Below are 70,667 nucleotides of genomic sequence, written 5' to 3'. Positions count from 1 at the left end.
CAAGAAGAAGTCAAATGCTTTCTTTGACCTATCTCAGAAGGAGTGTGCCATTGCTCTAATCACATCCTAGTCACTAAAAGTGAATCACTAAGCTGAGCCCACATTCAAGGAGAGGGGAATTAAGCTCCTTTTTGAAGGGAAGAGTATCAATGAATATGTGGACATTAAAGCTACCACAATAACTAAAAACCATAAAGAAACCATAAAGATAACATAAAATTTATCGAGAAACTTCTGTTAAGTTTTTTATATTGATGACAGATGACTGTCTCCAGATCAAGAAAGTTGAAAATATGGTAAAGTAAAAACACTACTGATTTAAGGACAAGGACATATAATCCATCTTTCTCATGAGTAGAATTGACTATTAATAAAAGAAAAACCAGGGCATGTTAGCCAATGTTTGAGAATGAGCCGCGGAAAACATGAGTTAAATTCAATATATATACCTTAAGCACCTACCATGTACAAGACATTCTATTAGTTCTGCTCAGGATATTTCCCATTTACTGATAAACAAGAACCAAAAGTTTACTTACCCAAGATCAGCTAGTAGATGTTAGAACTAGGATCTGAACCCCAGCTGTGAAGTTCCAGATTCCATGCGTTTAACCATTATGCCACACTGGCATTCTAGAGTCTACCCTGCCTACCTCCCTGAAGTGCCCTTTACTTGAAGGGCAGGGGTCCAGGTTGAAGATATTTACTTGAAGATATTCAAGTAAAATGAATTTTCCATCCCTTCTTTAGAATATACACATCTTAAAGTATGAGCTTCTATCAGACCTTGCCCTTAGCAAAGGCATTAGGCAAGGTGGCTTAAACAGAGCCTAAAATGGAGGTTCTTGAGCTAGTGATTTATTGAGGGAGTGCTCCCAGGAGAAACGTTTAAGGAAATAAGGGAAGCAGGATACGGTAGAAGAAAAAGCTAAACAAAGATGTCATTTTAGCTTCAAGTCTAGCCTCAAACCTGACCCCACTGGAAGCTCTAGAACATGGCTGGCATAAAATTAAGGCCAGAGGTCCAGTTTCTTGAATCTGTATCAGTCAGTCATTGGCTATGGGCTACCCTTGAAGGAAGGACACAACCTCTAGGGCATTGCCAGTGAGGAGGCCCCCTTGTGCTCGAGGCAATTCTCCAGAGAAGAGTGCACTGTGAATTCTCAGCATGCTCCTGGCAGCTGGGGAATGGCTATACCTCCCAGGTAAAGGATATTTATGTTTATCAGCTTATCCTTTGGATATCCTTTCCTTCACCTTGGAAATACATTCTCCTAACCGCAGTGCCATAATACAGTTGCTTGCTGTCTGTTGGCCTAACTTAGAAAGACCAGCTTTCCAAAGCAGTGCTGAATGTTGAATCTAATAATGTCATCTTCCCTCTTCCTATCATAATTATCCCCTATGGGTCTCATTTGTAGTTGTGCTAGAAGGGCAAACGCAATGTCTGGTTTTGTTCTTTTTTTGTTGTTATTGCTGTTGATGTGTTGCTGGGTTGTTTTTTTTTTTTAACGAATGGATGCCAAGGAATTACCACACTGCCAACCTCACGCAGAAGCATTCACAGAGTAAGCGATGTTTTCGCTCTTTGCTTTTCTTGTCACCCATAAAGGTGCTGAAAATCCCACTCGTTCTTTAAAGTTAAAAATTTTATATCCTTGTGTATAGGGATGCACAATAAGTTTATAAATATATGATTTCAAACACCTGCCTCATGCTAATGCTTGGAGAGCTGACATTTTCAAACAGTGGGGCATTCCAATGCCTCCTAAAATCCTATGTAAAAAGGTAAGGTTGTTATGCCTCAACGTGAGTACTTGAATTTCCCTCATAGTCCCTTCTGCTTAGCCTTATAAGCACCATTTTTCTCTTCCCCTTTATTCTTCCCCTAAATCCAATTTTTACCTGGTTTATGAATGATAATTCTAATGAAGAGCCAGCCCAACTGCTGCAGGGGGTGGCATCGCTGTGATTTGAATCACTTTCTGGAGACTCGCTGAAGCCCAGTTTACAAATGTGAAGAGGAAAGAGCAGGCCTATGGCTAGGCTACAGGGTACAGAGGCAGGAACAGGAGGAAATTACATGATGAAGCAAAGTATTGCTGAAAAGCAGCAACTCTGTCCCTTGGATCCTTTTCATTGCACCAGGAATGACTCTCTGCCTGATGCTGTAGCTTTACCACCTTGGGAAGGAGAAGAGATGAAGAGGGCCCAGCTCAGTCTGCATTGCCTGCCAAGAGTGAGCACTTGAGGGGTTTGAGGAGAGTTCATGTCTAGGACGTGGTACATGAGGCATTATCCTGGGTTTGTCTATAAGCAAAGCTGCCTCTGGGTCGTGTGTGGCCCTGGCCCAACTGGGGAGGTGGGAAGAAGGGTATAGGGCCCCTACCTATATAAACCATTTGATTTTTAAATGTATTATAAAATTTATGGGCCCCAATGAAGTGTAATGACTTATCAATGATGACTTAGAATTATCATTAGAGACAAGATAAGTATTTGTTTATTGTCCAATCAGTGTATATGCAGATTCTTTTTTTTAAAAAAAAAAGATTTTATTTATTTATTTTTAGAGAAGGGAAGGGAGGGAGAAAGAAAAGGAGAGAAACATCAATGTGTGGTTGCATTTTGCGCGCCCTCTATTGGGGACCTGGCCTCCAACCCATGCATGTGCTTTACACTGGGAGTTGAACCAGCAGCCCCTTGGTTGGCAGGCTGGTGCTCAATCCACTGAGCCACACCAGACAGGGCCATATGCAGATTCTTTGTGGTGTCCAGGCACTATCTCTTCCTGTTAAATCTAGGAACCAGTTCTTCATGTTCTTTATTATCACGTGTATCATTCTTGGATCATTTCATGTCTTTCACCACAAGAAAAAGGGAGCACGTTGTCATGGCTCTCCAAAACCTTTCTGAATTGAAACAGAGATCTTCTTGCCCCTGCAGTTTTTCCTAACGCCATTTATTCAGAGCTGGATATTTCATGACTCATGACACTGAACCACCCACTGTCTCTCTGTGAGTACCAGCTTACAATGACTCTCTCAAAGAATACTTTGAATTAAAAAAGGTTACTTTGTTATTATACATTGTTGATAATGACCACAAATGCAAGTCTTACCTAGTACCATAGCCTGTTTGGGCTGCTAGAACAAAATATCATGGACCTGGAATTTTATGAACAATAGAAGCTTTTATCTCAGTTTTGGAAGCTAGAAGTCCAAGGTCAGGGTGTCAGCATGGCCAGGTAAGGCCCCCTTCTGGGTTGCAGAGTTTTCTCAGATGGCAGAAAGGGCCAGGGAAGGAGCTCTTGGGGAGCTCTTTTACTAAAGCGCTGATCCCATTCATGAAGGTTCCATGACCTAATCCCCTCCCAAAGGCCTCATTTTCTAACACCATCTCATTGGGCGTTAGGATTCTAACATGAATTTTAGCACTCAGAGTATGCAGAAAAATGAGAATGATAATTCATTTTCTGGTTACCGGGAATTTGCTGTTTGGAATTTTATAGTGTAAACATAAAATGATGCATCTTCCAATCATATTTTCTCTTGTACTCTGTAGGCCATGATTGCTGCATTCCTAGGATATAACCTCTTTCATAGCTGACCGCACTACACTCCTGCCTTCCACACATTGCCACCAGCCAGGAGGAGGGCAAGGGCACCTGTCAACAGGTCCAAAGGCAGAATGAAAGAGCAGTTTTCTTATGCAAGTCATGACTATCCTTCATCTTGCACAGGTTAAGACCAACCCAAAAGAGTATACTATCACCCATCCATCAGAGAGACAGGAGAGAACATTGATCAGAAGTGTCCTATTGGCACTTCAAAGCAATGGTCTCATAAGTCCTTGCAGGAGACAGGAGCAGCCACCCCACAGTTCCATGTGGTGTGGAGCCTGCAAAGGGGTGTTGTAACCACCCTGGGTATCATCAGTTGGGGGTTTACAGGAAAAGGAACGTGTGCTATAGACCAGGAGTAGCAGTAGGAACATGCATGGGTGAAAGTCTCCCACATACATGCTCAGGTCCAGAGATCAGCAGTAACCACTGGGGGCCCAGAGTCCTAAATTATCCTATGTACAGGATATGTTGGGGTCACCCAAAATCAACATGTCTCCATCATTCTGGTGACCTACTGTCATGTGACCCCACAAGCGTAATACCACACCAGCCAGGAGGAGCCACCCTCTTACCAGGCCACCCTCCTGGAACCAGGGCCTGGCTTCAGAGCCCTAGGGTGACCCCATAGGCACGTGTGTCAGAGCTCTTTGGGGACAGCTGTTTGAAAGAACTGAGACACAGGCCCGCAGGTGCCAGTCCAAGCTAGGGTACCTGACCCAGATGCCACAACTTGCCCCAGTCAGTCCGAGGCACCAGAGGGTGACTTTCCATGTGAAATTCACATTCAAAGTTCAGAGAACCCCTCAAGGCAGGGGCATTGTTCACTGGAGTCTAAAGACTGCACCAACCTCAAGTATATACACTTTATGGTCACCCAAGGGATGGAATTTGAGTTCTACGAAGCCTCACATAACCACTTACTAGCTAATTCAACCCGATGCTAATGGTATTGCACTGTGTATCATAGTTCTTCCAGAAAGAAGTTTATTATACTCTATGGGCCTTAAGCCCAGCAACAACTTTTTCCTAGGAATACTAGTTTTAGAAACTATTAAATGATTAAGAAGGAGGAGGACGAATGTTGAGGTGAAATACATTCAGAAATGCTGAATATGGTTTTTACTTCTTAGAGACCCATGAGGCATGTTAATATTAAAAGTGGTGAGATCTGCATAAAACCTACTTAACTCCGTTTAAATCAGCATCTCCCAGATCATTTTCTCATCTCTGTTAATAATGTTGGGAACACCAGCTTACAGAAAAACTGTCATAGGAAGAATAGTAATAGTAGCTCCGAGATTCTCGGGCTGTTCCTGATGCCCAGGTCCCAGCCCAGATTAACAAAATCAGTGTCCATGGAAGAACCACCGTGGGATTATACTTACCATATTTTTTAAGCTCCCCAGATTCAAATGAGCAGAAAGGTTAAGAGAAACTTGTATAGAGTGTCTTGAAGACAATATTTGAGTGTCTTGCCTATAGTAAGGGAGTCATTTTCTGGCTTTGGTTCCTCCCTCCCAGTCACCTTTATTACATTCAATGCTACATTGCCCAATACTAGCAATGCAGCGGCCAAAAAGAGAGAAAGAATGATAGTGAGAGCAAGAAGGAGGATGAATTTGGGGAAAAAAATTGTTTCACATTTTAAAAAGGATTCAGGAAGTCATCCTGGTAAAAATCCAAATTTTGTTGAACCTTCTTTCATATATCCAATGATTTGATTTAATTGAATGTTTCTTTTTTAATATCAGCATGGGGAGTATCCATAACCATCTAGAGTGCTGGGCCTCTAACATCACACAGCCGCCCTGTGCTCACGTCCTGAGAGAAGGACTCAGAACCTAGAGATTCTCTCCTGCGCCTGCTCCGGCTCTCGCTCCTTTTACTATAGAACTCAGTACATATGTGCTTTACACAGTAAATGCTTTTTGACTCACACATAGGCAAAGAATCCAGAATCCAGTTCCCAAACTCTACTTACAGTTGAATCTCACCCTTTGGGGTACAAGCGAGCAAACTAAATGGTGCCTCAAGCTGGGAAGCAGCAAATGGAGAGAAGGGCCGGAACCATCCGTATAAATTACAGATCAGCCAGTTGTGAGCTGGGTGATCTTGGGCAAGGTAAACATGGCCTCTCTGAGCCTGTTACTTAGCATCTGTAAAATGGAGCTAATGTAAGGATTACATAAAACCAAATATGTGACAGTGCCTAGTACAGTGCCCAGCATACCATGAGAGTTTTCTTCCTGCTTGCCCTGAAAAGAAAATTATTCGTATTGATCCCTCTGAACAGGGATTAGGCAACTCAGCTCCTGCCATTCAACTGTGCAGTGTTTGACGGGAGTCAGGAAACTTGCTCCTCTTCAGTAATTTTGTTTTATGCAATTTTTGTAGCTTTTGAGGAGGTACTGGATAATCAATAAGCAGGTAATCATTGATCAATAAATGTATTGAAGAATATAATTGCTTCCATTTAAAAATGCTTATGACCTAACTAGGGTGATATACTCTATATGGAAATTAATTAAGGGCTAATTAAATAGCATATGTAGGTCCACAGTCCCTTAACCTGAAACTTTGGGGGCCAATAAATTTTGAAATTTAGAATTTTTAAGATTTGGAAAAGCAATATTATGCAAGTGAGTGTTTGTGCGTCATGTATTACTCTTTTTCTTTTTCATTGACTTTATTGGAGTGACAGTGGTTAACAAAATTATATAGGTTTCAGGTGTACAATTTTAAGATACATCATCTGTACAGTGTATTGTGTGTTCACTACCCCAAGTCAAGTTTCTTTCCATCGCCATTTATCGCCCACTTTACCCTCTTTTACCTCCTCCATTCCCCTTCCCTCTGGTAACCACCGCAGTTGTCTTTGTCTGCAAGGGGTTTTTTCCCTTTGGTCCCTCCACCTTTGTCACCCAGCCCCACAGCCTTTCCTCCCCTCTGACAGCCGTCAGTCTGTTCTCTACCAATGAGTCTGTTTCTATTTTGTTTGTTAGTTTATTTTGTTCAGTAGATTTCACATAGGAATGAGATCATATAGTACTTGTCTTTCTCCGACTGGCTTATTTCACTTAGCATAGTGCTCTCTAGGTCCATCCATGCTGATGCCAAAGGTAAAATTTCTTTCTTTTTTATGGCCGAGTAGTATTTCATTGTGTAAATGTACCACAGTATTTTTAATCCACTCATCTACTGATAGGCACTTGGGCTGCCTCCAAATCTTGGCTATCGTAATGAACACAGGGGTGCATATATTCTTTCAAATTAGTGTTTCAGGTTTCTTCATATATATTCCCAAAAGTGGACTCACTGGGTCATAGAGCAGTTCCATTTTTAATGTTTTGAAGTAACTCCATACTGCTTTCCACAGTGGCTGCACCAATCTGCATTCCCACCAATAGTGCACAATGGTTCCCTTTTCCCCACATCCTCGCCAGCACTTGCTGTTTATTGATTTATTGATGATAGCCACTCTGACAAGTGTGATGTGATATCTCATTGTGGTTTTAATTTGCAGTTCTCTGATGATTAATGAGGTTGAGCATCTTTTCATATATCTATTGGTCATCTGTATGTTCTCTTTGAAGAAGTGTCTATTCAGGTTTTTTGCTCATTTTTCAATTGGATTTGGAGGGGGTTGGTGTTGAGTTGTAGAAATTCTTTATAAATTTTAGATATTAACCCCTTATCAGATACATCAGCAAATACATTCTCCCATTTAGTGGGTTGTCTTTTCATTTTGTTGATGGTTTCGTTTGCTGTGCAAAAACTTTTTAGTTTGATATAGTCTCATTTGTTTATTTTGTTTGTTTGTTTCCCTTCCCCGAGGTGATGTATCAGAAAAAATACTAGTATGAGCAGTGTCTGAGATTTTACTGCCTATGTTTTCTTCTAGGATTTTTCTGGTTCTGAGTCTACCATTTAAGTCTTTAATCCATTTTGAGTTTATTGTTGTATATGGTGTAAGAAGATGGTCTAATTTCATTTTTCTGCACATAACTGTCCAATTTTCCCAACACCATTTATTGAATAGACTATTGTTACCTCATTGTATGTTTTTGCCTCCTTTGTCAAATATTTTTTAATGCAGATTGATTTTATTTATTTTTTAACTGTCAAAATACATTATAAAATATTTAAAAAATTAAATCCATTATAAAGCAATTCAAACAACATGACACCAGCACAGAAATAATCAAGTAGATCAATGAAATAAAATGAGCATTCTAGAAACAAATGTATACATATCTAACAATGTAATATATGATTAAATTGGTATTTCAGATCAATGGGGAACATAAGGCTTATTCAACAAATAAGGTGCATGGACCACTGTTACTTGAAATAAAAAAATACAGAGCCCTATTTCACATATTATACAAAAAATATTCAGGTGAGTTCGAAATCAATATGTAAAATCTAAGGAGTTTTATGAGAAAATACAAAATAATATTTTTCTTACCCTGAAGTAAAATATTCAAGCCCAGAAGCTAGAAAGTAAAATATTGTCCTTTGTCAAATATTAATAGACAATAAAGGTGTGGGTTTATTTCTGTACTCTATTCTGGTCCATTGATCTATATGTCTGTTCTTAGGCTAGTACCAGGCTGTTTTGATTGCTACGGCCCTATAGTTGTCATGTATTATTTAAACACCCTTAGAAGAGTTTATCTGAGTCAGTATTCATAATTAAACACATTGTAATTTCCTCAGTGAAATCTAGAATTGTCACATAGTATAAAGGTTTGAAGATACAAGGCTATTCATTAAAGATAATGATTTTGCATCTAAATAAGTTCTGAAGCCTTTGAAAGAAAACCTGTCTGTTTTCAGAGCTTTGAGGATTTAGGAACAGTGGATGAGGAATTGAGGACTTATATGACCTAAAGCATATGCACTGGAAATGCAGAGAGGGAGCTACATTAGAGCTGAAGGAGTTGGTGAAAATTTTGTGAATGAGGCAGCATTTGGAATATAACAAGTTAATTTTTTGTCCCTGATGAGTGAGATGTCCACCTCTTGTTCTATGTGCCATCAGCCACGGAAGCTGTGTTTTCCTGCTAGAGCCACTAGGTACCCTCAGAGTGTTTTGTAAGTTGCTTTCCTGAGATCGTCTTCACAGTCAGATAAAAGCTTGACCACAGAGAATTGTCCAAAGTGGAGGCTGGAAAGGGGAAATAGGAGAGTGTGAGAATTTTTCAGGAGAGAAACTGGTAGAAACCTATAAGAGCACATTGTATTACCTGTGAATGAGAGAACTTAGGCTCCAATTCCTTGCTCATTCTAGTGTCTTAATAGTTCACCACACAATGAATTCTTTGGCTTTTGGTTAAGAAGTCAGACTTGGAACTCGGTCACATGCCATTCCCAATCCTAAATGCTTTTGGTTTACCTACTGGACTAATTCCTAACATGGCTCATTTTCTGTGACATGCACCCTTCTTTCCTCTCCTCCCACCTCACTTCTCATTTCTCCCGTGCCTTGGCTAATCTTTTGCCTGTTTGCCCAGAAAGGGATTTCTCACCAGGAAGAGTAGGAATCCGCCTTGACCCAGTCCTCGCCTCCTGACACCCCTCCACCACCACCTAAAATGTCAGGGCAGCCCAGAGATGCAGACGCGCCTCCTGCCCAGCAACACTCTTCCTAAGAAGTCATTGCCAGGAGAGGAGAGTCAGACGTATAAAGGGAAATGTTAAATCGGAGGAGTCTGAGAGACCACCAGAGTCAATACATACAGGCGATCTCCTGCCTGCCTGCAAGAACAGGAAGGATAAAGGAAACTAAATGAGGAAAGTAAAAGCCAGGTCAGAATAAGCCAAACTTTTTCTTCTCTCCAGTCTCCTGTTTATCAATGTCCCTGGCTCTGGAGTATGTTACAGTCTAGAATGGTGAAGCAGAGAAACCCCGAAGTCAAGTCACACAGCACGTCCTTATAGCCATTTCCTAGGATTCCCTCCTGTACTCATGCGTGTGTAACTACACTATTTCTGCTTGATTTGAATCCAGAGGGGATAGGCTAAGGGCAGCCACTTACATCCTCTATTTATTCAGCGCCCGTAGCTGTCCTCCCCGCGCTCCCCCCATCTTGAGGAGATGCAAACCTTCTCTGCTGACATTAGTGTTCACCAACTTTCTTGTTCTTCAGAGCAAAACAAGGGAAAGAGGTGCTAAGTGAGCATGAGAGTCCACCTAATCCCATTCATTCTACTTCTATCGAGCATCCAGTGTGGACACTATTCTATTTCCTGGGCCTAATTTGGAAAAAATCGCTCTCTCTCTCTTCCTCTCCATATCAGTCTTGAAAGGATAAAGTCAGCCCTATTTGCTATCATGGCACCACTTGCTGAGCAGGCCTATAACCTTGTTAAACATGACTGCTATTTTACTCTTCTGAACTTATGTCCCCAGGACTGGAAATGACTGGAAGCAGAAAACAGAACTAACAGCCCCGTACAGCCACAGGTAAAAGATAGTGCTGGAACAAAGAGCCGCAGGTAAAAGATAACCTTGGAACAAACTGCAGCCTCCGATTTACAATGCCCCAACAGCCCAAGGGCCATACACAGCATCCTTGCACACCCTTTTTTAATCAATTATAATCCAATGAAAGATCAAAACCCCCATCCCTCAGTGCGAGCATACCTTCCGCACCACACCCTTTCTTTTCTTGGAGAGTGAATAGAAACTTTCTTCTCTACACTTTTTTCTCTTTGTGAGTTCTTTCACAGCCAGCATCACTGACCGCCATGATATTTTGGGGGCCTGTAAGGGGACATTCTCTATTCTTCCTCTCCTCCAGCCTCCTGACACTTGTGACTAGGGGATCAGTGGGCAGTAGAAGTTCAACCCGGGCTAACCCCCTAAGCCTGTCTCTGTGAGGTTCGGAGAAAGGATTCTAATCCTTTTCCGCCTCTCCAGACTCTGCAGCCATCCTCCTCCTCACCCATCTTCACGGCCAGCGATTGGTAAGCCTCTCTGAATCTCCTATCGAAGGTGATGGCTTAACCCCTCGTCTCATCATCGTAAACCCTTTACTGGGTCTTTCACAGGGTTTTGTCCGGGAGGGACCCTTCCAACCGTCTCCCTGCTGGTTCGGTCTGCTCGCAGGGCCCAGGTGAAAGCAGAAAAGCCGGCTTTTGTGCTGCCTGTCACCTGCCAGACCCAATGAGCAGAGACAGGGATTGAATATCTAGGGATGCTTTATTCAGACAGTCAGCAATCTAAGAGGACCGATCTGAGAAGACGGCATGTTTGTACCCTAACAAACAGTCTTAAATTCCATTTTAAACTGACCCTTTTTTATAAGGAGAAGAAGAGCATAGGTAAGGGGATTGGAATTCAGGGAAAAAGTTAATTAGATAAAAAGCTGCAGCGTTCTTTCATCTGTGTCCTGGGCAGAGGACGTCTCCCTCTGGAGCACAATGGCTCAGATGCCACCTTGATTGCTTGCAGCCCTCCTGAGGCACAAAGGTGGAACTGCTTATGGTCTCCTGGAGTCAAGGTGGGTCGTACCTTCGGTTCCTGAAACATTGGCTGTTTGTATACGCTGATTACTAAGCTTGTTAGCTATTACCTGAAACTAAAAATTTTCTAACATTTGAGTCCCCTATCATTCCCCTACTGTTAGTTTAAACTATCTTACTTCTGTGAGATCAGTTTCATATGAAAGTACTCATTTTGTTTTTGAGGATGTATCTTAGCATTAGACCATATGGTAGGGGCTTAGAAATACACTTAATTGCAGAACCACAAAAAGGGGTACATTGTATTCAACAACAAGCTATGATAAAGCACAAAACAGTTTTTAGCACCATTGACAAAAGTTGCATACTGTCCAGCTGGGGCTACATTAGTGACTTTTAAGGAAAACATTTCCCTGTCCTTTAGAATTACCACAGGTTCCCAATTATAAATATTGGAGTAGGTTATTTTCTTATTGATATGCTGAAACAAAGCATCCTTTCAAAGGCTTCCAGAGGAGTGCGAACACCTATAACACATGTAGTGAAAGTTTGTTCAACCTAAGTTTCTCCTGCAAAACAAAATTCATAGATATTTCGAACATTTTTGCTAAATATATCCAAACATTTTTATTCCATTTGAAAGGAACAAGTTCTCTATAATATAGGGTTAAACAAAGAGTAACAAAAAATATATAAGTCATTGTTTTCAAAAGATGACTTTTAGGTTTTCTTGAGGTTCAGCGGTCCATTGTTCCTCCAGTTTCTTTACTCGGATGTGACGTAGACAAGGTTTTAGTCCTGCCAACTTCACCACAGTGGCAGTGGTGAGGAGCACATCCCAAGGTTCAGTCCACTCTTCTTCTAGGTGGCTTTCTGGAGATGCTGTCCTCCAAGTCTTGAGTAGCACCTTATCTCCAAGCTCAAAGGAATGTAGTGAACCTGTAAAGGGGAGGTCTCTAATACAAGCTAGGTCATTAATCACAGCTAAGGTTTGACTTAAATGTTGTACATTTTCTTTACTTTCACTTCTTGATGATCTACATACATATCTCCCACCCCAATCATAGCCTGAAATGGTCGCCCATACACAATTTGAAAAGGACTTGATTGAATCCCACTCTGAGGAGCCACCTTTATCCTGAGCAGGGCAATGGGTAAAGCCTGATCCCAATGGAGATGAGTTTCTTGGCACAGCTTGGCTATATTTTTCTTCAAGGATGATTCATCTTCTCTACCTTCTCAGAGGCCTGAGTTCTCCATGTCGTGTGGAGTATCCACTTGACTCCTAAAAATTTACTAACCTTCTGTGTAATTTCTGAAACAAAAGCAGATCTATTATTGTTCTGTATGCTGCGGGTAGGCCAAAGCAAGGAAGTATTTCCTTCAGTAAGACCTTCACTACTTCTAGAATTTCTCTGTTCGAGTAGGATAGGCTTCTACCCATCCTGAAAAGCTCTCAGTGAAGACTAGCAAATATTTCTGCCCTTGGATCCTTGGCATCTGGGTAGTCTGTTTGCCAGTCCTCAAATGGCCTCTGTCCTTGGTATTGTTTCCCTTTCTTTTGATTGGGATCTGTACTGGAGCTGTTATTCTGGCACATAACACATCTAGCAATTATTTTTCATATGGCTTTAGAAATTCCAGGACCTGTGAGCCACAGTTTACTATACATGGTTAATGAGTCCCTTATATAGTGAGTGGCCTCATGCAAATATTCCATGACTGACTCTACTAAATGTTCAGGAAACCTTAAAACTCCTTTCTTACTCTTCTTCCATCCACTATCACCTTCTTCTTCATCAAAACCTCAGCTCTCAGTTTCTCTAAGTCTGTGGTCAAATATTCAGGGTCCAACTGTGACAAGTCTAGAACAGGTAACAAGGGCATTATATAAACATCCCTTTAGCAGCCTCTTTCACTGCTCGGTCAGCCAAATTATTTCTTCCAGCCACTGCAGAGGCCTCTTTCTGATGTCTTGGGCAGTGCATAACTGCCACCTGTAAAGGTACCTGGACAGCCTCTAATAATTTTAAAATTTCTGCTGCATGCTTAATCTCCTTTTTATTGGAGGTTAACCGTTCTTTTCCTTCCAGATGGAACCATGTGATTGCAAAATTAGGAAAGCTTACTTTGAGTCCATATACATATTCACTCTCTTTTCATGTGACAATTCCAGTGCCCTCGTCAAAGCAATCAGTTCAGCTTTCTGAGCAGAGGTTCCCAGGGACAAGGCCTTCACGTCTACTATTCCTTCAAGAATCACAACTGCATACCCAGCCTTTTTGTTTCCTTTGTCCATATAACGGCTTCCATCTGCATAGAGAGTCCAGTCTGCCTCTTCTGGAGGAAGGCCCTGTAAATCAATTCTGCTAGAATAAACTTCATCAGTTATCTCAGTGTAGTCATGTATTGGCACAGCCGAGTCAGACTCGGGGAGAAGAGAAGCAGGATTTAACTTACAGTTTTGAGGGAGACTTTGGGATTGTCAAGAAGAATGGCTCGGTACCTGCCCATTCCTCCAGCAATGAGCCACAAATTTCTCTTTTGCTCCAGCAGACTCAACACTTGGGTGTGGGGTGCATACATGGCGATAGGCCGTCCCAAAGAAAATTTTCAGCTCCCTGTAAGAGCTCACAGGCAGGCTGCCACAGCTCTCAAACAGGCTGACCATCCCTGGACAGTGTGATTTAGTTTCCTTGACAAGTAAACAATGGGTTGTGAAATGTCACTAAGCATTTCCGTGAGGACACCTAGGACAATGCCTTGCCTTTTATTAATGTATCACTGAAAGGGCTTTAGTAGGTTTGGAAGCCCCAAAGCTGGTGTAGAAGCCAGGTGCACCTTCAGGGACTCAAAAGCTTGGGTGTACACCTTCAACCATTCAGAAGGGATGTACTCTGACCTTTTCAGAGTTTTTCCAGTTTAACAGGTCTGATGTAGAAAACAGAGTGTGTGCCCAATGATATCCAGCAGGCTGCCCCTCTGGCCCTACTCCTACTAGAAGTTTTCACAAAGGATACTGCCCTGCCCTGGTAAGGGCTTTTTCTCCACTGAATTTGGTTCCCTAATGGGTTCCAGGTGGCGAGTCCATTTCAGGCTCACTTTCCCACTCCGTCAGCTGAGCGAGGAGCAAGATGCGCCCGCGGCTGGAGGGGCTGCGGGAACCCTGACCATGCTCACAGCAGCCATAATACCTAGTTCTTCCTGGGCCTTCTCCTCTGAGCTTCTGTTATCTTTCACAGGCAAATTCCCTTTTCTCTGGACAATTAATCTATTTCCTCTTAATCCTGCATCCTGATTAAGTAAACATATGAAAGTTTCTAGGTAAGGCATTTTGTTCGACTTCCTCCCTCTCTGACAAAACGGTGTAATACAGCAATCTAAAGACCCATTCAGTGGCCTGCACTCTCTTGAGTCTAGATTACACAATACATAAGCCAAATAGTATTACAATAAAAACCACTTTTTGCCCTGGCTGGTGTGGCTCAGTGGATTGAGGGCCAGCCTGTGAACCAAAATGTTGCCAGTTCGATTCTCAGTCTAGGGCACATGCCTGGATTGCAGGCCAGGTCATGAATAGGGGGCATGTGAGAGTCAACCACACATTGATATTTCTCTCCTCTCCCCCCCTCCTTGCTCTCTCTCTAAAAATAAATTTTAAAAATCTTAAAAAGAAAAACAAAAATGCTTTCTTTTTAATCATAGTTATAAGCATAGGCAGACCAGCCAAAACTTGCCCCAAAGGGCTGTTTCCTTCAGTGAAGACATTTTCCCCTATCCTACCAGAGAGAGCCCTGTAATGTCACAAAAACCAGAAGGCACCTTAATTAAACCAGAAGACACCTTTTTACCAGACAGAGCTCTGTAAACCAGAAGGCGCCTTAATTCCTAATGATCTAAGCTGTGACCTGGGATTGTAACCTGAACCGGAAAGTGCAATGATTCGATCAAATGGGAAGATGATGGGAAGTGCTGAGAGTCGGAGGAGGAGAGTCCCCAGGGGAAGTCACTTGGCAGCTGCTAGGGGGTCTCCAAATCTGCCCCCCAGGGCCTCCCAGTCCAGGCAGTCAATTGGACTCCCCGCCAAATGCCTGGACTTACCAGAGAGTCCCAAAGTCTGTGCCGGTGGAGTTGCCAGAATATGAAACTGGAAAAGCCGGCATTTGTGCTGCCCGTCCCCTACCAGACCCAATAAGCAGAGACAGGGATTGAATCTACATGGGCGCTTTATTCAGATGGTTGGTGACCTGAGAAGATGGTGGGTTTGTACCCTAACAGACAGTCTTAAATTCCATTTTAAACCGACCCTTTTATAAGGAAAAGAAAAGCATAAGTAAGGGTTTGGAATTCAAGGAAAAGGTGAATCAGATAAAAGCTGCAGCATTCCTCCATCTGGGTCCTGGGCAGTGGACGTCTCCCCCTGGAACACAACGGCTCAGACACCGCCTTCACTGCTTGCAGCCCTTCTGAGGACAAAGGTGGAACTGCTTATGGTTTCCAGGAGTCGAGGTGGGTCATACCTTCAGTTCCTGAAACAATAGCTTTTTACATACATTGACTACTAGGCTTATTAGCTATTACCTGAAACTAAAAATTTTCTAACATTTGAGTCCCCCATCACTGGGACGCCTGGCTCTGAGACAGAACTTTGTGTTCAGTCTGCCCTCAAGCTCAAAGATGCTCAGCTCTGGCTGCAGACCTCTAGGTTGTTTGAATTGGGGGTGCCCTCCTCAAACCTTCCCCCCACCCCCTTGGCGTTCCCATCCTTGAGAGATCTCTGGGACTCACCGACCTCAAGCGCGAGTGCTTGATTTTCTGTTGCAACTCAGCCTGGCCTCAAAACAATCTGGGTGACCAGGGACTCTGGCCCATGAACGGATCTCTTAACTATAAAACTATCCTCCAGCTCAACCTTTACTGACTCCCTCTCTAGCTCCTCCTTAGATTTAGTTATTGAGAGAAGGAGACAAAATTTTAACCTACAACCGGGAGCCTTTCTCCTAACTATGCCTTTTCATTCTAATTTGCCTCACTCTACCATCCCCCCTCTACCCATATTTGTTTTCAGCTGAGCTGCACTCTAATCCCTTAAGGCCATGCCTTTTCTTTTTTCCTTAAATATTTATATATTTATTTATTTTTAGAGAGGAGAAGGGAGAGAGAAAGAGAGGGAGAGAAACATTAACGTGTGGTTGCATCTCAAGTGCCCCTTGCTGGGGACCTGGCCTGCAACCCAGGCACGTGCTCTACACTGGGAATCAAACAGGTGACCCTTTGCTTCGCAGGCCGGTGCCCAATCGACTGCCCACACCAGCTAGCGCCATGCCCTTTTAATCAATATTACCCACTAGGAGGTGACGCTATTCTTTACCTGCCTAACTTAAGTCCTGCATTCAACTACAGTTAGGAATTATGCTTGGCTCTACTGTGCCCACGTTAAGTAAAAACAAGGGTGCAAAGAGGGAGAAAATCCCACCCCTCGCCCCATCCCCAGCCTGTGAAACACTATATTCTCCTGGAGACCTGGGAGCTGTAAATCCTGGGAAAAATTGGGCCTACATCTCAATGCTGAGAAAAAAGTGGCATTTTAAACTCAAACCAGTCTTCTGCTCCTTCGCCTGATGAAACCAATGTCCTTCGAGGAGAAGCTTACTTTTCCTTCCCAACTTTTTTGAAGTGCAATCAGATTCCTGGTCTTCTTCAAGAACTCTTATCTGGACTAGCTTTTAAAATACAAATTTTGGGGAAATAATTCTTATCAAAAAGGCGGAAACTTTAGCTAAATCTGAGCAGCTATTCCTTTGTAAATTAGTAAACTCTGATAAAAGTTATTGAATGTCTAGTTATTTTGGAATAACAGGAAATACTGAAACATAGATTGCTAGACTTGCTTTTGCCTTTTTATTACAAAGAGGCTGTGGAGTGAATTTGGAGCTATAGATAAGTGTCTTGTGTTTTACTGGAGGTGTGTTTCTTGAAAACAATAGCGTATTTGCCAATAGAGGAACCTGTTTCTAATGGTCATGAGATGTGCTCATAAGTCAGTCTAGGGAATGTGAGTTGCTTATTTTTTAATCATTATGGGAAATTAAGGCCTCTAAAAGTTAAGTTCAAATCGAGTTGGAAAGAAACTCAATTTCTTGAGTATGGTTTTAATAATAGCATAAAGCATGGAGATGCAATTTTGAAGGACAGGGATTGAAAGTGAGTTATTCTAAAAATTGTTCTTTCTAAAGGGATTAAGAAAATTTGTGAGTTTCAGAAAGGTTTGTGAAGGTTGTAAAAGTTTTAGATTTGTGAAAAAAGAAACCTCAGGCTCCAGTACCCCTTTCTCTACCTAATTTCTCTCAGGAGACATTCTTTGATGATTCTGATGGTACCTGGAGTTGCTTCCATTACTTTGTTTTGCCCTCATTGGTGCGGGGAAAACTACCTGTCGGCTGTGGAATAAATTCTTCATCATGATGCATTTTGTCGATGTTGAGATAAAAGGTAAGGCTGCTCCCTGAACATGGAGTCTCCCTACATGACCGTCCCCGGGTGACACCTGGGACTGATCACCTGCTGACATCCGAAGGGACCATTCCTTCCCTTTTGGTGCTCTGATCGTTGGTACATCCCCCCTCAGGGCACGGGATAAACACAGCTACGGGCAGGAGTGGAGTTGAGTACCCTGTCTGAGTCGGGTAAATCCATTCCCAGAGCATCTGGCTGAAGCTCTCGTCGTTGGTAAGGTCACCCTCAGGCACAGGGCAAACACTGCTATCTCTTTGTGTTTCTCGCTGGTGTGGACTATAACTTGCGGCCCTCCATAAGGAGCATATAGCTTCTGTTAGCCGGTTTCTGACCTTTCAGGGGCCAAAGCAGCCCCGCCCAGGCTCTTCCCGGCTGCTAAACTGCTTGGAACTGAGACTATTTCCACCACTCATTCACAGTCCTTAGAGCTTTTATTGAGAGTTTCAACAGGTCTTCTTGCTTGATATTTAGGATCTTCCATCCCTTTTCCGGTCTTCTTGAAAGCTGTCAAAAGCAAATAAGAGAAATCTTATACTTTCTTTACAAAAATTAGTAATTCAAATTATGTGCATAGTCTTTATGTGTTCAGTCTTCACATGTGTGGTCTTCATGTGATATGTATTTGTATGTTACATGTGGTATGTTTTCTGCCTCCGGATGACATCACTAGGGTGTAATGCTTTATTGGTCTAAGGAAATTAAATAATAATATAAATTAAACAGGATCCTGTGGTTTAGACAAAATATTTGATATTAAAACCGGTTTTAAGTTTGATTAAAGTCTTTGAGGATCATCACCAGAAATTGTTGTTTACAAAAATTTTTTGTTATAATCTTTTGGTTAAATATGACAACCCTCCCAAAGTTTATGTTTTAAAAATGGAGAAATGACTTTGGGTTATTCCAATGGGCCCCTGGAATACCTCAAGGATTTGTTCTTTTCTGACACAAAAGAAGCTTTTGAACTAATTAGGCCAATTTAATATGCTCAAAACTACATAGGAAGCTTTGTCAAACAGAATAATAATAATTATTTTATTTGTATACATATATTTTTATCAAAATAGATTTTCCAGAAATTTCAACCTGCCCCAGGGAGGAACTTGCAAAGGTTTAAAATCAAGTTCAACAGGGTGCTCTCAGGGGTAGCAGGTGTCCTGTCAATGACACTGGACAAGCCAAGAGTGCTGGTTCCCTGCGGAGACATCAAGCAGTGGTACTCTGAGTATCTGTAACCCACACATTGGGAATTTGTGAATTGTTTCCAACGCTCAGTTCATACTTCTGATAAGTCCTATACAGTATTTTAAAACTTTGCATACTATTAAGTCTTTATATATATTAAAATTATGTATTAAATCTTAAAAATATGGGCTTTATACTGTTCTTTTATGCCATTTCATAGTAATTCTTACTTATCAAGAAATTGTTATTTTGGAACATTATATTTTACAAAGAAGCGAAGTTCTTTATCAAGTACATTTTAATCGAATCTACAACCGTGTCATTTTAAATTTGATCATTTATAAACCGTCACTGTTTTACTCGAATGCATTTGTAAATGTATCTTTGAATAGTTTCATGAAAAGGACTCTAACTTACTCTAAATTACAAGTGTCTATGTAGGTCATATCTTCGAAGTAAATAAAGATTTATAGAACACTTAGAATAACTGAATTCATGGAAATACTAGCAAATAAAGAAGACAAACAATATTGGTTATATGGGACTAAATGAACTAAAGATAATTGTTATTCTTATGACTTGGTTCAAAATATTGCTAATTTGAAATCTTTCTGTTTTCCAGATGTATGGAAACTTTTTTCCCCTAGAACAATTTGTAAATTAAGCAATATTGAAACATTTATATTTTTCTCCTTACCTAATCCCTCCAGAATTTGGCAACTCTTAATGGGTATTATTTTTGTGGCAATTTGTTTGTTTGTATAAACCCAGTAAGAATCTGTTCTCTTTATAATACCACTGGTTTCCAAAAGCGGTTTTATTAACCAAGTCTTTGTCTGGAATGTCATGATTGAAAGAGTCATGCCTGGACTCTGGATGTCACCAGAAAGCCTTAAATAATTAAAACTTACTTTCAAAGCCATTAAAAGACCCTTGGAGAAATGGCCTGGTACCTTGCTTTGTTATGTGGTTCATGGAAGTCTTTCTAGGTAAGGAACCAAGGTTGCTTCCCTGACAGATGGCAATAAAGGAATCTCAAGACATTTTGGGGACATCAAGAACTTGAGGAATCCACTCAAACTAATAGGTATTTCAGGCAAAGCCAGATAGCAACTTGTGGTTTGGCTTCTTTGCCCTGAGAGGCTGACTAAAGCTCAGTCTGAAGGTTCCTTGTAAAATTCCAGCAAAGCAAATTTGAAAGAACCTATATAATCAGTTACTACTCTTGTTGTGTTCGTGCAAATAATCAAGCCAAAATGAAACTGGACTTAATGCAGTCTCTTTGTTTTTTTTTCTTCAAGATTATATTTATTTATTTTTAGAGAGAGGGGAAGGGAGGGAGAAAGAGAGGGAGAGAAACATCAATGTGTAGCTGCCTCCTGCACATCCCCAACTGGGGACCTAGGCATGTGCCCTGACTGGGAATCAAACCAGCAACCCTTTGGTTCGCAGGGCAGCACTCAATCCACTGAGCCAAACCAGGCAGGGAAATGAAATCTCTTTGATTAAATTAGGGTGATTTTAGGGTGAGAAATTGCATTTCAATGGAAATCACAATGTCCAATTGTCACCCACAAACTGATTGAATCCTAGTTTTTCTAGTTTTCCAAGCTAATGTTTCATTTTTTCCTTTCATCCTTTGACTTGGAATTATTGAGAATTACTGATGCAGTGTTAGTCATTCACCTACTACTCTGCCTCTCCCTTTTTGAGATTTTAAGTTCAATATCTGGTATTGGTTTCCAGACTAATTCCCTTCCTAGGACCTATAACAGTCTTTTTCTTTATTCTTGTTTTTAGGTCATGTTTCCTCCAATATCTCATATCCTTCATTCAACAGAGTGTCCAAGCTCTGAAAGGTTCTCTCCACAAATGGCCCCCAGCCACAGCTCTTGCTTTTCAGGCTGTCCAATTCCACGCTCTTCTCCTTAATGACCCAGCCCCGGACCCACAGGCAGGGACAGCTCTGCATCCCCAGCCCGCCTGACGTTCTTACACAAGAACTACTTCCCTACTTCCCGAAACTGGAACTGAGCCATGTCATTAAGAATAAATCCATTTTAAAATCAGAGGGGGGATGAAAGGATAAAGTCAGTCCTATTTGCTCTTGTGGCACCATTTGCTGAGCAGGCCTATGACTTAGTTAAACATTACTGCCATTTTACTCTTCCAAGCTTATCACCAGGACTGGAAATTACTGGAAGCAAAAGTAGAACTAACAACTCCCTATAGCCACAGGCAGAAGGTAACATTGGAACAAACTGCAGCTTCCTCTTACAATGCCCCAGCAGCCCAAGGGCCACACAACAGCAACCCCCACCCTTTTTTAATCTAATTATAATCCAATAAATGTTCAAAGCTCCCACCTCTCAACGCTGGTGTACTTTACCACACCATGACCCTCTTTTCCTGGAGAGCGAATAAAAACTTTTTCTCTACACTTCTTCTCTTTGTGAATTCTGAAGTATTTAGAGAAAGAATAGGGAGGGCCCAAAAAGGGAAGAAAAGAACAGAGGAAAGAGAGGGGGAAAAAAGAAGCAAGGCAAAGAGACAGGTACTAAAATATGGAGGAAAGGGAAAAGGGTAGAGAACTGTCAAGACAAAGAGGGCGTCCTTGCCCCAGCACAAGTTCTGTCTTCATCTGTGAGGCCATAGATCCTTATGAGAAGATCCATAAATCCCTAAATTTAGGCCTTATATTCAGACTCAGGAAAGAAACCTATTCCCTTGACTTGGGGTGGTGAACACACAGTGTACAGATGATATTGCGTGGAATTGTGCACCTGAAACCTATATAATTTTGTTAACCAGTGACACCAATTTTAAAAAAGGAAGGAAAAAAAAAAGAAATGTGTTCCACATGATTCTCCAGGTGCAGAGATTTAATTACTTTACTTTGCATCTATAGCAGAGAAGTGTTATATGGAAAGTCCAGGAGGTTTACTGTCCTAAAGGCTCAGGGTGGGTAGTAGGAAAGGACATGGGTAAAGGATGCATTAAACTCTTGTAGTTCACACCCAAAGACAAAGAGAGGAGGGAACAGACTAATGACTAGGACCACAGGAAAGCCTAGAGCAGTTCTTCACTAACCTCTTTCTAGAGCAGGAGATAGGATCTAAGAGAGGAAGAACCTAGAGAATCTAGATATTGTCAACCTATTCTGCCACTTCGAATCACAGGAACAAAATGCAAGTTAGGTGAACCCTCGGTCAAAGAAGAATTGTATTTTCGTGGGAGAATGATAAAGAATAGACCAGCCTCAAAAGTTTTGGCAGAAACTTTTTTGCCAGAAACCTAAGAGGAAGAAAGCAATATGAAAAAGAGGAAGTGGAAGGAGGAAGAGGAGAAGGTGAAGAAAAAGAAGAGGAAAGTTGCTTCATTATCCTGAAATTACCTGGACCTTCATGTCATTACAGGATATAATAATGAACTTTTCAAAAATGAAAGTTAGGTAATTGCAGTGAGGAGTGACTTGGCCTGGTTGGGATAACTTGCAATATGTCAAATCAAAGGGACGGGAGCTTTTGTGACATTTGCCTCCCTGGAGCTCACAGGCAACAACAGGACCATTGCAGACAGCTTTGACGGTATCTAGCTCCTCATGGATGAATGTGTACTGGCTTATGCATGTGTGGTTGTGCTCCTTCATCTTGTGTGCCATCAAGGCGTTGCATTCCCGGGCCATCAGATCAAGCCTGGGATAGTCTTTGTTGCTCTGAAAGAGAGCCTCAGCTCTGAGCATCTTGTTTCCTCCAACTTCATCTTCATGGAGGATCATGTCTTCTGGCCAGGCAGGCTGGACCACCCCTTTGTTGCTAAGCAGCAGGGTTTCTGTTGTTCGGGTGCCTTCTCCCTCCTTAGTGGCCTTGGCCTTGTCCTGGGAGTCACTGGACCAAAATTCACTCAGAGATTCATCACCATCTTCCAGGACTGCTGCGGCCATCCGAAGCCCCAGCCCCAGGCCCATCCCCAGGCCCAGGAGCAGCAGCAGCAGCATGAAAAGGATTTGCACCAAAGTCAGCTTCATTTTGCCTGGCCGGGGGAGGAAGGAAAAGGAAGGAATAACTTTGAGATGAAACTTGGCTCTAGCAGAGACCCTAGACTCTGTCAACCCTGACAGCATTGCCTTTGGGGTTTCCTTTCCCTTACCCTACATCACTCAGTCCCCCTCAAGGCACCTCCTGCCCCTCCCCACCACATTCCCTGCTGCTGTGTTTTAATGTTTGGATCTGGCAGAATGGGAAGGACGAGGGGAAGCAGTTCTGAAATTGGCTCACAAGTGGGGCAACAGTGGGGGAGAGTTGACATCAACTGACTCTTACACAGAAATTAGTAGCAAGTAACCCAAGAGGCTGGTTGAGAAGATAAGCAAGCGCAGTGTCACACTTCCCTTGAGAGGAATTTCCCCTGAGAGAAATTCTTGTAGATAGCCTTATTCTCAGTGAAGGACTAGAATTACCATAAGAGACCATCTCTTTATTTTTATCCCAAATACATTTTTGCACATTAAAGTCTTTCTTTATTACCCTCCTTGCTACTTACTCTTCCCCCCAAAAAGATGAAAGGAAATAGTAAAAATGCTATAGTCCATTCTCGCTCCTATGCTGAGGCGAGACAGGGAGGCGGGAGGTGAAAGAGGAGATGTTCAGTTTCACATTTCAGGACCCTTGTCACACCAGAGCCCTTCTACTACTAAAGTTCTCTTAGCACTTGGTATTTTATACTCATTAGTTTTGTGCTCTTAGGGAAAAATTGAATAAGAATGAAATCAAAGACAACCAAACAACTGGCTTGCTGAGGTTTTTCCACTAATAAAGATGCTAATGAAAGTTGAGCAAAAGGGCTCACATCTTTTCCCCGCTAAACCGGTCTCAGCCTGTATCAAAGAGACGGTCCCCACCAGGAAAAAAAAAAAAAAGCCATACTCTGTTGAATAGGTAGAAGTATTATATCAATGTTTGAAATACTGAATTTTAAAATTGTACTATGATTTCTTAAGGGAATATATTGGTTCTGAAAGAATGAACTCTGAATTACAAAGGAGCCAAGGGGCATGGTATATGCAAACTATTCTCAAACCCCAAATGGTTCAAAACATAGATTATATGTATGTGCGTACATGTGTATTTAGAGGGAAAGAAATAAAACTATAAAAAAAATGGGAAAAAGTTTTTTAAAATAATGTACTTGGGTAAAGGGTATTCCGGAGTTCCTTCTATTATTATTGTAATTTTTCTTTAAAGTTCAAAATATTTCAAAACATTTTTTTAACTTTTTAAAAGAGAAAGGATAGTCCATATTGTTCCTTGGGGCATCCAAAACCACTGTGACTTACCTACTACACACTTAAGTAGCTTCAAGGATTCTTGTTTCCTCCTGTTGAACAAATTCTTCCCTCCCAGGGTTTCCTTCCCTCTGAGAAGTGCCCTAGAGGTTGGTCTTCTGAAAAATGATGATCACCTTGTGGTCCATGTGCTCTTAAACCCAGACTTATTCCTCAGCCCACTCCCCCCAAACTCCTCCCACCCAACACTAGATAAATACACTCAGCCAAGTCTCCTTTCTGTTCCCACAAACACTTTGAAGTAAGACTATTTGGGCATTGAGACAGACCCAGACATCCAAGACAGGAAATGTCTCAAGCCTGGGAAATTGCAGTTTGATTTTTTTCTATAAATTCCTCCACTCCTCAGTTACACCCACTCTTCTGAGGCGCATAGCACCCTGATCTTGCCCATGAATTTCAAACCAAGTCATTTCCTTATATTCTCCCCATGTACTTTCTTCAACTCTTTCCTGTCATTGCTGTTATGTCAAGCTTTTTGGTCTTTATTTGGGTCATCTCTCCAAAATGGCTATTTTGGTGTTTTAGAATATTTGGAGTATATGAGTCAATCATGAATTTCTGCATACTTTTCCAATGAAGCCTATCTCAGCTTTCCACTCTCCACTCCCTCTTTCTAACCCTCAGCCAATCATCACATCCCCATAAGTATATTCATATTATTCATATCTGATGATTTAGCTCTAGAAAAGAGAGCATTCAAAGTGGCACCATCATTGTCAGTCCCTATAGCCTGGGTGAGGAAGACCGGGAAAGTTACAATGTTGACTCTAGTCACTTCTTTAACTAAAAGTGATATCATGAAGTAATATTTTTAAAAGCACTCTGGAAACTATTAAAGCACTACACAAACACTCTCTAGGTATCAACAAGCCCCTTACAGGAGGATGTTTTATTTTGTCATTCAAGCAGGGGCTTTCAAATGGTGATCTGGGAGCCTCTTCTGAGATCTGCAAAGTCTACCAACCTGATCTTTTGCAGTGCTGATATTGATAATTTACAACAATAATAGTAACAACAACTATCAATATTGAGCACTTACTTCATGCAAGGCATTTATGGCATTTCACCCTCACGATTTGCTTGTGCTATTTCTCTTTGGTGCCTATTTTGCCCACTCATTCTGGTAAAGGTCTATTTAAAACATGAAAAGAGAATAAAGAATCCTCTCCCAAGCCCTGATTGGTGTGGCTCAGTGGATTGAAGGCTGGCCTGCAAACAAAAGGGTTGCCAGTTCAATTCCCAAGCAGTGGATAGCTTCAGACCACATCAGAGCACCACCACCCTGCCCCCACACAGCTTATCCACCATGGAGCGCAGAGATTGTTGCTCAATGGTCATAGCCAACCCTTGCAGCTGACTGGCCTGGGTAAATCCCTCCCATTGACCTGCCAACAGCAACCAAGACTCAAATACAAGGGTGTACTAAGCCCACACAAAGGGCACACCTTGAGTACCTAGCTCAAGTGATAGGGGAGGCTGTGACATTGGACCCTACAGGACACCTACTACCTTAGGCCACGATACCAAGACAAGGAGTCATAGCAGCTCTACCTAATACATAGAAACAAACTCATGGAGGCTGCCAAAATGAAAAGACAAAGAAACATGGCCCAAATGAAGCAACAGATCAAAACTCCAGAGATGGACTAAATGGTAAAGGAGAAAAATACAATAAAGATTAAATTAAAAAAAATTTTTTAAACTCCAAAAAAAAAAAGGAACTAAACAAAATGGAAATAAACAATCTGTCAGATTCAGAGTTCAAAACACTGTTTATAAGAACGCCCACGGAACTTAGTGAGGACCTCAGCAGCATAAAAACATCCAGTCAGAAATGAAGGATACACTAATTGAAATAAAGAACAATTTACAGGGAAACAACAGTAGAGTGGATGAAGCTGAGAATCAAATAAGTGATTTGGAACATAAGGAATTAAAAAACAACTAATAAGAACAACAAGAAGAAAAAAGAATTAAAAAAAAATAAGGTTAGTATAAGCAGCCTTTGGGACAACTTCAAGAGGTCCAACATTTGCATCATAGCGGTGCCAGGAGGAGAAAAGAGAGAGTAAGAAAATGGAAATCAATTTGAAAAAATAATGAAAGAAAACTTCACTAATTTGGGAAGGAAATAGGCATGTAAGGCCATAAATCACAGAGAACCCCAAATAACATTGATGCAAACAGGCCCACTCTAAGACACATCATAATTAAAATGCCAAAGTTTAAAGATACAGAGAGAATCTTAAAAGCAGCAAGAGAAAAGCAGTTAGTTACCTTCAGGTAAAATCTCATAAGACTGTCAGCTGATTTCTCAAGAGAAACTTTGGAGGCTAGAAGGGATTGGCAAGAAATATTCAAAGTCATGAAAAGCAGGGGCCTACAGCCAAGATTGCTCTCTCTATCAAAGCTATCATTTAGAATGAAAGGCAGATAAAGTGCTTCCCAGACAAGAAAAAACTAAGGGAGTTCATCATCACCAAACCATTATTATATGAAATGTTAAAGGGACTTATTTAAGAATAAGAAGATCAAAACTCTGAACAGTAAAATGGAAACAGATACACATCTTTCAACAACCGAATCTAAAAAACAAACTAAACAAACAAGAAGAACACAGACAAAATCATGAATACAGAGAGTGTTTTGATGGTTGACAGATGGGAGGTGGTGTGGGGAGTGGGTGAAGAGGTGAGGGGATTAAGAAGTACAAATAGGTAGTTACAGAATAGCCGCAGGGATGTAAAGTGTACTATAGGAAACGGAGTAGCCAAAGAACTTATATTCATGACCCATGGACATGAACAATGGTGAGGGGATTGCCTAAGGGAGTAGGGGGATGCTGGGTGGAAGGGGGACAAAGGGAGAAATATTGGGACAACAGTAATAGCATAATCAATAAAATATAATTTTTATAAAGAGAATCATAACAACTCTTTATTTGTAAAATGAACTCACACAAACCTGCAATCCACAGAACCCAATCCTTCCTACCTCTCCCAGATCTTTCACTATTATAATCCTTATATCCCCTCTCTAATCACGGCAGTTCCCCTGATTTGGACTCTTACTTGTTCAGGGCCTGCATAGCCCTGGGTCCATTTGTTAGATGACCCCCTGGGAGAGTTATCACACTATGTCATGTTCTTTCTAACTCAGTGATTTTGGCAGTTTCTGTAAAGTTGGAGGAGTTTTGTTCATAACATTTTATCAATAAAACAGACCACAACCATCCCACTCTTCAGGAACTTTCAGAACCAACAAAGTCTGCAGAAGGAGATACCCAAAATCACTTCTAACCTTTGAATTTCTTTGCCAAGCTCTTTGTCTTCTCACAGCCTACACCTCTGAGGAAAGTTGGGTGGCGTGCTCTATAAAAGTTATGATCATCCATTTTTATGTCTCAGTGTAACATTCACTGACTTCTTTGAAATAGGTTTAATAATTATCTTTAGAGATTTTTTTTTCTAAAAATATTTTTGAAATGGCTTTATTAGCTGGTTTTACATGCCAAAGAAACAACTATATTTCCCCGTAAGTTGTATTATTCTTCTTAGGAGTCTTCATTACCTTTCACATCTGAAACTTACCAGATATGCTAACCCCGGGCATTTTAAGACTCTGTCACCTACCCATAGTTTTTGTTTTACTCTAACATTTGCCTGAAGGCTCTGCTATAACTTACAGGCCAGAATTTGTGTGTCTTCAACAAAGGACAGTCTCAGAGCCTCAAGAAAAATGACTGTACCAGATACTGCGAACTATTAATGCTTTGAAGCATCGACCTTTAAGTACAGACTTTGAGTTAACATCACTTAGACAACTTTCATACCAAACCAATGGACTACGTCAAGACTTCCAGAACTGTTTTTAATAAAAAAGCAGATGGTTTCACGAAATTGCTAACTCAAGAGCCAGAAGAACAAGAATTAGTTCTATAGGAGTAAATGAACTAAAAAGAAAATATGTGGTTATCTGTTTGGAATATTGTTTTAATTTTCTATGTTAATGTTAATGCTGTTTTAACAGTCTATTGTGAATATACAAAAAAAGACTTTTTTTTCCTTCAACTCTCTGTAATTCACAACAAATTGCTAGGTTCTGCTTTTTTAACTGGAATAAATATATTTTTTAAATGATGTCTGATTCTCACTGACTCATACACCCCAGCCAAGAGATCAGAAACTCTTAAGGCTCCTTATTTGTCATCTCAGTATAATTATTTGCATAAGTTCAGTAATAACTTGTCCTTGTTTTTACCAGGATATAATGGAAAAATCAGTTATGCAACCAAAATCTCACCCAGAATGTTATTTTTGAGAGTGATGCTCATCTAACCCATTATAATGAACCAATTCCTACAAAGTCCTCTCAGAAAAACTTGCCTACTACCTGGTTTATAGCATCCCAGGTATGCAGGAGGTGAAGAAGATCACCTCCAGGCGGGCCAGAAACTTGAAGAAATTGTGGGGATTTTTAGAAGAAAGATATTTCCCGAATTTATAGGTATTGGGGGTGAATCAGGTGGAAAGGGTTTGTTTGGTTTGGTTTCTCTATACTCAAGATAGCAAATAATAGGGGCTTTTAAAAAGCCAATCTGAGATTTCTTAAGAAAACTTCCAGAAAGAAGTTAATTCTGTGGACTTGTCAATAATATGTAGCTCTAGAGTCACAAAGGAGACTTCAGGAGGGCTGCGTGGCGAACTGCCACTCTTGCCGCAGCCATATCGGGCCACATCAATGGTACTGCCCTTTTGCTTTTTTCCTTTCCCACTGAACTGAGAGTTTCTTATCCTAACTCTATTCCTACCCTCAGTACCTGGCACAGTTTCTGGCATAGAAAATGTAGTCAAAATTATTTATCAGAAAAATAAATATCAAGCTATGAAACTGTATTCGTACCTGGTTCTGACTGCGAGGCAGTGACGGGGAGCTAGGGAAGCAGGGTCAAGGGCTGAGCACACTAAGCTGGGTTCCCTCTGCTCTACTCCCACTTCAATGCTGGGGAGAGAGAGAATCCATTAAAAATAAACTTATAATTAGCTTTAAAATAGTCTGTGAATAAGTGAACATATAAATAAAAATAAAATAGGAGAAATGAAACAAGTTGGGCAAAATGTTAATTATTGTTGAAACTGGTGTGCACTTAGGGATTAACTATACTCTATGTCAGTGTATGTTTGAAAATTTTCAAAATAAAAAAAATCCCCTTGAAGAAGAAAGAAATTACAAAAGAGGAATTTTGAGGGCTTTGTGAGAAAAAAAGGACAAGTGAGGTCAGGCAGTTTTTTTCGAGAGGGGGAGGTTTGCACCTACAAGTTCAAACCACTTCCTGACCTACTTCTGCCTTACTCTTACCACTGCCCAGTTTTGGAAGAGAATTTGCTAAACAGGAGAGGTTTCACGGAAGAATGAACCTAGGGAGAAAAGTGCACAAGTGGCACTGTTTCAGCCCAAGGTGGTGGCTAACCTCACCCCACACACTGGTCCTGATACTGAGCCTTATCAGGTCGGAAACCGGGCCACAGTCAGCTATTGCTGTCCACCAAGCATGTATGTATCTGGAAGACTTGGCTCGACATAACTGATAAAGATTTATTCAAGGGTCTTGCAAACTGAAAACACAACTAGGCAATAACCAGAATGCTCCGAAGAAGAAAGAACAGCTAAGAGTTCATATGATAAAAAGTTCATTCTTGAGAAGAATGAGTTTTGCATTATTCGTCTCTTAGTTGGCCCAAGATTATAATCTTCCAGATGTCTGCTGATCAAGATAATGGATGTGAGGCACTCTGGACATGTGAACATTCTCTCCTAAGTCTTTTAGGAGGTACTCAGAAAGCTATCTAAAGGCTACATATATAACCGGAGGGTTCAAAAACAAGAAAGCATCACTGTGATAGAATGTGGGCTTTTTCAAGACTTTTACAAGTCTTAATGACCGTGAAACTTAGTTAAAAAAAAAAAAAGTAAACCTGGCAGCTATAGAATACATTGTGCATTTATAATAGCTATTTTACATATTGCAGTGTCAACTTTTTTTATCCTCACCCAAGGAAATGCATATTGATTTTAGAGAGGAGGGAAGAGAAGAGAGGGAGAGAAACATCAATGTGAGAGAGAAACATTTATTGGTTGTCTCTTGCACACATCCCAACCGGACAAAACCAGCAACCTAGCCAAGTTCCCTGACCAGAAATTGAACCTGCGACCTTTTGGTTTACAGGACAATGCTACAGACAAATGAGACATACCAGCCAGCACTGTGCCAACATTTTTAAAGTAAATGTTTTACATTCACCTGCGGAGCATTGTGTGATTTGGGGTCCAGTTGGTTTTCTCCCAGCTAGACTGTACTTATTTTCATAGCAGTAAAATGCTTTGTGAATTATACATTGCATCAGTCCTAATCTTACCACATGTTAACTAACCCTCTAGCTGATAATGCAAACACTAACAGGGGGATTTTATTTATAAGGGCTCTAGAATATAATACAAGTTTTCATACCAGCATCATCTGTTACTAATATTCTTCACTAGTCAGTGCAGCTTTTCTTTGTGTTATGGTTGGTCTCATAACTAGGTTGGGTTTTTCCTCTACCAAGAAGAAACAATACCTGGTTCTTCCCCTTGTGGAATTTGTATTATAATAACCCTTAGAGTAAATGCTGTCTGGGAGGCGCACATAGCTTCAGCTTATTGAATCTGCCAGTTAAGATGGGGTCCAGTTAGGTTGCATCTGGTATATGGTCTTGGGAAAATCACTTTATAGAGATAACATTCCAAGTGGCTTTTAAATTTATCCTTCCTTTGAAGGTTTTTTTTTAGGTCAATAATATATGTTGACTAAATTTACAAATAAACTTGTTTATCCAAAAAAAAAAAAAAAGGAAAGAAATTAACTCCCAAAGTATTGACACACTTAATTGAGCTTGTAGTCATATTAACTTAGTGTAATTTCCTGTTAGGCAATGCAATGCATTGCCTCTGCAGGATGAAAAGAAAAAAACCACTAGCATTTATAAAGTGCTGATTAAGTGCCAGGGAATTGTGTTAAGCACTTTATTTACATTATTTCATCTCATGCTCTGAGGTAATTGATACTATATCCCCATTTTATAAATGTGGCGACAAAGCATTAGGAGCATTCAGTAAAATACCCACAATCATATAGCAGTAAATGACAAGGGCAGCATTTGAACTCAGATCTGTCTAACTAAAAATTATGGTCTTGGAAGGTGCAATATAAACAGGAAAAACTACGGAGATATGGAGATAGACTGTCAGGGGAGCTCCAATGGGAGAATCTTTGCAACCCCTGAGGTGCAGGGTAGTACTAGGCACTAGGAGTGAGAAGGAAAGATCACTAGCAAAGAAATGCCTGTGTGGGGGGGTCTGCTGGAGTGGAAGACGATCATTTATGAAATGGCTGACATAACAGTAACACAACTTTTTTAGAATGGCCACAAAATACTGAAACAGTGAACCTCACAGAAAAAGGACAAAACTTTCAAACAGTTGTAACTATATGACCTTTCAATTTGAGACAGTCCTCAGGAACTTTTAGTGAAACCCTACAATTCAATTGTCAGAAGCCTCTAAAATCAAAAAAAGATACATAAGTTAAACTGGTGGCTTTTAGTTTTTTAATCAGCAAGGACACTTACTACCATCTGGTCTTTAGAAGCTATATTTGCTAAGTTACAGTTACTTCCCTTGCTTAGGCTGAGATAAGATACCAAAAGCACCAGAAAGGACTTCAGGGGCAGAGGCTGCACAATTACTCAAGCCACGCTGGTTCCTGTTCTCAACTTACAGTCCGTACTTGATTTTGTCTGTCTATCCAACTCACAGGATTGATTCACACCACTCAATTCCAGATGGAACTATAAACTTTCAATGAATAGCTACATTGTGCAATCAGAAATAAACCTGTTCCAAACATGCTCTCTCTGACCTATGTGAGAGACCAAACCATGAAGATATGTTTGCTGTTTGCTTAGTGAGCAGGGCTGGTGAGTAATGTTCATTCAGGCCAACATGAGAGTGGGGAAATATTTCTGACTCAGAATTAAGGCCTGAGAAAACATCTTACCCCTCCCTGAACAGTGATGGTTTACAAAGGAGCAGTTACAAAAATTAGAATTTTCCTTTCTAATCTATAAACTCTCCAATCTCTTTCTTGAAGTATTTAGCATGCCTGTTGGTTTATATCCTTTCATACTCCACCTTGTCCCAAGATAGGTTTAAAGGGAGCTGGCAAAAACCATCTATGATAAATGATAACACAAATCAAATTAATGTAAGAGAAAAGAGTCAGGACACCATTTGATTGATTGTATTTTAGTTGTAAGAATGTTAAAATCACTATACTTCCCCATGCCTGGTCCCCAAAGCTAGACTCTGTGGGTTCTGAGTACCCCTACACTTTCTGGTGATAGATTAAGAGTTTGGGTGCCTTGATTTTACAAATGGTGGCTACTATTTACCAAATGCTGCTCTGACCCCATATAATTCTCAATATCAAAATTTCAAGTTTTGAGGAAATTTTGCTATTATACCTGTGAGTCACCACAGTTTAATTTTCCCATTTGTTTTAATTTTTTTAAAAAGTTGTAAGAATGAGATAACCAGGGTCACCAGGAAGGTTGCTATAGTTGAAATAAACTTAGTTTTAGCATGTTGTAGTCTTTTCAGAGTAAATTTTGTGGTTTTCATTAAGATTTCTGAAATGTTAAAATTAGTTCACATACCTCCATGTTCACATTCTTATATCTAGGAACAATCTTGAAAGAATAGCCAGCAACTACCTCAAACAGAAATAAATAAATGAAGCTTATGTCAAGAAAGTGGACCCGGGTGCCCCTCAATTTGCAAATCAGATATTTTCTTGTGCAAAAATCATCCCATGGGAGAACAATAAAGCTAAAATTTCAAAGTAAAGAGGCTTGCTTTCTTTTTGTGAAACTGTCTGGTGCTCTGGCCAGGAAATGATAATAGTCAAGGCATTTAGCTATCGAAGGAAGAGAATTTTTTTCCATAAAAAATGTTTTCCAGTCTGCAACACTTTCAAATGGCTCAGGGAAAAAAAGGAAGTGTGTATGTGGCAAAATGTTAATAATTAATGACTTAGGTGGAAGATATGTATACTAGTGTTCATCACAATATTCTTTCAATTTTTCTCTAGGCTTGAAAATTTTCAAAGAAAAAAGTGGGGACCAAGTGGAGATTAGAAATTTCTAAAAAAATATATCAAATCCATAGTGACTACACCAAACTGGTAACAGTGAGGGGACAAAGGAGCTCTTTATTTCTTTTTTATACTGTCCAATTGTTCTGTAATACTTTAGTATGTATTGTTTTATAATCACAACATATTTTAATTTAAAGTTTTAAATATATATATTTAAATCTGTGTATACTTAAAGGCCACAGTTGGGACACTTCCTTCTGCCCCTGGCAGCCTCTCCCATGGCACCACACCCAGCCCTAGGGAAGCAAGTTCCCAGCCAACCACCTGTCTCAACACGGGCTCCTTCCCGTTCACATCCCTAGCCCCATAACCCTCTCCCTGACAAACACTCTCCTCATAAACTACTACCCACACAAAACATCCTCCCTTTAAATTGCCTCCTGGAACAAATGGCTTCTTTAATCACTGACTGAACCTCTGTGCAGTTTCCACACACAAACCACTCCTTTCCCAAAGTTCCTGTGTAACCCTTCCCCCTCCCATGCTCCCTGAGGCATTGCTTCTGTCCCTTCCCTGGTGAATTCATCCTGTTTGCTGCTGCCGATTTTTCAACTGCTACAGCCTTTCTTGCTGATAAAGCAGTGAATTACTTCCACTTTTGTCTGGGATCCGTCACAGATCCTTATTCTTCCTAACCTAGCCACCTTCTCATCCCCAACCCCCACCCCAGGCACCTCCTCCCCTCCTGGCCTGCAGAGGATCTACAGAAATGGACATGCCTAGAAATGTAATTAGTGCTACACAATAGACAGTACTTTCCTTCTGGATAGCTAGAGTGTTGAGGAACTGTACTGTTGTTATTCAGGCTTTTGCAAACAAGGTCTTAATGTTCCAAGAGACTTGATTTGAACAAAATTTTAGAGGATGTGAGGTCAAAGGTTTCCCTCTATAGCTTTACCAATTATTCATCTAGCCTCAGCTTCAACACTCCAAGAACATAATTCAACAATTTCTTTTTTGTGGAGCTCTTTCTAATATTGAGTGAAATCCACCTCCCTGTTCTAGTCCTAACTCTTCAAAGTTGCATAGAATAAATTTGGTTCTCCTTTTACATCAACAATTCTTTTAAAATAATAGAAGACATTTCCTCACTATCCTGTTCATCTCCAATGTGCCACCCAGCTTAACTCCCCTCAGACCTTTCATATTCAGCCTAAACGTGTAGTGTGTTTTGACACATTATCTACCCACATCACTCTGTACGGAACAGGATGCTGAGCTAGAGGTCCCCCAAAATGGAGAAAATCCCCCATGGCTATCACTTTGGGGGCGAGGGAAGCGGTGCAGGGCCACTGAAAGTTACTTTGCATATCTGAAGAACTTGGCCAGTGTTTTAGTAATGTTAAAACTATGCCTCCACTCAGGAGCCAGGGAGATGGGTGTGACTCTAACCCAGGATGCCTTGTAGCCGAGGGGTTTGCACCACCTGCTCTGAGAGCCAGGCGCTCTACACAACGAGGCCCGCTTGCCCAGACTAACAATGGCAGCTGAGGAGGGCAGAAGAGAAACCTGACTACTGGCAGGTGTAGCCCAGTGTGGGAAGAGTCGGAAATGGGGTTACAGAGGAAAATCCTCACCGGTACTTAAACCCAGGTGCAGCAACCACAGTGGGGCTGAACCGTGCGGTTTGGGAGTAGAGAGGGAGCTCTCGCTCTTTCTCTTAGCCATACTCTTTCTTAGCCAAGCTGGAGCTCTGGACCAGGTGGGAAGGCCAGGGGAGAAGCCTCCTGACAGCGTAGCAGCCGTGCAGAGTCTTGGCCACACGATTTGAAAGAGTGCAGGATTCCCCAGCCCACCATGAGGATGCAGTTTTGGATTAAAAGCAGGAGTCTAACTAGCCGAGCATGGACGACTGAGGGGAGCCAGGATACAGACAGGAATCTGCCCAGCTAAGCTACAGACTATTTCTTTTCCTGAGAGATATTACCTTGAACTGGCCTGGTTTGGCAAGTGGGGGCAGGACTGTGTGTGCGTGTTTCTTTGTTTCTAAAGGAAGTGAGATTTAATGGCAGAATTCCGCCATTATTCTAAACCTGTATAACATTTGAATAAATAGTTCCTTTCCTTTTTACCAAACTGGGGCATTGAGAGCCACAGTTCTTATTGATGGCGGGCAAAAAGAACCCAGAGCGATACAACCCAGTTGGTTCTGTTACATGTAGATTCAAAGATACTAAGACACAAGTCCTGAATCTGAGTCTTAGTTTAGCCACTCCTTCGCTTTGTGGGATGGTGGAAAAGTCAATTAACCTTCCTCTGTGCCTCTTTTCATCCGAAAATAAAAATAATATTAATGACACTTAATGGTCTCTATAAATATAAAAACTAAAAAGAATAAAGAATGTAAAACCTTTTGTAAACAGTAATGCATTGTGTATGTTTATATGCTGTGGTTATTCACATGAAGGGTCCAGTGTCTTCCTCTCTTTCATCACAGATTAGGTCCTTCTCTACTTCGTTTTTTGGTTAAATTTGGCCACTTTTGAAATAACTCACTCCTTTGTTACTTTCTTTTTAATTGCCTTACTGAGATATATTGTACATGTCATAAAACTCACCTGTTTCAAGTAAATAATAATTTTTAATAACTTTATTCACTGTTGCAACCATTTCCATAAATCAGGGAACATTTTTACCTCTCAAATTCCCTTAGCCCATTTATATTAATCGCCATTTCTACCCTGAGCCCCAGGAAACAGGTCATCTACTTTTTATCTCTGTATGTTTGCCTTTTCTGGACGTTTCATGTAAATAGAATCATAGGCTCTGACTGGTGTAGCTCATTGTGTTATGAGTCATCCCGCAAACCGAAAGGTCACTGGTTAAGATTCCTGATCAGAGCACATTCCTGGGTTGTAGGCCGGGTCCCCAGTTGGGGGCACGTGAGAGGCAATTTATTGATGTATCTCTTGCATGTCAATGTTTCTCTCCCGCTTCCCCACTCTCTAAAAATAAATAAAGTCTTTTTAAAGTCTTTTTATTTTTTTAAAAGATCTTATATATTTGTAGAAAGAGGGGAAGGAAAAAGAGAGGGAGAAACATCAATGTGTGGTTGCCTCTCAAGTGCCTCGTACTGGGGACCTGGCCTGCAACCTAGGCATGTGCCCTGACTGGGAATCGAACCAGCGACCCTTTGGTTCACAGGCCAGCGCTCAATCCACTGAGCCATGGCAGCCAGGGCAAATAAAGTCTTTTTAAAATAAATAAGTAGAATCATAGGATACATATTCTTTCGGGGGTTTTTTAAGATTTTATTTATTTTTAGAGAGAGAGGAAGGGAAAGAGAAAGAGGAAGAGAAAGAAACATTGAAGCGTGAGAGAAACATCTATCAGCTGCCACTCAAACAGAACCAACCAGGGACCTGGCCTACAACCCAGGCATGTGCCCTGACTGGAAATTGAACTGGTGACATTTCGGTTCTCAGGCCAGCACTCAATCCACTGAGCCATACCAGCCAGGTCAGATACATATTCTTTTGTATCTGAATTATTTTATTTAACATGTTTTTGAGGCTCACCCATGACAAAGCATGTGTCAGTAGTTCCCATTTTTTTTTCTGAATAGTATTCCATTGTATGGATAACATTTATTTATTCATTCACCAGTTGTTTCTGGTTTGCGCTATTATGAGTAATATTGCCGCGAACATTTTTGGTCAGTCTTTGTATGAACATTTTTATTTCTCTTGTGAATTTTATGATATGTAAAATATACCTAAGGCTGATAAAAAAAAAAAAAAAGGTAATAAAGGAGTGAGTTAGGCCCTGGCTGGTGTGGCTCAGTGGACTGAGTGCCAGCTGTGAACCAAAGGGTCACTGGCTCGATTCCCACTTAGGGCACATGCCTGGGTTGCAGGCCAGGTCTCCAGTAAGGGGCATGTGAGAGACAACCACACATTGATGTTTCTCTCCCTCTCTTTCTCCTTCCCTTCCCCTCTCTCTCTAAAAATAAATTTTAAAAGGAGTGAGTTATTTCAAAAAGGCTGGCTCAGGGAAGGCCTTCTTGAGGAGCTGGCATTTGAATAGAGGCCTGAATTAATGAGGGAGTGAGTAATGGAATGATTAGGGAAGAGTGTTCAAGCAGAAGATATAGCTAGCACAAAGGTCTGGCAAGCGCAAGGAGACCAATGCTATCAGAGTAGAGTGAACAATAGGAATAGTGGTGGGAGATAAGGTTGGAGATAGAGTCAGGTGTTATAGGTCATGGTTAGAAAAGAAGTTTTGGGTTTTATTCTGAGCATGAAAGGAGCCCACTGAAAGGATTTTTAACTGATTGACTTTTTAAAAGAAGCCTCACTGGCTTTTTAAAAATCACATTTTTATTTCTGTAGAAACTGTAGAATTTCTGGATTATGTGGTAGTTTTATGCTTAACATTTTGAGAAACTGCCAAACTGTTTTCCAAAGTGACTACATCATTTTACATTCCCACTAGTAGTGTATGAGGGTTCTATTCCTCTGTCTTTGCCAATATTTGTTAATATCTGTTATCTATTATAGACATTCCAGTGAGTGTGAAACTACAATGAATCTGCAGTTTTATATTGCCTTTCTCTATTGCTTTTCTATCCCTTTATTTTGATTTTTTCTTAACACTTGTCAGTACTTTACTTGTTTTTTCATTTATATTTATTTGTAGTCTGATTCCCTCCATTTAAGGTAAACCTCATGAAGGCAAAGACATTTTTCTGTTCTTCTCTATAGTCCCAGTCCCTAGAACATTTGTTAAGTAAACGAGATAAACATACCCTCTCATGTGTTTATCTCTCTCTGCTGAGCACCCTACAAAAATACACTGTACAGGTGTTGTATTTGAGATATTGAAAAGTTTCAAGCTTCCTCAATGTTTCATAGACAGACAGAGTTTACGAGTTGAGAATTTTGGGTTTTACATTGTATATGTATATGCACACACATACACCATTTCTATATAAGCCTTAATAGATCTGATTATCAAAAGGACAAAGTTCAAAGTAAATGGAAAAAGTGGACAAACAAATGCAACACAAGGTTGTCAAGTAAATGTTATAGTTACCTAAGTACCCACTATATTGAAAAATGTACAGATTGATGACAAGACCTAACACAGACCTATCACTTGAACAGATCAAAGAGTGTTATTTATCCACAAAGCACAAAACAAAGCCAGTTGACTCAGATTGAGGAACAAATTCTCCAAGTCAGACAGTAGTACAAACATCCTGGCTCCAACACCTTCACCAGAAAAGGGCATTGTTCCTGAAAATTCTAAGTGAGAGTCAATTAGACTATGGAAACAGTATCTCTCAGTCTAGCCTAGTTGAACTCATAAGCAAATATAAACATGCCCAGAGCCCTTCCTTGGGTAGAGGTACCTCATGTGTCTGAGGGTTATACAATGCACAATACTATACTATACTATCACAATACAGTGATAACAGGGTATAGTTAGGCTCTCTAAGGCATCTCTTTCAGACTCTCCAGGCTGGTATAGTCTGGTCTAAGGACATTGCTGAATCCAGTATTGTGGTAACACAACAAAGATCAGTGAAGAGTCAGTAAACAGAAAATATTTTAGAAACTGGGCAGCCATAAAAAGTAAAAAAAAATTAGAAAAAAGACAAAAAAAAATAAAGGAAAATTTGGCACAAAATATCCAAAATTACTGTTACCATAATTCCATCTTTGTTATTGAAAAATGAGTGGTTTTCCATCCACGTTTGAGGAAGGAGGGAGACTTGGCAGAGTAAGCATCCAAGGAAACCTAGTAACTTTCTGCTGCCCCCCAAAATTCAGACACACACATAATCTTGCATTTCAGGAGCTTCACAGGATCCCTAACATCGCATCTATAAATGTCCACAGCGAGTACCTCTCTACCTCCAAAACAAGCATATCAAAGACAACCACTGTGCCAAATATAAACTTTATTCCCTAATGGAAAATATTTTCAAACTTTGATGAAGTTGGCGGGATACTAACAGTGGTGGTAGGTATATATTATTAGTTTTGGGGGGGGTGGAGAAGTGAAGATTAATATTATGAACTGGAATTGACCTTAGGCAACCTTTGATGGTAAAAAGAACTTGATAGAACTTGAACAAGCTCAGCTACACGTAAAGTAGTATTATATTCCTACTAATCTTTTACTATAAAATTATAGTAGCTCAGGTAGAAACACTTTAAAATAAAATAGGAAAAGGAAAGACTAAGGTCAAAATCAGATAGCTAACAAGCAAAATTGCATACTAAACATGAATAACAGAAGAAAAGAGGCCAAGAAAAAAGAATCTAACAAGAGAGGGAAAGTAAGCTTCCTAAAATGAACAAATTCAGAACGGAAGGAAGAGTGAAAACCTGATGGGAGAATGGGGGTTCCGTGGCCTAAATACAAGAGAACAAAGGCAGATTAATCCCAAACAACGTCAAAGCTAATTTAGGCCAAAATTTAAAGACAAGATATTTTTCATTTTTATTAAAATTCAAATTTACAATGACAGAAAAAGCAGGGAGGTAGCCAGTGTTTGTTCAAAGGGTGTATCTTGGAAACAAAAATAATTATGAAAAGCAGAGGCCTATTTACAAAGAGAAAGGCAATGCAAATCTAAGCCAAATCAACTTAAGCAGAAGGCACAGCACAGAATGAATGGTTCCAGTCTTCCCATCTTCTCGCTTTAAAGGAGCACCAAATAACATTATCTCTTTGTCTGTATTCCTCTTAGTAATCAAGAAACAAATAATCTTGCACTAAGTGGGAAGTGGCTTTTTAAAAATGCAAGACCATGTTCTTCCTTTGCTCCTAAAAAATATGGGTAACAGCATTGACCTAACTCATCAAGAAAGCACACTAATTTATTGATGTGAAAAGATCTCCAAGATATAATAAGATAAAATAGCAAGATGCAGAACAGTACATTTAACATGCTAACTTCTATGTATAGTAGTAAGAGGAGAAAAAAATATGTATTTTTACTTGTTCATATTTATATAAATCCTGGAAGAACACACAAGAAACTACTAAAAGTTGTTACCAGCAAGGTGAGGCAGAAAGGGCAGGTGGAGGACAGGATGAAGGTAAAATTTTTCATTGCTTGATTTTTTTATGTAATTATATCACCTAGTCAAAATTTTAATATAAGAAAACAGAAAAATACTAATTGAACTTGAATGTACATTTTCATTTCTAAATTCTTACACTTTACCTTTACATTTTATAACATTATATTCTTCAAAACACTACACCAAACCTCAACCTGATTAAAAATAAATACTTAACCCCACAAATTATGCTACTCTATACAGCTTTTTTGGGGTGAAAGTAATTCTACCATCAAAACAAGCCTTTCAGTTAAGCTTCAGTTCATCAAAATACTACAGTGTGATTTCCACCTGTCAGTCCTAAGTTTAAAAGCCTTCACTGACTGGCCATCTTGCCTCAAGAATAAAGTCCTTACTCCTCAGCCTGGAATCAGAGCCCTAAACAATTTAAATTTAGTCCCTCTCCACCATACCGCCCGCTGCTCCCATTCATGATTTCTTCAATTTAACCATTTCGATCGGCTAAATGATTAAACATTCCCGAATTCACCTGCCAGTCCGCTTCACCTCTCTTTCCCGTAAGACCTATTTCGTCTCCCCGATCTTCTTCCCATTCCCCATCCCCAGTGTTGGTTCTCTCCTCTGAATTCCTGTAGCACAGCCATCATTAGCACAAGCTACTTTTCACACATTATTGCATTCCCTTTTCAAAAAGTCAGTCCCTTTTGCTTTATTCAGAGTCAGTGGCTGAAAGCCAATTCTAAACAATGACAATATAACATACGAAGAGACAAGTAGGCACAGAGGGCACAACTAATTAAGGCTCGTTTTTTCCTTTTTTACACATATATCCTGTCTCCCATTTGGCTCACAAGCACTTTGTCTCATTACCAGTTTATAGCATGGCTTTAGGGCAACGTTCTGTTCAAAGTACAGGATTAACAAACATTATTGATGTTGATAAAAATGGCCATGATCGGGTCAGGGGAAGAAAGCCTAGCTTAATGGAGTGTGTTTTGATACCTATCCTGAGATTCAGGAAAAAGGCCATTTTGCAGGCATTCTGCAGGCTCCTTTGGAGAATAATCTCATCACCAGGATTTTTCAAAAACAATCCTTCTTTACATGGCCCTCCCAGTCATAACTCCCTTGACTTTGTGCTTTCATTCTCTTGGTCACCTAAACTTATACATTCAATTTGGGCTGGATTAGTTGAAACTTTTCAATTGAAGACATTTGATAAACAAAATGTGGTGTATCCGTACAATGGAATATTATTTGGTCATAAAAATGTGTCCTACAACTTGGGTGAACCTTGGAAACATTGTTAAGTGAAAGAAGTCAGTCAAAAGAGTCTGTAAGATTCCATATAGTATTCCATTCACATAAAAGCCCAAATTGCTCAATCTACAAAGACAGAAAATACATTAATGGTTGCGTGGACTAGGGAGATAGGGGTGCAGAATGATAGCTAAAAGGTACAAGATTTCCTTTTGAGGTGATGAAAGTGTTCTAAAATTGACTTACCTGTCAATACACCAAAAATTATCAATCTATATACTTTAAAAGGATAAACATTACTATATGTGGATATCTCAGTAAAGCTGTTTTAAAATAGAAATTGAAAACACTTTGTGTTCATGTACTCTCTCCCCGATGCATACCCCTCAAACCTAAAATTCTAGTGAATTAACTTTAAATTAATATTTATTACCTAAAATTAAGTGATTATCACTTGCCTGTAGCTACTTTTCTTGTCACACCTTAGTTTGTATTATATTCACAATTTCTTTTTGTAGCTTTGGGGGTATATTTAATGACCTGACATGAATATAGTAATATATATAATTGATGTATGCATATACACATAAAGTAGATGAGTACTAATTTCTGTTAGACATAAGAAATTACACTTTTGAATTAGGACATCAAATGCATAATTTTCATCTTGATTCTAGTATTCTATCATAAAACTCAACACCCTCCACTAAATATAAAAAGCTAGACACATGAAAGACTATACTTTTAGGAATCATTTCTATAGTTTGTTACTAGAGAGTTTCTCTGAGCGTGTAGAGAACCAGAAATGCTCTTAAATATTCCATCCCTCTCTGTTTTTCAGGTGGCACCATTCTGGTTCCTGATATATCTCACCAAGAGGTAGATCGGGGGTAAGAAAGCTGAACACCAAATGCAGCCCTCCTCTGACCTCCAATACCTGTCTGCCATGTCTCACTAGGAGCCTCTCATGTCCTCTGTTCCAGTCACACCTGTTGTGACAATGACCCACAAACATGTCTACTACTTTTTATAGCTGTTTTTTCTCACCCTGGTGTGAAATCCTCTTCCTCCCTTCCACTTTAGAAGACTTAGCTCAGTTTTCTCTAACTTTCCCTAAACAACCAATCCTCATGGCCCAATGTATATAATCTGTCCATCCTTTGGGCTCCCATCACATGTGACATGTACCTATTTTATACTCTTATATTAAAAATTAAGGGTTTTATATATGTATTCTTAAGATTGTACCTCTCTTATAAAAAAGAATGAAATCTTATCATTTGTGACATGGATAGAGGGGAAATAAGTGAAGGGGAAATAGGCTAAGTGAAATAAAGCAGAGGAGGACAAATACTGTGATTTCACTTTTACGTGGAATCTAAACAAAATAAGCAAGTAAAACAGAAACAGACTCAGAGAACAAACTGATGGTTGTCAAAGGGGAAAGGGGACTGCGTGAAAGGTGACAAGATTAAGAAGTACAAATATTGTGAGAGCTATGTATGGTGCCAGGTGGATACTTGAATTAGGGGATCACTTCACAAATTCCATGGTTGTCTGGCCACCATGCTCTTCACCCAAAACTAATATAACAGTGCTGGATATTGACTGTAACTGAAGAATAAAAATTTTTTAAAAAGATTCTTAGGCACTTAAGACCATTTTTATATTCTTAATTTAACATTATCTTAGCTGAGTGTTATGCAGTGACACTTTATTGATTAAAAAGCAATGTCTACAACATATCTCCTTAGATGAACAAGTTATGGTTGTATGTGTGTCTAAAAGGCCTGACAGTACTTCCTCTACAGCAGGTCTCACAGAGACAAATGACAGGTGCTGGCAGACTGCCTAGTTTCAGGTAGGGTTTCAGAGCTGGATGAAAGTAGAACTGATGAGTGGTAATAGGGCCACTCCAGAAAGCTTTTTGTTTGTGCTGGGCTCAGCTAAGCAGGTCAAATAATCCAAAGAATTACTTGAAAGTTTTCAAGTGTTCTGTCCAATCTGCTTCTTCCATATTATACTAATAATTGAAATGTCACCAGTAGAGGCTCATCCAGTACTATCCTTTCTCAAAAGGCACCTGGGCCTGAGTGGGTGGCGTGGTTTTCAAATATGCTGGCCAGCTGAACGCACGCTGATAAGCACACAGTGCAGTGAGCCACGAACTAAGGGCCATGCCCAGCTGGCTGTGTCACCGGGGGGGGATTTGATCAAGCAAAAATGAGGAGGAAGGCTAGAGCCCAATAGAGAAGCAATAAGGAAACAGAAAGTACTCAAAGAGAAGCTGGACATGAGCCAGCTTCACAGGTTGCCTGGGGTTGACAGAACTCTAATGAGCAGTGTAGTGGTTTGGCAGCAGATTTACCACTGCATTGTTAGAATGGAGTTCAGAAGAGTACAGTTGCTATTAATTATGAAAGAAGTTAGAGTAGCGGAGAAGAAAATGAAGAGGAAATATAATTAGGGCTTAACAAGGAACTGGCAAGAACGGAGCAGAAGTGGAAATCAGTAAACTAATTCAGAATTCATGAGTGTGGAAAGGAAAACAATCAGGAGGCAAGGGACAGAGGCAAGACTGGTTTGAGGGAAGTGGCCATTATGCACCATAACTTAGCCTTTCCTTATCACTTTCTAACATCTTTCTCTATTTTCATCATCTTGCCTTTTCCTCATCCTTTCCTAGCTTTACATTCCACACCACCTTGGTTCTTAGCTACTTGTCTGAGAAGCACATGGTCATACAAGATACGTGATCTCACAGCCTTTCCCGCCAATCTTGTCCTGTGTCCTAGCCTTATCCCAAATTGCACAAAAATGAATAAGTAATTTCATCTTTCTCTTTATTCTCAAAATATGATAGTATTAAAATCCAAGAGGTATTGGACTGGTCTCTGTGTGGTCTCTAAGACTTTGGGGGAGATAGATCTGAGTCCCCAGGAATGTAAGAACATCATCTCCAAAAGTTAGCAGCAATTATTACTGTTGAAGTTCAGTGACCCAAGTCAAATCCTGGGAACATTCATGGATGCGTAGTAGGCTTTGTCTTGGGCTCCAGTTCTTGGGAAATAATGGGAGGAGGGGAACAAAAGGCAGAACTGTTTTGAGAAGACAATTGAACAAAGGAGGGACAGGCACCAGAAGGGTCTGGTGGAAGAAGTGGGGAAAGTGAAGGACAGGGACCAGCCTCTCTTTTCTGTTACTACTTAAGGCTAGAGGCATGTCAGCCCAGCAAGAGTCCAAAGTAGGTAGTAGCTACTTGGGTCCCACAAGGGAGAGACCAGACCATTCCAGGGCTGGTTAATTGGCACAGGCAGGAAGTGGAATGCTAGCCATAAGATTGAAGACAAACTGTTCCAATTTCTCTGCAGCTCGTTTCCCGGCATTTAGTACCTCCTCATGGTTGGCTTTCTCACGGCTTTCATAATCCATGATGACTTTGTTAGTGATGAGGGAGAAGCCAAAGACTCGAAGTCCACAGTGCCTTGCAACTATAACTTCTGGTACCGTGCTCATGCCTGATGGAAAGGAAAACCAAGTGTCAGGATCCTCAAATGACATTTTTCCTCACTCTTTAACCGAATCTCCATCCATTACCTCATTGACAATTTAACATTTCAAAAAACAACCGGGAGGTGGGAGGGTGGAGGTAGAAGGTAAAGGGGAGATAAATGATGATGGAAGGAGACCTGACTTGGAGTGGTAAACACACAATAAAACATACAGATGACGTATTATAGAATTGTACACTGGAAACCTATAGAATTTTATTAACCATTATCACCCCAATAAGTTCCATTTTAAAAAAGAATTTACTAGGTAAGTTTTGCTGTCATGTATTAGAATATCAATACGGCTTTATTAAAAAAACTTTACAGATTCTTGAATAGACCTAAAGGATCAGAAGATAACTGCAATGAAAAGAAAAAAGGAAGTGACAAACAGTCATTTAAGTAAACATTATCCCGATATCAATGTCATATAACTGAAGTATTTTACAAAGAAGCTCTTTATCTGGACTGAACTTTGGCTCACAGGTTAATTTGGTCCAACTGGCCCAATTAACCCACATGAGTAACCTAAAGCAAGTCTCTTATTCAGGACTTCATGAAGATAATAAAAGGATTAGTTGAAAATGATTAACCTGGAATTGTGGAATGAGAATTCTATAGGTTACATGATTAAGTCTGAATACCTAAATGTTTTCAAAGTTTTGAGCTAACTTTGGGTTTATTCTAAGGTTTGTTAATTCTTTTTTTCCCCTAAGATTTTATTTATTTTTAAAGAGAGAGGAAAGGAGGGAGAAAGAGAGGGAGAGAAACATCAATGTGAGAGAGAAACATCAATTGGTGCACGCCCCCAACTGTGGACCGAAGCTGCCACCCAGGTAAGTGTCCTGACTGGGAATCGAACAAGCAACCTTTCACTTTGCAGGGCGATGCCCAATCAACTGAGCCACACCTGTCAGGGCAGGTTTGATGATTCTTAAATTTCATATTTAGCTAATTTTTTAACCTTGTTTTTTTTCTCTTCTAATGTAAATACTATACAGTTTCCTCGAAACACTTTTGGTTTAGCCCACAATAATCATATTAAATTTTTTTTTAAAAGATTTTTTTATTTTTAGGGAGAAGAGGAGAACACAGGTTTCTCTCCCTCTCTTTCTAGACATAAATTGGTTTCCCCTCACATGCCCCCAACTGGGGATTTGGCCTGCAACCCAGGCATGTGCCCTGACTGGGTTTTGAACCTGCCAATCTTTTGGCCTGCAAATCAGCACTCAGCCCACTGAGCCATCAGCCAGGGCTCATGTGTTAAATTTTTAATGAACAATATGGTAAGCATTGTTAAAATTTTCAAAACAGTAAGCAAAGCATCAGCTCAATGAGTGTTGAGTTTAGGTTGTTCCATATTCATAAAGATCAGGGCTTCAGAGGGCCTTACCCATTTCTCATCAATATTACCATTGCAATGCTTTATTTCTGTAACTGTCTGTGGTAATTTTGAAGTCAGTTCTAATGACGTAGCTCCATCTTCCAGCCAGAGATACAGGGGTGGCTATGACCGTTGTTAGAATAATCCTTAGAAACAGTTATCAAATCAAGGATAGGCCATTAGCATTACAGCCGCTAAAGCCCTTGATGCTGAGTGGGGAGGTTTGATGTTATAACACACCAAACTTCACCACCTTAATAGCTTTCTAGAAATCACTTTCTAGAAATTCAGGCTTCCTTAAGTCAGATCTTGTCTCAATCCACTATCAGGTCTATACTCTTTTACTTCTTCCCATCTCTATTTTACCAGATCCCTCCCTCTTTAAGACTCTAGCCAAGTACCCCTTCTCACCAACAGCATCAGCACCCAGCTTCTGCAGCATACGGCACTCAGCCACAGTCTCAAAGTTGGGGCCTGTCAGCATAACATAGGTGCCTTCCTGTAGCTCTCTCTTCTCCCCCATTTGTTTCCAGGTAGAGTGAGCCTTCTGTCTCATCTCCCGGTCGTAGGCATCAGACATGGCAGGAAAACGAACTCCAAATCTAGGGCACAGGTTGTATTATCTCAGATTAATGGAAGACAGTGAGCTCTCTCCTCACTTCCAGACAAGTCCTTATACCTCCCATCTATAAACAAAGGAGCAAAATAAATACCTTTCATCATTGGGCCCTATGAGAGGGTTCTCTCCGCAGAGACCAGGTAGGTTTATGTGATCACGGATCAGCATGATATCTCCAACCTCAAACTTGGGGTTGAGCCCTCCAGCTGCATTGGTGACCACTAGGGTGTCCACACCCAGAAGTTGGAAAACCCTCACTGGGAATGTCACCTTAGAAGCAAAAGATAAAAGATCAGAAAGTGTTCTTTAAAATTTCACCAATCCACTATGCAGATGTGCATGCTATACATCCTGAATGGAGGGAAACAAAACTCGACCTAGCCCAGGCAGTTAGGCAATAAAGTGGAATAGTGAACTCTCTACTCCTTCTTCCAGCTCCAACTAGACTTACGCTCCTAATTTACCTTCCAGGGTGGGTAGCCTTCATACATGTGGAATCTGCCCTGCATCATCACACAGGCTCTGCCATTGAGGAACCCAAATGCAAGTCGACCAGCATGGCCTGGCACTGAATACAAAGAAAGGGAAATGAATGGGATGATGTTTTCATACAACATATATCCATTGAGCACGTGCTATGAGCCATCCCACTGTGCTCAATATGTGAGAATATAATTACGCAAAAGAAAACATTATTATCGATATCTTCACTTTCAGAAATTTTAGGTCTAGTAGAGACAGAAATTAATCATAAAGTTACAAATAAATACATACGTACATTTTAAGATTGGAGCTTTGGGGTAAGGATGTTCAATGTGAACATACATCAAAGGAAGAGGGGGAAAGGGTGTTTTTTTAAAGAAATTTCAAAAGAATGAGAAAGCCACACTGTAAGAGAATAAAAGTAAATAAAACAAAACAAAAAAACAACAAAAAGAAGTGGGTAATACTGAATGCAATACTTAGACTTTTCCAAAATTTCCAAAATTCCAAAATGTGTATTCCTAGTTATTACCCTAACTAAACTATATGTATCCTCACTTCTGAAAGGGAGCTCATGGTATATTCTGCTTCCTAAAGAGGCTACTGAACAAGGGCAAGGAGCCCGAGATTAGACCCATACAAGTCTTCTCCATTAGGACCCACAAAGCAATACTGGGGGAATCCATGTCCATGATGGAGCACACAGGGGCATGGGAATGCAAAGATAACTCCCCACACAGATGTAATAACCAGTACTGCCATTTTTTTTATCTGGCATTTCTCCTCTAATAGACATGGCCAACTCATCCTTTAAGGAATGGATAGTCTGGGAAAGGAACCAAAACCAAAGGGAAGAGTTGAGAGATACTCAGAAAGAGAAGTTTATTTAAAAAAAAAAATTACTAGTAATAGAACAGAAGTGACATTTAGGAAAACTCAAAGGGAGTATAAATAGTACGCTGATAAAGTTTTAAAAAATTAATCTACTTATCATTGTGCAAGTGCCCTTACTAAGGGGGGTTGGGGGAAGGTAGGCAGACATGGCAGGTGGAGCCAACGTCAGTCACTACTATCTCCTTTACAAAACGTTGCTCTCCCTCTCTTTTCGGTATTTCCTTCTCCAACCCCCATTCCCATCTTCCTGCTCTGGTCTCCCACTCTTGCTCTAAAAGGTTTGGAAAATTAACTGAAAAATTTGTTGAAAGTCCTAACTCTCCAGGGGAAAGAGGAAGAAAGGTAGAAGTAAAAAAAAAGGATTAAACAAAGGAAGTTGATTATCTGAGAAATTATTAATAAGCAAACCAAATAACTTTGTTCTTTACTTGAAACTTGCTCCTTTCTCACCTGGCCCTTTTCTAAGCCTTAGTTGTAGCACTTTCCAGCTGCTATTAGGATGATGGGAATATTATCCTCAGGTCCCTCAGAGCTCCACTGTGCACAGAGGACATTTGCCTTTATCCATCCAAAGAGCAGTGTGTCAGTTCTGGGTTCTGTGTATTCATGGATTATCCATTTGCAAGAATCTAGAGGTCTGTGTATTCATCTGTTGCTGTTCACTAGCATAAGCCTAATCCCAGGACTGAAGCTAGAGCTGGGGAGGTTAGAAATAGCAGGAGGACACAGGACAAGGGAGGGCGCTTTTGTCTTGGGAGTTTATAGGCACTTCTTTTTCTGTTTAAGCTTAAGAATGATAGACATTGGATAGGCGTGTGAGTATGTGGTGACTACGGTGTGTTTGGGGAGGTGGTGTAGACCTTAAGGAGCTCTTGGTCATTAAAGCATAGGAAATATGTCATCGTATAGTACCATTGACACACACATGCCCTATTATTATGAAATTTTTCTTTCTTTCTTTCTTTCTTTTTTTTTTTTTTTTACATCTTATTTATTTACTCTTGGAGAGAAGAAGGGAAGGAGAAAGAGAGTGAGAAACATCAATGTGTGCTTGTCCCTTGCGCTCCCCCTACTGGAGACCTGGCCTGCAACCCAGGCATGTGCCCTACCCTGGGAATCGAACCAGTGACCTCCTGGCTCACAGCCTGGTGCTCAATCCACTGAGCTACACCAGCCAGGGCTATTATGAAATTTCTTTCAGGGAAATTCCATTCTAATGTTATTCTAACACGGGTGGTTTATTTTCCTCTTTTATGACAGGTGTCTTTAGTCCAATGCTATAGAGGATAACAGGTCTGGGCATAGAAGCATTGCCCTCCCCTCACAACCCCACCAATAGGCCTCGTCCCATCCCTTTCTCCTTCTTGCCAGTACCTGTACTTTGGGGAAAGTTTGGTATCTCACTGTAGTCAAAGATCTGGGTCTGAGTTAATCTATTAGCCAGACCTCCTAAACCAGAACCACAGATCACTGCCACTTGAGGTCGATGCTTGGTGTGGCACAGAAGCCATTCTGCAGTGTTCTGATAATCTTCATATGTGAATCTAGAAAAAAAAATCAAAGTGAGTTTTACTCCCATACCAAGAGCATCATAGACTAATCACCTTTACTACAGAAAGGCTGGCAGGGACACCAAGGTGGCAGGGGACACTGAAACGAGCCAAAGAGCTAGCTGCTCCAGAGCGGAGGCTCCTCTCTCAGAAAAGGCCACACTAAGCTCACCCACTCATCCACTCCCCTTTCTGAATCGGACCCACTGAAAGTCTGATATGAAATTCACTCCAGAGCCTGACAAAAGCTAATGTTTCCACCACCTGCTCCAACTCATTTTGCTACAACGGTTTAGGCTCCTAGAGGTTAGGTTTAATATCTCTCTTAATGACAAAGATTTAGAGAGGAAGGGACCACAGAATCCATAGAAGCAGAGCTGAAATAATCAAATCAAGGAGGGTAAGGGGCCCTACCTATCTTATGGGCTCAGTTTAAAAATTACTTGAAACCTTGTTATTAATGAGCTCCAAAGACCTAGGACCCCATAAGTCATGGTTCAGCTCCCCTGAATCTTTCCCCCACTTTTCCCCCTGCTGTGTTCTTCTCCCTGCCGTCTCCCATCTTTTCTTTTCTTCTGAAGTTCTTTGCCCTTCAGAGACCTAAAGATATACATTTTACAGAACCCGTACATCTCACCCCCTTCTCCCAATCAACCTAGAATTTCTCTCAGAGGTCCAGTTCAATTCTCACACCCATCTGGAAAGACCAAAGCTTCTTAGGGGCGGGGGAGCGGGGCGGGGAATTAAACAGAGCTGAACACAACTAACTGAGCCTCTAGAGGAAAATCCTGTCCTTCAGAAGCAGAGCCTTTGAAACCAAGATGACCTTGCACTACCCCAGACTACCCTCAGGAAAATAGCTGAGTAAGGGACAGGGGTGAGGGCTAGAGAGCTGCGGCCATAGAATGACAGGGAAGTGAAGCAGTAAAATGGTAAAAATCTCATCAGTTCGCCTCCCCAAGAGCTGCAAAGGAAACGAAAGAAGCATGGAGCCCTGGACAGAGTAGAGGACGTCTTCTTTGGCCATCAGTCCCCCAAGATCACCCTGGATCCCTGGGCATCCAAAAGCCAGTGAACCCTAACACTGCAGACTTAGACTAAGAGTTCCAGGACCAAAGCAGAGATAGGGGTTCTCCGATGTGTGAGGTGGGTGAAAGGATAGTCAGCCCCATTTGCTACTGTGGCACAATTTGCCTAGCAGGCCTATGACCCTGTTAAACATGACTGCCATTTTACTCTTCTGAGCTTATGTGCCCAGGACTGGAAAGCAAGAACTGAACTAACGGCTCCTTACAGCACAGGCAGAAGACAACATGGGAACAAACTACAGCCTTCTGTTACAATGCCCCAACTGCCCAGGGGCCACACAATGGCACCCCTGCCCACCCTTTTTTAATTCAATTATAATCCAATAAAAGCTCAAAGCCCCTCGATGCTGGTGTATCTCTCCACACCATGCCCCATTCCTTTCTTGGAGAGTGAATAAAAACTTTCTTCTCTATGTGAATTCTTTCAACAGCTCACGCCACCTACCACCCTAACAGTGGGGGCAGTGGGCAGCTTCTGTTACTCAGTTCACTATATAAGGAGTTCCTTCTCTCCATGGAGACTCCATCCCCAAACTAATTGGATCTTCAATTTGGAGGGAATAGGTCTGTTTTCGAGGGATGTGAGCAATATTTCCTCTGAAGGAAGCACTCTAGATATGGTCACAAAAAATACCTCACGGCTTTACCTAGTCTCTAAAATGGGAATCCGTGAAGAGTACAAGAGGTGAAATAACCTCTTCCCTGAGGGGAGGAGGGCACATGAGTCCCTCTACACTTACATCCCAAAAGCAAACGCGCTCACACACAAACACACACGAACACACGCAGTGGCTCCCTTTCCGAGTAGACTACACTATTACTAACTCGTCCCATTCCTTCTGTGGTGGCGCCACTACAACTCGATTCCCACGTGCGCTCCTGCTGGCGGGGCCGCCCCACTGCTCTGCTGCTGCGTTTCTGACTCCCGGCTCCTCGCAAGGGCTCTGCTTCTCCACGGCACTCGCTCCCTCTCCTGGCCACATCGGGGCTCCGAGAGTACCGGGTTTCCAGGTCTCGGTGAGAGATTTCCCCTCCCCAGAGTCCTCCGAGGTTCCCCGGGCCTGGTGCCCACCTCACCGGTTCTCCATGGTCTCGCCGACACCCTCTCAATGAGCCTGCCCTTCTGTGCAGCGTTCTGCTCCGCTGAACTGAGTTTCCGTAGCTGGGGGCGTCCACACAGTTAATGCACAGTAAACCGGACGCTGTCTTATAGCCTCAGCCCAAGAGCACCAGCCAATGGCAGCCAAGCACAAGGGCCTGCCCCATCTCCATGGTGATACACTCTGATTCAATCGCCGGAGGCAGTGCAGTAAAACCGATTTTTTATTTTTTCCTCCCCGCCCTGAGCACCTCCCCGAGCCTCCGTGCGCTGGACCCTTTCTCGCGCCCCACCCTCCACTTTCAGCAATTCATTCCCAGTCCTTAGAGACCGGTTTTCCGAGAAGGAAACCTGAGCGGGAAGAAGGCCAGAGGCTGGAAGCCAAGGAAGGAACCCCGCCCACCTGCCTGCGGTCTTTCCTTACGTCCCGCCCGCCAACATTTTTCCCCGCCCCGCTTCCCTCTCCACCCACCCTCTAACCGTCCCCACTTCTCCGGCCCCGCTTCCCCGCCCAGGTACATGCAGTCCCTTTCCGGGTTGGGTCTGCAGCACTCCTTGAGAGATTTAAAAAGAGAAAAATTTAAACCTTAGATCGTGGGACCCCAGAAGAAAATTAAATGAGTGTGTCTTGAGTTATTTACTGGACAAATAAAACTGGGTGGACCCTAGCAACATTGCTGACCTGGAGGTTACAGGATTTGGAAAAGCATATTAGGGGTCTAAATGTAGGCCCAGATGGGGAGAAGATAAAAGTTATAGAAGAAAGAATCCTTGGATCCTGGACACCAAAGGTGGGGTGAGATGGGAAAACAGAGAGTCCCTTGGTTTCACAATACTTGGTTCCAAGTAACACAGACCAGAGGGTTATGTAGTAAAACTACACAATATAACATCTTCGTAAGAATTGATCTATTTCCTCTTCCAGTTTTACAGTTTTAACCAGCTTCGCATAAATCACAAATCCATGGCTCTTCCTTAGCTATTGGAATCTGCCACCTTTTTCTACACACCTCGGCTCTAATCGTCTGTGCTTGCCATTTTACCCATCACCATGGCCCAAGCCGCTATTTCCCAACCCTGTTTCTAACTCATTCATGTAAGAAATATTGAGCATCAGCTAGGTGCCAGAACTGCTCTAGTGTTAGGGATGTAAGAGCAAAGACACTAAATAAAGGAAAAAGTAATATATATTATATTTAAAGGACAGAGCCCAGTGCCAAATGAATACTTTATTTTATCATTATTGTTATTATTGGTTATTATTGTTATCATTATTATTATTACTATCCTTATTCATCCAGTAATTTTAGCAAAGATACCAGGATGATCTAAAGTAAATCTTAGTGATCTCACTAATGAGACTATAAACAATGGAAACAACAAAAGCATAATATTAAATGATGGATAAGATCAGTCATAGGTCAAAATCAGCCCAAGGAAATATCTATCCAATTTGATTACTGAAAAGTTTTTTTTAACAACCCAAATCCAATCCAGTTTACTAAAAGACAAGATTAGAACATTATATCTAAGAAATGGCAAACTTAATTCATTTTAATGGACTATTTAAAGTTAGTGTATGTAAACCAACACTAGGGGATCTGCAATGTATTTACAAAAGGAAAATTCGGGGACAAGTCTCAATCTTCTGTAATGTTTGAACAGCATCATATGGGGAAGAGTCTGCAGTATACACAAATATTCTGGTCACCAAAGAAATGCACTGTTATGTGACAGGCAAGGACAGTTTACCAGACCTCTCCTTGCCAGGTGGCATAACCTTTATGACTACATGACATACTTTATTCTAAATTCAAGTTTAGCAACCAACGTTCTACATAATCACTCGAATTCCCCAGTCTCTTTAATCTCAGATTCACCAATGGCCCAGAGTGGAGTATATCCTACTAGGTCCAGGAGACCTCCTCAAACCACATCTTTATCTTGGTCTATTTAACAAGAGTGCCCAGGCTCTAGGTTGCATCAAATGCTACCTCGGATCATGTTCTTCCCCAAACCTTGATTTGTTTACGTCTCCTACTGCTTTTCTCAGAGGTTTTGACCTTTAAAGGGTACAGATTCAGGTGTTACATGTTTGTGTGCATCTGCTGCACTATGAACACTGATATAAAGCAGATACTTAATGGTCAAAAAATATAAAATGTCTATTACTGTATTTTGCTATGTATAATGCACACTTTTTTGTCCAAATTTTTGAGGGAAAAGTAAGCATGCACATTATACATGGGGAATACTAATTCCATATCTATATAAATGTTTTTATTCTTTTATTTATGCTTATGCATTAGAAGTGTAACTCTAGAAAACAATAATGATATCCATCTGCAAAATAATATAATAATCAGTTTGTTTCTAAATATTAATTAAAAATTGAATTAAAAAATTAAAACAAAAGATATTTTTCCTGAAATGTTGGGCCAAAAACGTGGGTGTGCATTATACAGTATACAAAAACGTGGGTGTGCAAAATACAGTATACTTCTTTAGGCCATGTTAACTTAAAAATAATAGGCCAGTGGCTCTCTCTTTTAAGAGCAGGCCCGTCCCTTTCCCTTCCTCCTCATCTTTCCCCCAGGCACCTTACCTTTGCTTGTCTCTCTCCTAAACTCCAAGAGCCCTTCTTCTACCTCTGTAACTTGTTTCCTGAGTCCACGCAGCCCAGCAGGCTCACTTCTACTACCCCTGTATCTTTCTAAATAAACTTTCTCTTATAATTTGAAAATAATAATAATAATAGGCCAAAGTGATAGGCAAACAAGCGTTTGAGATCCAAAACAGTAGCTATTCAGGAAGCACTGATTCAGGAAGAAACCCAAATAAGAGGTGAAGGGAAAGGGTACTTACGAGAAAGGGAAGAGAAACAATTACATAAATAGAAATTTCTAAGGCTGCAGATAAGCTAATACAGTGATGCTAATTCTAAAGACTGTTTCTTAGTCCTGCAGTCATACTATCTGCTTTCTTCTCATCTCTGGAAACAGTTGTTTGAGATACAGTGTTGTACCCTGGCTGGTGTGGCTCAGTGGATTGAGCATTGGCCTGTGAACCAAAGGGCACATGCCCGACTAAAAAAGAGGCAACCACACATTGCTGTTTCTCTCCCTTTCTTTCTTCCTCTCTACCCCCCTCCCTAAAAATAAATAAATAAAGTCTTTAAAAAAAAAGAGAGAGATACAGTGTTGCTTTACCCCAGTCCAAAAATTATTTTGTCCATTTTAACATTTCAATGATTTGAGGAGTAAGAAATGCAAGGCAGTCCCTTTGCACTGGCAGCACTGAGTCACATGTAAAGTGGCTCCACATATTATTTTTTACACCAATCTCAAGCAAAGATCCCATATCCTATTCCAGTGATTTTCAACCTTTTTCACCTCATGGCACACATAAACTAATTGCTAAAATCCTGCAGTACACCAAAAAATATATTCTATTTTTTGCTGATCTTACAAAAAAAAAAGGTGTAATTTTGATTCATGTCAGATAGCTATTCTTGTGTTGGCTGTTGTCATTTTTTTATTTGACAATCTGAGAAAAAAGAGGTCAGTACCCCTGACTAAAGAGCCAGGTACTGCATGTTTTAAAAATTCTTGCAGCGCACCAATGTGCCTTCCGCGGCTCACCTGTTGAAAATTGCTGCTCTCTTTTCAGCACCCTGGCCAGAAGTTTCCAATTTCTTAGTTTATAGTGAGCTTAATACCTCAGCAATCTCTTTTTTTACAGCACCCTTAGGGCAAAAGAAATACCTAATAGCTTTGCCTTTTAAGTAGTTGATTCATAACAGTTTAGTAACCATTAAAAAATACATGCAAGGTTTTTTGTTAAAGATTTTATTTATTTACTTTTAGAGACAGGAGAAAGGAGAGAGGAAGAGAAACATCAATGTGCAATTGTACCTTTTTTTTTTTTAATCAGAGAGATTGCTTAAAACTCAGTTTCCCAAAGAGGTGTTGCAATCAAAAGGAATGTAGCAAGTCCAATGTTCAAATTGTAAATTACCTCAAGCTGCTAGTTTGCATGGTACAGAAGAAACATTAACTATTGCTGTGTTTCCTTTAAAATTTTTTAATGTTCCATAGTGCCTCTGTGAACTTGCACCTTGGCACAGAGTTTGAGGAGGATGGCCCTTGTCACTCTCTGCCACCTCATTATCTTGAATCTGTGTAGTATGAGTGGGCTCTGTAATCAAACTACCTGTGTATGAATACCATCTCCACCCCTTACCAGTTGAGTGATCCAAGGTAAGTAAAATTTTCATTGCACGTCAGTTTTTTCATATGTAAAATGGGATAAAAATGGCACTTAAATACTATTGCAAAGGTTATCTAAAATGCTTGTTAAGTATTTAGATAATCCCTGAAATTATAGTAAACACACAGTAAATCTTGGCTATTGTTGCTATTCCCAGCTGCACTAGAGTGGCCAGGCTGAATGTTCACCCTGCTTAGTACTACAGCTGATGATACTGCTTGATTCATAAATTTACTTCAAGATGGCACTTAAGTTAATTAATTGATTGATAACCATTTATCAAGCAACTTCTATGTGTCAGGCATTGAGAATAAAAAGGGCTCCAGTCTGAACATGCATTCTATTACCTCTGTGACTCTGACCTTTTTGATCTGCCTAGCAGATGATGTGAATGCAAAAACAGTAAATGACAGAAGATCTGGCTTTTAGTCTCATGACAATCTCCCTCTTAAGTGACTCTAGCTCACAGAGCTTCGGTTTCCATATTTGTAAAATAGTCTTGCCTTCCTAGTCTAGCTCATATAGGGATTTGAACCTACTTTGTTTTTTTATTAAATGCATTGAGATGACATTGGTTAATAGAATCGTATAGGTTTCAAGTGTACATTTCTATAAAACATGATCTATGTATTGCATTGTGTTCCCACCTCCCAAAGTCAAATCATCTTTCGTCACCATATATTTAGCCCCCTTTACTCTTTACTACCATCCCCCTGGTAACCACCATACTATTTTCTTTGTCTATGAGTTTGTTTTATATCCCACATATGAGTGAAATCATATGGCTCTTGGCTTTTTCTGACTAATTTTGCTAGGTGTAATATTCTCAAGGTCCATCCATATTGTCACAAATGGCAGTATTTGAAAATGGCAGTATCATAGGGAGGTTTAAAATAAATAAATATGGCTATAAAAGTGTTTTTATTGATTATAATCAAATTACAGATATTATCATTACTTTTTGCATTTCTCTGCCAATTGACCTACTCAAGACTGAGCTCAAATCCAAGTTATTCATGAAAAACAATATAATAATCCTTCATCATATTTTCAAAGTTTATTCTGGCTGCTCTGACTAGAAATAATTTCCTCTTTCCCTGAACTTTCATTATACTGTTTAATTCCTTTGTCATGAAGCATGTGTTGCATCATGAATTTCTAGTATTGCTTTTTTTCCAGGTAATAAAAGATTATTAGTGCTGATATTTTAGAGTGTGAATTTTTACATTATTATGTTGCCCTACCCAGAGTGTAAGTTTCTTAAGGAGTGCCTTTCACAAAGGGCAGATATTTAACGAATATTTGTACATGCATTGTTGCTGAAATTCTACCACTCACAGTAAATTAAAAAACATGACCACAATATTTTGCAGTTCCTCTCACCAAGACTGGAAGTCCATTTCACCACATCTTGAATCTGTGCAGGCCTTGTGACTTAATATGGCCACTAGAATGTGGTAGGAATGAAGGACTAATGATGACTTTCATCTTCTTTCACCCTCTTAGACCACCACTCTAAGTACCACCATGCTATAAAGAAGCCCAGCCAAAGCAGCATATACAGCTGACAGACACGTGCGTGAGGCCATCTTGGATTATTCAGGTTTTTAGTTATCTCTGACTGACTGCATGATCATTAATGAGCCCGGGGGAGACCCATAAAAGAACCATACAGTCAACTCATAGAATCATGAGGAAAAAACATGAAAAAACAAAAGCACTTTGTTTAGGTATTGTTCATTATGTAGAGGTAGATAACTGAAGACCAGAAGAGGCATTTTTCTTCTTCATGCAGATAGGGGTTTTTTAATACCTCTTTTATGGCCCTTCTCACAAATTACCTTGTTTTCTGGGCATGCTTCTTCAGACCACTACCACATTGTTATGTCACCGGGAGTAAGACAATTAAGTTTATTGATCTTAGATCTCTCCTAAAGTACTATGCCCAGAACTGTAGGCAGTGGGTGACGAGCACATTTGCAAAATAACTAATGGTTCCTTCTAAACGAGACTTGGAACTCAAGTCCCAAAGGAATTTATTATATTATATATAAATATATTATTTGGTATAAGCCAGTTTCATCATTAGAGCATTTAGAGAGCCGTTGTCCTTCCTTAACCCTGTCCCATACCTATATGGGCAGATGTTAATCTGGCATTAAAAGGGATCTATAACAGGACATATTCAGGGATTGTCCCATCACACCTTTCCTTCAGTGCTTCACATACCTGTCAAAGAGAACATTTTTCCTATTCGTTAACAGTTATTGGGGCAAGGGAAAGTGGTGGCAGGAAAATGGAGACAAAGGTATTTGAACAATAAAAAAAAATTTTAAAAAGAATTTACTTCTGTGCCCATATCCCTGTATTTCACCTGTTAGAGCTAAAACTCAATAATAATAATAATAACAATAATAATAAGCCATACTACTCATCCTTCTCTAGAGGATCCTTGGTACTGTATCCAATCCACTATCTCCCCTACATTTTTATACAGATAATACTAGATTTAAATGAAGAACAAATATGGCTTTGGTGAGGGTAGGAGAGTCACAAAAGGATACGTTTTGGAATATGTGTGACCAAGATGAAAATAATGAAACTACTCCACCTCAAAGTGAATGCTTGAGCTCCTGTGTATCAGCAACAGCAGAAAGAGCAGCAGACTGGCCTGTCTCCCCTGTATAGCTACAACCCTTTCCCCACTCTGTATCCAAAGGTCCTATAGTTCTTTAAAGCACTGTGGGACCTAACTGGTAGATGTGTACTTACTTCTAAGTCGAAGCTGACCTGGGAAGCTGTGTCTAAAAATCAGAATTCAGGTCAAGTCTCTGGCCTCCATAACAGCCATAATGCCTGGGATACCAACAACACCCTTATTAAATACATGGGGAAGGCTGCGCTTTCCTCAATGTTGGGTTCAGTGGAGAGTTGTTTTTCAAATTCCTTGGTATTTCTCAAAGTTGTTCTCAAAGTTGTTTTTTCAATTCCTTGTTGTCTTTCTGGTGTAAGGCTGCCAAAACTTGGGTTATGACTCTGGGGAGACCCAGGTGTGGTTCAAGCTCCCATACAGGCCACACAAGGTTATGGAAGGGAGCTGGCGGGGCATTATCCCCAAAGGTTGGGTTCAGAGGTTACTGATAGACTCAGTGTTCTGCATTGGTTTCTGGGAAGAAAGATAGAACCCTCATCTGAGGCGTTCTGCAGCAAAAAGCTGCCATTCCAGCATTATTCTCAGTCAAGGAACCCCTACATAATAGAGCTGAGCTAAAATATTCCCATTCATAGCAATCAGGTATCTCCCAAGAGCAGTAGCTGGAACCGTCTCCCTCTGACCTTTTGGTACTACCTTTTCCTATGACAATGGGGCCTTTCTTATCCTGTACTGGCTTAACTAAAGGAAATTACTTAACACTATAAAACAAAGATTCTCTAAAGTGACTCTCTGTTGAATTCCAGAATAGTAGCCTATTCACCCTACACTTACATAATTAGGAAAATCCTCCTAAATTATTCTTTCCATAACCAAGAGCCATTCACCTTGACTGACTGTCCCTGCTATACCCTGAAACACACAACGAAGTTGAAACAACAAAGAAAAAAAGTTCCCTTCCGCTAAGGAGGGAGGGTGGAACCTACATATTTCATCTCCTTCTGGGTACCCATTTAGTACCCATTTCGAAGAGCACCTATTAAGATTTGAAAAGTAATCTTAGCTGCTGTGCAAGTTATTTGAATGAATATGGATGAACAGGAGAGTGGGTAGGTGAATTAACCGTCTGTTTAAATGCCCGAGCTGCTTAACATCTTTTCCGATATTTGTCAGAGCAATCTCCATTGCAGTGCCGTGGCAGGGGACAAAATTGAGCCTTTAGTCTCCAGACTATCTCATCTGCTAAATAAGGTGACGAAAGACATCCTTGCGGTTGCTTGGTTAACTCAATTAAAAAACACTTGTGCTGATGGGTTTATGGTGGTGGGGGAGGGATCATAAAATTGAGTAAAACGTCGAGATCTCCTTGAGGTGGTAGAGACAGACTCATAAAAAGATAATCTCACAATTTAATTAAGGATGGGGAGGAGTCCACAGACCAGCTACCTGGAAAAGCCAGTTTTGTATCCTGTTCCAGAAGTAACTCAGGCACGAAAGTCTGGGGTGATCATCTTAATGTTTTAACCTATTTCCTCTCGGTACAACTTTTCGCTGACTTTTTGCAGGTATTTCTTTGAGCAGAGCCTCTTAAGTGTTGTCCACCGAGTCTCCTCCAACTGCTCAGAACGTCCCAAACTCCCGCACTCTCCCACAGCCGGCTCCTTGAGCCACGCCCTCGGGTTCTGGCGCTAAATTCGGGCCAATAAAGGTGAGTCCAAAGGATCACAGTAGGAGGAAAAGGAAGCCTCCAGCCAATGGGATGCCAATTATAACCTCAAGGAGGGAGAAAATTTTTTCATGGTGTCTTTGGGCCAATGAGGAGCAAAGATTATACGCCTCGCTTTGGACGCCTAACAGAGGACTCGCGGCTTTCTGACACGTGACCAGTGAACCCCCAGCAGCCCGGCCCCACCTCCTGGTCTGGAGGTAGCGCGATGGACCGCGCTTCCAATGGCTCGCTGAACGTCTCATCACGTGCAGGTTTGGCAAGGCCAGAGGCCTCTCGGAAGGCCATGTGACAGTTGACGTTATTGCGACGCTCCCCAATGGTACAGAAAAGCTGCCTTCGCAGGATCAGGAATTGGCGTCTCTTCACAAATGATAACGCGGCGGGGGCGGGGATTGCCTATCACGTGCCGTGGGACGGACTAGGGAGGGGCAGGCCACTGGTGGCGGGGCTAGCAGGGCGCGCGGGGCGCAGGCGCCCTGGGGACCCGGTAGCGACTGTGGCTGTGGCTGCGGCGACCGGAGCCCGATCCTTGGACGAAGTTGAAGGCGGTAGTGGCGACCATGGCGGCCGATGGAGAGCGATCCCCACTGCTCTCCGAGCCCATCGACGGTGGCGCAGGCGGCAACGGATTAGCGGGGCCAGGCGGGAGTGGGCCCGGGCCCGGGGGAGGCCTGACACCGTCCGCACCACCGTACGGAGCCGGTAAACATGCCCCGCCCCAGGGTAAGCCGGGGCGGGTCGGAGGTGTTCCCGGGGGTACTCCGAGAGGTGGGAGGGGGCGGGGCCGCGTGCAGAGGGCGGGGCCCAAGCGCCAGGTGCTGAGCTGCTGCACCTGTGTGACAGGGTGAGGCTTTCGTCCTCGATCGTGACCGGAGCTTTGAAACAGAAGGGGTTTGTGAGGAAGCTGATTGAAGCTCGGGTTATAAGAAGCCCGCAGAGTTTGGTCAGCAGGGTTGAGGACCAGGAGATCCCTGACCCCGTGGAGCATCAGTGGGGGTGTCTGCAAGTGATGCCAGCTCTTCTTTTTACCTCCCCCCACCAGCATTTCCCCCGTTTCCAGAGGGACACCCAGCCGTGTTGCCTGGGGAGGACCCACCCCCCTACTCACCCCTGACCAGCCCAGACAGTGGGAGTGCCCCCATGATCAACTGCCGAGTCTGCCAGTCTGTCATCAACGTAGAAGGCAAGATGCATCAGCATGTAGTCAAATGTGGCATCTGCAATGAAGCCACCGTGAGTTTTATATGTGTATATATATATATATATACATACATAAATGGGCCCTGTTTCCTGGATCCTCTTTCTGATTCTTTGATTCTAGATCCTGACCTTCAGCCAAGTGTTCATAAAACCCAGGTTTCAGTTCCAGGGGTCTCATACAAACATTTCCCCACATACCAGTCACCAAAGCTAATGTTTACCATCCCTCACATCCCCACCTATCCCAGATACTTAAGCCAAGTTTTCATTTGCCAGTCTCACGCTGTATGCCTTTCTTTCATTTCTCTGTCCTGGCTGAGACCTTATTTATCTAATCTCCCCTCAGGAGGGATATGGAGGAAATGAAAGGGATTGGGATTTGGGGTTTGCTTACTGACCTTCCCATTATCCTCTAGCCAATCAAGAATGCACCCCCAGGGAAAAAATATGTCCGATGCCCCTGTAACTGTCTCCTTATCTGCAAAGTGACTTCCCAGCGGATTGCCTGTCCTCGCCCCTACTGGTAAGAGGCATAAGGTAGGGGAGGGCTTCAGTGGGGAAAATTGGAAAGCCCATAAAAGATGAATGTTTGTAGAGAATGTCAAGGTGAGAGAACCTGGTATTTACATAGAAGGAGAAAGAGCTAAGGACTCTTGGGCCTCTAGCATGTTATAGCCATCTTTCTCGCCTCCCGGTAAAAAGATTGGGATGAAACAGTGTACTTTAGGAAAATGAGGAGTTTCAGGTACTAGGTTAGTTATCCTGGGATGAAAGTGCTCTTCCTCAAGGATTCTCAGGGGTAGTGTTGGGCAAAATATGTTAAATGTACAGAGAAGAAGAGAAATTTCATGAGGCAGGGAGTGGGGCTATGAAAGAGGGATAGTGTAAGGGTCCTTAGGATTAAAAACTTTTTAAACATAGACTTTTCCTTGTACAGCAAAAGAATCATTAATCTGGGGCCTGTGCACCCAGGACCACTGAGTCCAGAACCACAACCCGTGGGAGTCAGGGTCATCTGTGGACATTGCAAGAATACTTTCCTGGTGAGGAGGGGTATTGGGAAGCCCTAGGGGGAAAAAACCCAGGAAGAATCATGAATATACTTCTGATTGACGATAATCCTGAACAGGCCTGTTTCATGAGAACCCATTTCCTACCCTCCCCTGCCCCAGGTCTCTAATTGAAAGTGACCTTGCTTGTACTATTAATTGGTTCTCTCTTTTTCTTTCTCCGTAGTGGACAGAGTTCACAGACCGAACTTTGGCCCGTTGCCCTCACTGCAGGAAAGTGTAAGTGATTAGAGAGAAGCATCATTGAGTTGGTAATTGGGTAACATGTACAGTAAAAATTAAAGGGCCATTTAAAACATACATTTTTGTTTACTTCCCCACAGGTCATCTATTGGGCGCAGATATCCACGAAAGAGATGTATCTGCTGCTTCTTGCTTGGCTTGCTCTTGGCAGTCACTGCCACTGGACTTGCCGTGAGTAACTGTAATGCAACCCCTTTCATTCTTCAGCATCATCTACATAAGCTAAGATTTGGGAATGACTAACTTTAAAAAGGGCAAGAAATTAAAGGCATTTTGCTTACTTCGTGTTTAATGTGTACATGAACTGAAGTTGAAGGTAACTGATAAGCAGTCTTCAATGTTGCTTCTGGAGTAAAGAACCAGCCATCTTCTTTATGCAGAGGATAGGACAATGGAGAAGTGGCTTAAATTAGGAGTTGATATTTAGGAAACCCGATGTGATTGTAAGATATTAAGAAAAACTGACAGTCCTGGCCAGGTGCTCAGTTAGTTGGAGCATCATCCCATACACCAAAAGGTTGGGGGTTCAATCCCCAGTTGGGCTATGTACAGGAGGCAGGGAACCGATCAATGTTTCTCACATCAGTGTTTTTTCTTCTCTCTCTCCCCCTTTCTCTCCCTCTAAAATCAATTAACATATCCTTGGGTGAGGATTTTTTTAAAAAGAAAAACTGACAGATGTTTGGGATCATGTGTGTGAGAACGTGCTCCTGCCTAGGGGAAGGAAACTCAACAACTGGGCCTTTAAGCAGGTCACTGAAGGTGGCTGTACATGGATAGGGAACAGGGACTGAAGCTTGACTTGGGTTACCGTTACTAGGGCTTTTAGGAAATGGTGAGATGACAGTAACCCTTTTTTTTTTTCTTTTGTCAGTTTGGGACATGGAAGCATGCACAGCAGTATGGAGGCATCTATGCAGCCTGGGCATTTGTCATCCTCTTGGCTGTGCTGTGTTTGGGGCGGGCCCTCTATTGGGCCTGTATGAAGGTCAGCCACCCTGTCCAGAACTTCTCCTGAACCCCATGATGACCCACACTGTGCCTGGCCCCTTCCTGGTGGGGACAGTGACACTACAAAGGGAGCCATGACAAAAGGCTCCTTGGGCTTCTCTAAGAGGAGCCAAGCAGCTGCCTTCCTTTTCCCTGGGGAGAGGTAGGAGGGAACCAGGCCCTCATCCAAGTTTGGAGGGGTAGGTAAGACCAATGCTGGCCGTCTTGCTTTCCTCCAAGGGTTGCGGGTTGCTGTGTTTAGGGTGAAGTAGGTGAAATGTTGCCCCTAAACCTGGGTCTTGAAAGACGGTTTTAGCCTTGTCCTTTATATATGCTCCCTGAGAGCCATGCCTGTCCCTTACACATTCCAGGGCAGGGTTGGGGTGGGTAGCCCTGGGGGTTTCCCTCCCTCTTGTGCACCATTAGGACCTTGCTGCTATTGCACTTCACCGGGGGCTGGCTCTGGCCTCAGTACTCTCAGTCTCCTCTCCCCCCATTCCGTGTCCTGTAGGGGTGGGGTCAGCCGCTGCTCTGTACAGAACCACAGGAACTGATGTGTATATAACTATTTAATATGGGGTATGTTCCCCAAGTCCTGTGTTTCCCTTAATTCCTCCTTCCAACCTTACCCCCAGCTGTATTTCACTGGGCTTGGTGGGTTGCAGTGTTGGGGGAGGGTAAGGGACTCATCCTGTGCTTGTAAATAAATAAGGTCACAACTCTACCCTCTTCTAGTTGTTAATCTCTATGTATGAAAAAATGAGCAGGGGAATCTGTAGCTCCACAGAGGGCTAGAATACAAAGACAGCAAGGGTGAAACTATGGCTCTTTATTTTCACTTGGACAGGGCAAAGGAACTCACCAGTAGCTTTTGTTTAATATAAAAAAAAAACAAACCCATACACACGCAAAACCTTGGGCTTAAAGGAAACCCATAAGCCACTAGGAGGATTCACATTTCTAGAAAGGAAACAGTGCAGAATTCTCTAGATAGCAAAGGCATTTTAAAGCTAGTTAAGGGGCTTATTTCCCAGGCTCAAAATGATTTGGGGAAGGTATCACAGTGCTAGGTATAAGGTGATGGGACAGTGGTCACTGCCCAGGGCCTTGGAACGGATCTTGCTGTCACACAAGGCAGGTAACAGAGAGTGAGACACCAAAAAATAATCAAGGCGCCAACCAACGTTTTTGGATCGAGCATTCATCATGTAGGTCCAAAAGGTATAGGCATAAGCTGTATTGGGGTAGAGGTGCCGGAAACTGTCAACCAGTGGCACAGCCTGCAGCAATTCCCCAAAGCCTTGACGCTCTTGCGGAGTGAAGCCAGCATTCTTTTTGTTTCCCTTGGGGTTGCGAAGGTCAATTTCTTCATGAGCCACATTGAGGTCCCCACATAGCACAAGGGGCTTGCGGGAAGCCAAGCCCTTTAGGAACTTGCGAAAGGCTTCATCCCAGCGCTGTCGGTACTCCAGGCGCACCAGACCTCGCCCTGCATTAGGTACATAGGCTGTTACCAGCACAAATGCATCATACTCAGCCACAATCACTCGGCCTTCCTGATCATGTTCCTCCTCGCCTGCAGAAATGATGAAACAGTATCAATACAAAGAAGTATTAAGAAAAAGGAGAATAGAAAATAAAGGAATCAGAATTGGGACTGGAATGGGGTATTAGCAATTGGTTTGGAAGAGCTCAGGCATTAGGGATCAGTAGGGTCTCACCAATGCCATAGGAGACTTTGAGTGGGCACTGGCGAGAGAGTAGGCCCACGCCACTGTACCCTTCCTTGTCTGAAGGAGCGGACCAGTACTGATGGGACAGGCCAAGCAGCTCTTGAAGTTCAGCTGGTAGTTTGTTCTCTGAACATTTGGTCTCTTGCAAGCACAGGATATCTGGGGCTTCCTCCTTCACCCACTGAGTGAAATGAAAGGTATAAAATATCAATTCAGCTGACAATTACTGAAGAATCTATGCTAAGTGCTAGGGATACACAGAAGACAGTCCCTGTGCATAAGGAGTTTAACCATCTAGCAGCAGTTTTAGATTAAGGCGAGGTAAACCTTGCATGCAACCCTGAGGACATTGCGTTTTTTTCCATAGGCAGTGAATGGCTAAGATTTTTAAGCATAGTCACTTTCTAAATTTTATTAGATTTATTGGGGTAACACTGGTCATTTAAATTAAGTTTCATGTATACAGTTCTATAATACATCACCTGTATACTGCATTATGTGAGCACTACTTATTTAAAAACAATATTCTGGAGATTAAAAGGGAGAAAGGTGAACCACAAGATTTTTTTCAACATGCTGGGGAAGAGATGAGGACATTAAACATTTATGACAACAGCAATGTAATGGAAGAAATGGATATGCAGGAAACAGTTGGTATGACTTCATGAAGCCCCTCTTTGTACCTCTCCCCCAAGAAAAATATAAACAAGGGAAAGATAAAACCTACATGCTGGGGACTAAAATGGGAAAGGTAATTAAACCCCAAGATCATTCAATACTAAAGAATATCTCTTCCCCCTCCTTGAATTTCACTCACATCTAAACCTTTCTTCTTAATCCAGGCTCGAAGCCCATCCACATTCCAGGAGCAGATCTTGAGGGTGGCTGATTTGCCACTGGGTGAGGTTTTCTTATCTGGGGGGTCCTCATACAGGACTGACCCCTCTCCTGCTGCCTCTTTTTCGTTTTTCTTTGCTCCTTCTCCCGCCTTACTCTTCTTGGCCTCTGGCTCTGTAAAATAAATGATATGTAGAGGTAAGATTTGGCGGTGTCTTAACTTTTCATCAGAGTTAACTATAGGCCCACTGAGAGCCTGCGATAGCACCCACTCCTTCTCAAACTGCAAAAATGTGCTTCGGTCCGTACTTCCCATTTGTCGAGGCAAGCACCGCCCACCGTTACAGCTTCCAGGGAGGGGACTCATTTCATCCTCTTACCAGTCTTGGGCTCTTCTCCGTCTTCAGCCACCGCTCCCTTTTTCCCACGCTTCGGCATCACTGTAACGAATGCCCTCCTGCACCACGTCGCCCAGCGGAGTAGTATTTTTACCGCGTTGCCTGCAGATGCAAATAAGTGGTGAAACCAGCCAAAGCTAGGCAAAAAACTCCTCCCTCGCGTGACCCGTTTATCTCTGGATTCCTTCCCTGCTTCCATGCGCCATAAGCCCTTTAGCCCCTCACCCACACCGCTAGATTATTTCATAGTGACCTATGTATTTTAATCGCGAGATCTTCCCTCAGGCCAATCAAGGGCCTTAATTAAGCGTCCCGGCGTATGCTAGACAATCGGATGTCCAGAGAAGCCCCTCTGATGGGCAAAAGAACAGCAGCCCCGTAACCGACCTGCTAAAGTTGGAGCACGGATCCTTCTTAACAGAGCACAAAGAATGGAGCACGCTATGCTCCCACGTGGGTAACTGGCGTGGTCACGTGATCTGAGGTAGCATCACGTAGCAGAGGAACACCGGTGATTAGTCTGTCTGGCCCCACGTGACGGAAAACCTTCATCTTCCTTCCCTCCTCCGACATCTCTAGAGGACTAAAGGCCCCAACCCTCCATTCTCGGACTGTTTATCGGTATGCCGGATATACGACTCCTTCTGCCACCCTGACCGAAGATCGGGCGCTGTGCAAGACGAAATTCAGTGAAGTCTGCACTAGACTACCGGAGACAGGCAAAGGAACAGATAGAAATGTAAGGAGCAGAGGCCGCACAGGGTCCCTGGCAGTTAGGAGGACAGGTCCTTGAAGGGGCCTTGACGGGTCGCAGTGACGACGGCTGGGGGGCGGACCCGCGCGGGCGCGCTGAAGCCGGAGTTGTTTGGTTCCTGTCTGGGTGAGCCTGCTCGGCCACTTGCTAGTAGTGGGCTCGTGCTCTTTCTCTGCGCTCTGGAACCTGCTCTCAGCACGGATTGGTGAGGGTCCCACGACTGCTCTGGTAGCTGGGAGCCCTGTCGGCGTTTCCTCCCAGCATTGGACATGCCAACAGTACTGGGTTTTGAAGGCAGCGCCAACAAGATTGGAGTGGGAGTGGTTCGGGATGGCGTGGTGCTGGCAAACCCACGGCGGACTTACGTCACACCTCCGGGCACAGGTGAGCAGGCAACTTACAGTTTCCAGCGCGCTTCTCCACCCATATCGTCTGCCATCTTACAAAACACTAGCGAAGTAGGGCGTGGAGCGCATTGTCCCCTCGGAGTTTTTGATCCAAGCCTCTGAGATTATGTGACGTTAACGTCACATAAGCCAAAGGATAGAAGAGTCCACAGGTACTTGGACCTGGTTCAGGGTTCCTTCAGCCTTTATTGAGCTCCTGCTAATCGTCAGTTTGCTGTTGGACACAAAAATAGTTGCATACAAAAGTAGATGTGATGAGCCTGCTATGGAGTTGGACATGTAAACAGAACTTTACAGTGTGATAAATAGTATAACATATAGATGCAATCAAAAATATTCTAGAATGAGGGTAAAGACTCTGTTAGGTATTAGACAGAACTGGCTGACTTTGTAATATGTTCTGTATATGTTTTGGGGCTTCTTTACTCATAACATGGGAATAATACCTGCATCGGTGGATCTTGAGAATTAAGTACCAGTTGCACAACAACTTTTAGTAAATGTTATTTATGTTATGATGTTATATCATGTCTACCCTCCCCAAAACACATGTGTGTATGGAACTGACTTGCATATACCTGAAGATCCTCCCTGAACAGGTGATGTTGTGACAGGTTACTCAAGAGAAATATATGTATGTTTAGCAGTCACTCTTCCAGGCATTTTGGCACCAGGAATACAAAGATGAATAAGATAGTCAATGTTTTGAGATGCTCACCGTTAAACTGGGGAAACTACAGCTAATTATGATGCTATAATTGTTAACATGTTAAATAACGGTCGTGGGTATTTTTGCCACAAACATTTTTACTGCACAGCTAATTGACCATAAGGCAATTTCACTGTAAAAGATTAAAATAACTGGTTGACAGTTTGGTTTCATTTCTCCATTGAGTAAGTTGTCTCAGTTACTGCCATTCTTATATTAAATAAATCATAGCTCTCATAATGGTTTCAACAGTGATGAGTAGGTGTGGTATTCTTAAAACAGTGGATGATAACAACTATGTATAAGCCAGATTGCACAGCAATGTGAAAGCCAGAGTGCATACTCTACTAGACAATGATAACTTACCAGTTTGTAAATCGTTTGTGAGCACAGTCTTCCCTTCCCCCGCGTCATAACCAAAGTTTGCCAAGCAATGGCAAACATAAAAGAGGCGGCTACTAATTCACAACAGTCTTCGAGAGCATTAATTATCAATGTCCTTAGTTGGAACTGACACCTCTCTTAATGAAGGAAGAATTATAGTGAAAAAGAAAAAATGTGATGCCAGATAAGGAGATGAAATCAACAAGCAAAAAAAAAAGTACAATACAATGAACAGAAGACAATGTATTTTCATTTTCCACAATAAAGTTTTTTAAAAGTTTTGTTATTTATTTTCATGTTTCAATGTCTTTGTATTTTTCATTATTTTATCTTTTACTTTGAAATTGCTTTAAAGCCCGTTGTGCCAATTGCTTTAAGGCCTGCTAGTTGTGCCACAAAAATGTTTGTGGAGGAAATACTTGTGGCAAAGATGTTACAACAAACAGGCTCACAGTGAAAATACTAGACATGGTGAAATACATTTGGTTAAATACACTGATGTGTTACTGCAGAGGGTTTGTAGGGTCACAGAGAAAATCACCGAAGGGTATGAGGTATTGAGTCCTGAAGGCTGCGAAGAAGTTGAGTATGAAGAAGGGCATTTCTGTGGGGCTGTTCAGCCTAGCTGAACAGGCTGGAAATAGCATGTCTGAGCACCTGGAAGAAAGGATGCTTGAGGAGAGTGAAATCGACTCTTTCTGCTACTAAAAGATCTTTCTTGGACGTCTAAGTACCTTTGCTACAGAAAAACCCTATGATGTCTGACCTGTGTTCATCTCCTAGGATTTCTACCAGGTGATACTGCCAGGCACCACCGAGCTGTTATCCTGGACCTGCTGCAGGAGGCACTAACAGAGGCTGGATTAACCTCCCAGGATATTGACTGCATTGCTTACACCAAAGGTATGGCTGGGTGAGTCGTGGACAGTG

At 41.6% G+C, this 70,667-nt stretch overlaps 5 protein-coding genes and 1 pseudogene across 6 annotated transcripts in view; 3 read left to right on the top strand and 3 right to left on the bottom strand.

The window, feature by feature from the left end:
- Positions 1-22,022: 22,022 nt before the first annotated feature.
- RNASE10 (ribonuclease A family member 10 (inactive)) lies at positions 22,023-45,172 on the bottom strand. The gene is made up of 2 exons (XM_054565641.1): positions 45,087-45,172; positions 22,023-22,828 (listed from the first exon to the last, which is right to left on the bottom strand). The coding sequence occupies exon 2, from the start codon at positions 22,821-22,823 to the stop codon at positions 22,176-22,178; it is 648 nt and encodes a 215-aa protein (XP_054421616.1). The 5' UTR covers positions 22,824-22,828; positions 45,087-45,172; the 3' UTR covers positions 22,023-22,175.
- LOC129064489 (uncharacterized) lies at positions 42,426-42,500 on the top strand (annotated as a pseudogene).
- Positions 44,485-52,509, bottom strand: PNP (purine nucleoside phosphorylase). Its single transcript, XM_054565640.1, has 6 exons — positions 52,340-52,509; positions 49,999-50,168; positions 47,712-47,815; positions 47,342-47,517; positions 47,040-47,230; positions 44,485-45,211 (listed from the first exon to the last, which is right to left on the bottom strand). Exons 1-6 carry the CDS (start codon positions 52,348-52,350, stop codon positions 44,994-44,996), a joined length of 870 nt encoding a protein of 289 aa, XP_054421615.1. The 5' UTR covers positions 52,351-52,509; the 3' UTR covers positions 44,485-44,993.
- An 8,944-nt stretch (positions 52,510-61,453) lies between these two features.
- Positions 61,454-65,277, top strand: PIP4P1 (phosphatidylinositol-4,5-bisphosphate 4-phosphatase 1). 2 transcript variants are annotated; one of them, XM_054565639.1, is made up of 7 exons: positions 61,454-61,714; positions 62,055-62,245; positions 62,629-62,735; positions 63,150-63,255; positions 63,449-63,501; positions 63,606-63,696; positions 64,400-65,277. In XM_054565639.1, the coding sequence occupies exons 1-7, from the start codon at positions 61,573-61,575 to the stop codon at positions 64,541-64,543; spliced, it is 834 nt and encodes a 277-aa protein (XP_054421614.1). In that variant the 5' UTR covers positions 61,454-61,572; the 3' UTR covers positions 64,544-65,277. The 2 variants fall into 2 exon arrangements, with proteins under 2 accessions (XP_054421614.1, XP_054421613.1); XM_054565638.1 differs by having other exon boundaries at positions 61,454-61,735.
- A 65-nt stretch (positions 65,278-65,342) lies between these two features.
- On the bottom strand, positions 65,343-68,023 carry APEX1 (apurinic/apyrimidinic endodeoxyribonuclease 1). The gene is made up of 5 exons (XM_054565637.1): positions 67,871-68,023; positions 67,466-67,585; positions 67,066-67,259; positions 66,237-66,429; positions 65,343-66,091 (listed from the first exon to the last, which is right to left on the bottom strand). Exons 2-5 carry the CDS (start codon positions 67,521-67,523, stop codon positions 65,574-65,576), a joined length of 963 nt encoding a protein of 320 aa, XP_054421612.1. The 5' UTR covers positions 67,524-67,585; positions 67,871-68,023; the 3' UTR covers positions 65,343-65,573.
- Positions 68,024-68,062: 39 nt separating this feature from the next.
- OSGEP (O-sialoglycoprotein endopeptidase) overlaps positions 68,063-70,667 on the top strand; it is a 6,716-nt gene continuing 4,111 nt past the window's right edge. The window contains exons 1-2 of the mRNA XM_054565636.1: positions 68,063-68,621; positions 70,521-70,640. Coding sequence (XP_054421611.1) covers positions 68,507-68,621; positions 70,521-70,640 — 235 coding nt within the window. The 5' untranslated portion in view covers positions 68,063-68,506. The remainder of the gene's footprint in view (positions 68,622-70,520; positions 70,641-70,667) is intronic.

The sequence above is a fragment of the Pteronotus mesoamericanus genome, unplaced genomic scaffold (assembly GCF_021234165.1).
Source record: "Pteronotus mesoamericanus isolate MK-2021 breed Mesoamerican mustached bat unplaced genomic scaffold, CSHL_Meso_final contig_164, whole genome shotgun sequence".
Lineage (NCBI taxonomy): Eukaryota > Metazoa > Chordata > Mammalia > Chiroptera > Mormoopidae > Pteronotus > Pteronotus mesoamericanus.
Note: the sequence above shows the minus strand (reverse complement) of the source record. Positions and strands in the feature narration are given on the sequence as shown.

What these genes read in the sequence shown, in the direction of transcription:
- PNP (XM_054565640.1), bottom strand. An exon ending in ATAGGGCCCAATGATGAAAG is followed by an intron (nt 47,231 to 47,341) that starts GTATTTATTTTG and finishes CCTGTGCCCTAG; the next exon opens with ATTTGGAGTTCGTTTTCCTG. An exon ending in GCTGGGTGCTGATGCTGTTG is followed by an intron (nt 45,212 to 47,039) that starts GTGAGAAGGGGT and finishes CCTTTCCATCAG; the next exon opens with GCATGAGCACGGTACCAGAA.
- RNASE10 (XM_054565641.1), bottom strand. Translation starts at nt 22,823, where the DNA reads ATGAAGCTGACTTTGGTGCAAATCCTTTTCATGCTGCTGCTGCTGCTC.
- PIP4P1 (XM_054565638.1), top strand. Translation starts at nt 61,573, where the DNA reads ATGGCGGCCGATGGAGAGCGATCCCCACTGCTCTCCGAGCCCATCGAC. An exon ending in TAAACATGCCCCGCCCCAGG is followed by an intron (nt 61,736 to 62,054) that starts GTAAGCCGGGGC and finishes TCCCCCCACCAG; the next exon opens with CATTTCCCCCGTTTCCAGAG. An exon ending in GCCTGTCCTCGCCCCTACTG is followed by an intron (nt 62,736 to 63,149) that starts GTAAGAGGCATA and finishes TTCCTTGTACAG; the next exon opens with CAAAAGAATCATTAATCTGG.
- APEX1 (XM_054565637.1), bottom strand. Translation starts at nt 67,523, where the DNA reads ATGCCGAAGCGTGGGAAAAAGGGAGCGGTGGCTGAAGACGGAGAAGAG. An exon ending in CGGAGAAGAGCCCAAGACTG is followed by an intron (nt 67,260 to 67,465) that starts GTAAGAGGATGA and finishes TTTATTTTACAG; the next exon opens with AGCCAGAGGCCAAGAAGAGT. An exon ending in CAAAGTCTCCTATGGCATTG is followed by an intron (nt 66,092 to 66,236) that starts GTGAGACCCTAC and finishes TCATTTCTGCAG; the next exon opens with GCGAGGAGGAACATGATCAG.